Source organism: Hyalella azteca, unplaced genomic scaffold (genome assembly GCF_000764305.2).
Source record: "Hyalella azteca isolate HAZT.00-mixed unplaced genomic scaffold, Hazt_2.0.2 contig15593, whole genome shotgun sequence".
Classification (NCBI taxonomy): Eukaryota; Metazoa; Arthropoda; class Malacostraca; order Amphipoda; family Hyalellidae; genus Hyalella; species Hyalella azteca.
This window is the reverse complement of record NW_025945436.1, coordinates 1-72,089: the sequence shown is the minus strand read 5'-3', so window position 1 is coordinate 72,089 and position 72,089 is coordinate 1. Positions and strand designations below refer to the sequence as shown.

At 36.9% G+C, this 72,089-nt stretch overlaps 1 protein-coding gene across 1 annotated transcript; it reads left to right on the top strand.

Moving 5' to 3' along the window:
- Positions 1-46,080: 46,080 nt before the first annotated feature.
- Positions 46,081-62,679, top strand: LOC108673396. Its single transcript, XM_018161220.2, has 5 exons — positions 46,081-47,695; positions 47,947-50,098; positions 50,709-50,851; positions 60,594-60,964; positions 61,430-62,679. Exons 1-5 carry the CDS (start codon positions 47,415-47,417, stop codon positions 62,155-62,157), a joined length of 3,675 nt encoding a protein of 1,224 aa, XP_018016709.2. The 5' UTR covers positions 46,081-47,414; the 3' UTR covers positions 62,158-62,679.
- Positions 62,680-72,089: the final 9,410 nt, after the last annotated feature.

The window sequence follows — 72,089 nt, the reverse complement described above, 5'->3', positions numbered from 1 at the left end:
GTGACGCCAGTATTGCTCTCACTTGCATTGCGGGAGCCTGTGTTTATTGCATTGTATTTTGTTGGAAATGTATTCTGAAATTAAGATGCGATAAGTGTCATCTGTTTTTCGGCGATGAAATCCACAAAATTGTATCGTACATTTTTCTTATAAATAATAAATACATAAATACATTCATTGCACGACGCCCTGAATTTTGACGCCGCTTATAAATGAAAGAATATTTGTGCAAAATATTAGTAGTTACATTTTATTGCCTGCTGCTTGAGGGTATTTTAATATCACTAAAAATTAGCATAAAATTAAAATAATCTTCAAAGATAGCAGGAAATACTTTCAGTAGTTGCATTCGAATGAAGAGAACTTCGATCAAAATGCTTTCTGTATGGATTAAAATAATTAGACTTAACAATTTGCAAACAGTTACTTCATTTTCGTACGAAAATGCACATTAATATTTAGGATTTTGGAAATCAAGCACAATTAAATTTTGATGCACCACTTTTAGGACGTAAATTGCATATTTCATATATTCCAAATATTAAGTTCCATTTTGAATTTCACCAAAAATATTTTTATGTCAACATATTCAGCGCCACTATTTATTAACTTCTGTTTCGGGGATGATGACATTTATTGAAAAACATTAATGATTATCTCTGGAAAAATTGGAAAACAAATACACTCAACACTTATTTTATGAACATGACTTTGTTCATGGGGTATTAGTTTTAAAGAACCTAAAAAATTTAATTAGGAACTCATTTAATATTTAGTGTAACAACTTAAATCATTTAAGTTAACTCCATGTTTATTATAAGCGTTATTACTGCACATATTTCGGCGGCATCAGATCTACGGAAGATGAATATACAATCGTATATTAGTACTGAAATTAGTAACTTAATATTGGTGTAGCGTTTGAACTTATGGCCGTGATCTTCGCTAAAATAAGCTAACCAGAATGTACAGCGTGACCTTCCTCGACACTCCTCATCGGTGAAATAGCCTTAACTTTTTATATTTGCAATATACGATATTTTGACGGTGAATGTTTGCTGCTATTGAAAATTTTTAATTATCTCTGATCTCCTCAACTGCTATACTGGTTAATATACTGACAATCAACATTGTAAATTTTTGTATCAATTTTTTAGTGCTGTTCTCGGTTAAATTCAAACGATGACTTGAGGCAGTTGTTGCAATGTTAATTCATCCAAATGAACGAAACGTCTAAACATATCAGCATGTTAATTGTGAGCTCTGTTTATTTATTCTGAACGAATTAGTATCGTCACTCCCGAATTATATTCTTGACAAAGCTCCAACAGCATTAAAATAAATATAATATTTCGCATTATCAATCCTGACGGTTGTTGGACGCGTAATAAATCATATTACAACAGAATTCGAGGAATTTTGAAGTGCCTTGGTTTCATTTTATCAGCGTCCTATTAGCTGATTACAGGGTTCTATCACTCCTGTGTCAGCATCATTATGTTGGATGTCAGCACAGTGATGACTTTGGGCTTAATACGCTATGTCTTTCAACATGAAATTGATTAGCACCTTTCATTTCAGAGCAAACAAACATTTAGTGAGGACTTACCGAGCCTTAATAAATTTATTTGTGTGCACTGCGTATTTTGATAAATTGCGAACTCGAGTTATCAGGTAACATGAATTCACGTGTTATTTAAATCTGTTTAATTACAAGTTACGCTTCAATATATGAAAAGAGTCATTTTCAGTGGTGATAATTTAGCTGCAGTTTTTAAGGGAATTTTTAATTTCATGAATGCAAATTTTTGCTCCCTTTGTCTGAGCAGAGATCAAGTTCATGACTTCGCTCCGTTCAGTCTGATGAACACGTATATGATGGCATCCAGCGTCTTTAACATTAATAAATGTTTTTTCTTCCACAAATACAATAACTTAATAGACGAAAAATTTCTGTCATTGGACTGAGGAAAACATGTAAACATAGTTACAGTACAGTAATATGGCAGGTTGAATGATTCAAGGTCAACCTGCGGATTTAAATTACCTCTTTTTATGAAAATGGTACTTAGCACAAAAAGTAAATTAATTGCACTCAAAGAATTTTTTGGTAAGCAGTTACGAGAAAACTTTGAGGTTAAAGTAACGAATGAATTTAAATTCATCTATAAAGGGAAATCTCTGCAAAAACTTTTCCGATGAAATTTTTATGTGATGCAGACAAAGACTTGTGATATATTCCATGTTACAACGTTTCTAGTATCAAGATCATATAGCCTTGCATTTGGCTTCACCCGCTAACTTGGCAATTTTACAGGCAGATGGAAGGAAGACGGTTAGAAATTTTACCCGAGACTGAGATTTGCATGCGGTGCGCCAGAATGCGCATAAATGCATGCCAATGACGGCAGTCCAGGGAAGCAAGAAATGGGCTTCGAGACTTTTTCAGGGTAAAACTTTGCCAACTTGTCCCAAAGTTGACCAAGACCCGAGAAAAGTTTTCGAACAGCTGGAAATTTTCCATGGACTGTATTTCGCACTTGAAATCTTGAAATGAAAGTATATAGTTTGAAATGAAAGTATTGTTTTCCAAAATAGTTTCTGAAGGTTAGAGCACATGAATGGGCTAGAGAAAAATCCAACTGTTTTGTATGTGACGAATTTCCTGATGCAAGGCAGACTTGCTGGTGTTTACCCTGAGTATAATTATTCATAACTGTTTGTCTGAGGGATAACCTCTTCACTCAAAATAAATGGGTGAGATAACGACACACTTTTTACTCGTAACATTGATACGTCCATTTGTCGGGCCAAACTGCATCAGTATGACCTACACAAGGAAAATAAGTGCATCGCTTTTTTGACAAGGACTCACTCATTTCTCTTAGTGCATGTCTGAAGTGAAGCCTGGGACTAGAAAACGTGTGAAGCAAAATCTGAACCTGGAAGTAAAAGGTCTTACTTTCCAACACAAGAAAAAATGCAAGCAGTTTAGATGAAATAATGAACTGTTCTGAACATTTTGTTTAAAATTACACAAATTTAAAATATTTGAAATCCTAAACCGAAGGCAGAAAAATTCGATGCGAAATTTGCTGTGCGTTTGAAATTCAAACGTGTGCAAAAATTTCATGGTGTCTGTTGTTGAAGAAAACACATTCCGATCACTTCCACTAGTTACAAATCGCTAATCGTAGATTTGATGCGAGAATAATTTTTGATGTAATTTGAAACAACTAGCTCCGGAGTATTTTGCAACAGGTTTACAAGGGATCAGTATAGAGTATGCTACAATATTAAATAAATGAAAAAACTTCATCTCAGTCGTCCTCACAGTCTTATCTTAATCAAAATATTTCTCTATCTGCTCCGTATCGTCGCTCAGAAATAAGGATCTAATTAGTCCCGCAGTTTATAGGCTTTGTCCTCATCCTGAAATTGCATTTCTTTCAGTCGTATTGTGAACTACTAATCAGGCAACAAATAATCTTCTCTTAAAAGTTGAGTCTCAATAATGGATCAATGGAAGGCATTTAATCATCCAACACAAAAAGTGAAATTTTCTGCCAGTAATTGGTGCATCTTATTGGAGATTTGTGCGAATGGCTGCCGGGCTTTCTGGCCTCCTGTTGTGGTAAACAGAAGTAGAAATTCTGCGTGATATCTTTATTTCAGAGTTCAAAACTTTTATTCGCCAGCTAATTTCGGGTAAAATCACATTAAAATGTTAGCTCAAAGGCGCTGGAATAAGTTTTTCATCTCTAACAGCAAAACCTGTGGGAATTTTCGGCAAAAATACAAGAAAGTGAAACGTTCCTCATCCAGATTGTACGAGGAATATGAGTAATAATCCTACGCATGAAAATAGTTAAGATAAGGAAATCCCATGCTAATTTGTAAAGCTCTTACCTACATGACCCCGGAAACGCTTTTAAGACGTCACTGAGGGCTTACTGAACTCTGAGTTCTTAAGCCGTTCATTCCGTTCCATTTAAAAGGAACCACTATAAAATCCATTCTCAATCGAGCAAACAATCACAAGAGTGTCTCATTTTTATTCATGGAGGCTCAGCGACTAAAATGTTGTGACAGGATCTGGCATCGCTCCGCAGCAGGTCAAACATGGAATTTTGATGTGTATTTGTTGTCCTATTCCAAGGAGTTAGTTTATTTGCTCTGACGCTATTTTGGCTCATGAAGCTTTTTAAAAAGCCTCTGTGGAATAACCTTAGCAGAAAATCATAAGATAGAACATAATTTGAATCCAATGGTAATCATCAATTGTATGCCCAAGATTGAATTGCTACCTGGGATATGAAATCATGATCTTATTCCTGGTAAGTAGTCTCGCTCTAAATTATCAAGCCAACACAGTTTATATTAGGCGATTCTTTCTTATTTCCTTATTATTTCTTCAAACGGAGAAAGAATCATTGGTAAAGACAATGAGCATTTGGTCAATTCCTCCGATAACACACCTTTGTTAAGCCACCTGCTATGTATTTGTTAAATCGTCTTAAATTTACTTTACGATGGCAATGTCAGTTGACCGAGTGCTGAATTTAAACACAGATGCAAAGCAGTGTGATCAAAAAATTTGAATAATGATGGTTAGTTATTACGATACATGAGGCAGGCTGCACGGGTGGTTTTGTAATTAAATACTGGCTCGGAAATACGGAGACTTTCTATAATTATCGAACAAAATGTGATTGCCTTCTTCGAATCGCCTTCTTCGATCGCCTTCTTCGGAAACAACTGCAGCAAAAAAATTGAGTATGATTATGTGGCGTGAAATTTCCTGATTTTTACCTGAGAATTTCTTGCGAAAATTTCCTGTTCGTGGAAAGAATCTCTTCTGATTAGTTATTTATTCTACTGACTTAAAAAGAAGTCGGTAAAGTTCGGAGGTCGATAACGCATGACCACTTTATCAGTTTGATTTTCTCACAGTAAAGTATATATACAGATATGTTTTATTCCAATACAGTTAGAGAGTTCTTGATAGAAGCGCTACATTATTCCGAATTGGAATGACACGTATCATTCTAATTTAAAACGTTCATAGAATCCTTATTAATATTTTGTCTTAAATTCGTTTTTCTAACATTATTTAACAGATATCAACCATGAAAATAATTTTATCATTTTATATGCATTTAATAAGGTATATTTTACCCAAGTTCTTGTAAATGCTCGTTCACTGTAAAACGTCATGAATCAGCCTACAAAATTCTATGCGGTTTGTTCGTATGCTGCAATCCATCAACAATTTTACGGCAAATTTTATTCATTTCCCAAAACGGGCGAATTTGAGCTTCTGTGGCCTTCTGAAGCCGGTCAATTCAGTCAGAATTTTGCCCGCAAATTCGACGTCGTTTGCGGAATCTTTCAATAGAGCTCTTCAAATGGAAAAAAATCTTTCGAGCCTTTTTGGTTGGTTCAAAAAGTCTAAAAATGATTTCACGAGCAGCAAGGAATTTTGTGTCAGCTGGCAAAATTTGCAGAGGCCTTGGGAATTGTTTACTGAATATTGTGATTTCTCGCGAGTGAGTAGATGATTTAGAAGGACTCATTTAGGAGCTTTAAGAGACTCTGTTGTTAGACGCTTAATATGTTTTTAAAACAAAATTTGTGGCAGATACTGAAAATTGTTGAGCTGGTCAACCACGAGTTTTATTTTTTTTCATAAGTGATATTCGTCTGGAGCAAAAACTTGCGGAACAAATGCAACTGCCATCATAGATCTGCAGGGGCTTAGAGTGCATTCCATCCGACTTTATTTTCATATACAACACTCAAAATACTTTGATCGTTTAGTTCCGAGATTCTAGAGCCATTTCTCCCATAAAAATGTTTCATTTACGTTGCTCAGTTGTATAATTGAATTTTCGTACATGGATGAAGGCTTTTATAATATTATAAAAATTTCATTATAATAATATTCTTATTATCATGTTTATCGCGCTGGTAACAGGTTGATCGGCAATATTTTCTTAGTCAGTCTTCACTTGTTGCATTAAATTTTTGTTCTATTGAATGATACGAATATTTGTAATTCAAATTGGTTATTTTAGGTCATGAAGTTTACGCACCAATAGTTTATATTCATGAGTAATGTTTTTGAGATATTGTGGTTCAGTGTCGGTGTCCGAATTATCAATATTTTTGGTCAGTTTAATTCTCCGCCAAATTCCTGAATAACTGCTGAAATCAAGAGCGAAGGATGTGATTTACAACTCGGTGCCTTTCTATTTCACCTGGGAATTGTCCTAATTTTTCGGTGGTTTTATTGCTTTGCTCGAACGTTCGATTGTCAAGACAACTTCCCCTTGCCAATCCTCGCGACGATTTATTGGCAGTTGCTCGGTTTATTGCATCTTTTCCGAACAATTCCTCAGGCCCTGGCGTTTACACAAGACCAAGCCTCTTGATTTTCTGTCAACAGCACCGGGGCGGTCACGGCTCGCACTTGTCTCCTGATGATGCCACAGCCTCTTCTTCTATTTCAGCCTCTGCCAAAACAAGCTTTCGGGAAAGCTGTCTGGCGGCAGGCATGACGAAGAAAACTCGCTAAAGGTTCGGCCAATCAAGCATCTCTGTTTGTCTGAGTTGTTTACCTTCCTTAAGCCGACGCGGAGGTGCCCTTAGAACAATACGCCCCGTGCTCTGAATACTCCAATTTGCCCATCCGCGCCACAAGATTTTCCTTGATGAAGAGAGGAGGCTTGCTCAGAGTTCGACCTTGGCTCGCCTGAGTTTAAGCCTTCGAAACTTGAAGGACGCAGTATAACCAAGAACTTTGTTGGTAAAAGAATTAATTATTCAGTATTTACAGGAGCTTGAAATAATGCTGGCATGTGTTCATAGAGTTCAGTTTTAGATGCTTACGTGTAAAATGCTTAAATAGCTTAACTTGGAGAAAAATTAATTCCCATTTTATGGTAAACAGGTAGATAAGAAAACATTTTAGTTTGTTTAATCTTTATTTGTTCGCCACTCAGGTTACAGGAATCTCATTTTTCTGATCAAATTAACGGTTACATCGTCGTGCATTTTTTGCACCGTGTGACCTATAGTCAATGTGTTATTTTTTCCCGGATGAAGAGCCTCTCATTTTACTTAGTTCATTATTTAAACTCCTATTTTTTAATCTAAAATTTCGAATATTTTGGTCCGTTGAGAAGGGAGATTATGTTCATTTTTACAGTAAGTCTGATTTTGCCCTACTGTTTTTTTTTCAATTTCAGTATGGAAAAAAATTATTAATGACTTTGTGTGCTGTGGTAGTTCAATTATTTTTCTGTAGTGCAAAATGTGTCTCTTCAAATAAGTAATATTGCATTTAATTGCACCTTGCAGATTAATTGGTAGATTAGAAATCTTTCCGATGATGTCTATTTCCAATTAATGATAGACTATTTACCATGTCATAATATTATCTGGTCTTCAATGATAATTATAGACCTTCAGAAATTTTATTGTCCTGCAGCAGCGTAAGATGACAGCGGAAAATCAGAGCTTCCTTTATCATCTTGAAAAACCGAGGGTTGCGTCGCATCGCTCGTACCACGGCGTCTGTTGAATTGATATGCAGTTGAAACGATTAAAAAGTGTAATAATTTTCAGACGAAACCGCTTGCTGCTGGACAAATTTAAGGGATTGTTGTATAAATTGTGCAAGAAGTAATATTACCTTCAAGCAGCACTCACAGTCTCATATGCATGCCAGTTCATTACCGTGTAAAAGATCAAGGATAAAAACCAATCGAATATATAAAACTGCATAACTATTCCGTCCCCAGACAAAATCACCTAAAAGTAAAAATTACTCTAACTGTTTTTTTTAACTCATAAGCTTTCAACTCACCTCAATCACCTAGGCCACGACAAAACCGATTTCTCCAGGTCATGGATTTTCAGCCCAGACTATAGAAAGAAAAACAATCACGGAAGCCAGCACAACGGTTGCATCATTAGGGTTGGTATGAGGCGGGTCATTCTATCGCTGAGGCCTTATCCCACGACCATTCCTGGCCATTGTGCTTCTTAGTGGCGTAATTAATACAGCTCTCTTTTCAGCTGCAGGGGCCTAAGCGAAGCCAGAGAAGACGCAACTTTTTTGGCCTCAATGATAACAAAAAGTTTGTTATTGAAAATCATAAGATTATTTCGTCCTCATCGCACCGGTATTATGGGTATAAAAAACTGTACGTCTGTACCGTTTATTTTAGTTTTGCTCTGTGTAATTATCACTCGTTATTATGAAAGTGGAAACCAAAATTTCGTTCCTAAATTTACAGGGAAAATACTTTTAAACGCATCATTAACACATCATATATTTCAGTGAACTATTCAAGGACACGCCTTGATTGTTATTGACAATTTTTCTCAATCAATTAACATTTTATAAAATTTTAATCTCTTATTGGCAGTCCCAACTTCCAAAGTTTTCATACGGAAATACAATTTCGAATTTTTAATCGCCGCATAATCACGAACAGCAATCCTTCGTCGAAAACTGTTTATTCAACGTTCGAGTTTATCATAAAAATTTTTGATTGCGGGCATCTTATGGAAATCATCAAGCTGAATCAAAGAACTTCATACATGCTCGTATAAGGCATTAATTTGATTCCGTCATGAGAGATGAGAGTCCTTGGGCACTGCAGAGGTCCCAACGTAATTCGAAGCTCCCAGCGTCCATTACACGAGGATGCCTCAAGCATCCTAGCGACCAAGTCGTCCTAGACGCAATTCCGATCTCAATCGCGCGCCTGCCAAGTGCATCCCTCGCTGTCCCGACTTGCCCGCTGGCAGGCTCGGGCCAAAACAGAGAGAGTTCCTCCTACAATTTAGTCGTCTCTCATGCTCAGGTCAATTCTCTTATCTTTTGTACTTCCTGATCAGCTGAAATATTCTCTTCTCCGCTTCATTTGTCTGGTTATGTTAGGTTAAAAGATCCTCATCTATTTTCTGTTTTTATATTCGAATTATCCAATAGATTCTCTTCTACTCACCGTTTGTCTCTGTTGCTGTACTGAAAGTTCTACTTCAACAATCCAGTTATCTACTACTATGCTGAGAGATACATTCCTACTCTTCAGTTGTCGCCTGCTTAGTTATAAGAGACATCCTCTCCTATTCCCCAGCTGTTGTCTCTCCCTCGTTGTCAAAAGATACTCTCCCATTCTACAAATGTCATCTCTCTTCTCCTGTGCAAGCTTCTTATGCAAGATAATTCCTCGTCCAACTGTTTTAACTACATTTGATTTTACTTAAGTTGCTAATTCTTTCTGCATTTTGCGGGTGTCACCCCAAATTTCACTCATTTTCGCTCAATTACTCCTTGATGTTTTCTGACATTACGTGTTTTCTCACTTTTTGATAAGAAATAACGGCCGGTAATCTCATTTGCAAGGCTTCTTTTGTTTTTCTTTTGTCACTGCGAGTCGCTAGCAAAAATCATCCCTTTAGTTATTTACATAAGTGGCTCAAAGACCTGTCGTTAAATCAACTATGACGTTTAATCTCCAAAGAACATATTTAAATTAATTGAATTACGAAAAATATATAGGTCTGCAATTCTTTTTATTTGAAAGAGGGACGCATTAATTTTTTTACACATCACACATGCCAGTTAAACTTACTAAAAATTTCAAATTCCTGAACTATTTCCTTTAGAGTTTGATCAAGTTTTTACTCAGAGCAGAGCAAGGATTCGAGCTACTATCATTTTTCTCAAGCTTGTCGTCTGGGATTTGTGATGTGTCTTCGGCCACAGAAGGACATCGTTTGTCCGTCTCTTTGTGACGGTCAATTTATTAGCTGCAGTCTCGAATGATGGCAAGCGGAGCCAAGTAACGCGGAGCGCATGACTTTAAAGGCTATTCCTTCAGATGCTCAAGACCTTGTGATGAATGCAGTGGAACTTGAAGCCTGCATACTATCTATGTTTTTTTCTAGTCATGATAAGAAATTTGCTACATTTTCACACAAAGTTTCTAACCCTTGTAAACAACTTATCCCATTGCTTTACATCCATGAGATACTTCGTCCATTAAAGAACATTAAGTAAGACAAGAAATAGATTACCGCAATGGATAAATGTCATCGCCCGCAGAGCACTTTAAATTCTTGACAATAATTTATCTAATGTATTTGGCCTTTAACGAGAAACTAGTTTAAGATAAAAATAGCTAGAGCAATGGAAATAATTGATTTTTATTCAAAAAGATGGCGAATACAGTTTTCATCTTCAGCCTGAAAAATTTAGTCATAAAATTTCAAATCAAAGATTTCGAAATAGATTCTCTCATACAAAACCATTGGAATGGACGAGAGAAACTTGCTAGCAGATTTGTAAAGTAGTATAGTACTATATACACTACAGTAGTAGATTTGTAAGGTAAGGTATTATTCCTGCATAATTTGCAAACAAATGCAGGTTACGTATTGGTATATTTAGGCAGCCGAGTGATGGCATAATGAGGTTTACCTCCGCTATCTACACATCTATTTCAGCCTAACTCAAGCCTAGTGAGTTTGTGGTTGCTCGTAAAAGATGCGATCCTTAACGTGCATTCGCTAGAGACTCGCGCAAACTGGTCGGTAGAGACCAGCTATAAGCAAGTCGCTTCTACAAGCGGGTCGCTCTCACAAACACGTCGCTCTCACAAGCCGGTCGCTCCAAAAAGCATGTTGCTCTCACAATCAGGTCGGCTCTCACAAGTAGGTCAACAAGCAAAAGACTCTTACACAAGCAGGGCGCCGAAAAAAGACTCTCACACAAGCAGCGCGCAGAAGACTCACACACAAGCAGGGAGCAGGAGACTCTCACACTAGCAGTTCGCAGAAGACTCTCACACAAGCAGTACGCCGAAGACTCTCACACAAGCAGTACGCCGAAGACTCTCACACAAGCAGTTCGCCGAAGACTCTCACACAAGCAGTACGCCGAAGACTCTCACACAAGCAGGGGACAGAAGACTCTCACACAAGTAGGGCCTAGAAGACTCTCACACAAGTAGGGCATAGAAGACTCTCACACAAGCAGGGCGCAGAAGACTCTCACACAAGCAGGTGTGTTTACAGCTTCGTCTCACTACGCTTTTCCATTTTATTTAAGTGAAAAACAAGCAGTCGCTCGACGACGTGAAAAGCGTCGTTTAGAAAACTCCGAAATGATGCTGAGCTGTAAAGAAACATAGGGGCCAGTGCGCCTCTAAAGCTTCTAGATGCAAATATTAGCCTTAGAACTTTAGGCTTAAGTTGCCAAAAAAACCTCATAATTACGGAAATGGACGTTGAAGGAGATGAGTAGTCATGAAAAAGAATTAACGAATAAGTAGCTGCTGCTCTAAATTTCTGCACTCCCTGTGTAAGATTCTTGATTTAAATTTTTTTTCTATCGTGCTTGAAATTGCAGTATTTCTTATCTAGACTTTTTTCCATCATTAAATTTGTGAAATTGAGTATCTGTTCGTTCTTAATCAGAAAACACTGACTTTGGTGAGACGCAAATGTCATGGAAATTCTGCAGCTACTGTACAAGCAAAACATTCAAAACATCTGTTTTGTTCGAAGTATTCAAATACTTAAAAAATTTCGGTAAGAACATGAGGGTAAATTTGACAGAAATTAAATAGGTTGGTAAGTTTCACAGATTAATAATAAATCATATTTATTCGACTTGTGACTTAAGCTCTGCAAATTATCCCTTTTACCCAGCTTGAAATTTACCGTAGGGTGCATCGACATTTACCCTATACGATCTGAATATCTGATATCGCTATTTAGAGCCTTGATCTATAATTTAAACTCTCCTCTTATTGTCTGAGAAAAGGATTGTAAATGTGTGCAATCGTCTGAAAACAGAGGTACGTCAAAAGGATCGCTTCACTGTTCACTCTTTAAATAAATTTCGAGTCGTTAACGATATCGGCAAATCGTAAAAGTTGCTCTGTAACTTTTAAAGGAAAGAATATGAATTACCCATAATCAAGAAACGCCATTATGATTGGTATAATTTATTGTGAAAATAGACTTTTACATCAAATTTATGTCTTTGAACGGTTTCTTTAGAAAAATCGCATGTAATTTCCCGCCTTATCTTCCCAAAAAATTTTATCGAATAGATCGATTATTGGCAGAGAAAAAGAGAGAGAGAGAAGCCCGCTGGAGCGGTATCATCAATTAGATGAGCGTCACTGCATTAAGCGGAACCATCTTCTGGCAATAATCTTAATTGGTGCTGATCGAATAAAAAAATTTCAGTGCCACGTGGGAGATAAATGAGCCGCAGGAAATTTCTCAAAATATATTTGGCCGAATTCTTTGGGACAACAACTAAACAACAACAACATCTGGAATTCAGGCCAAGTAAATTTGCGTTGTACTTGAACAAATGGTAGCGATATAATTAATAAATAGGCAACGAAAAAACAATAATTAAGTGTTGAAACTATTCCAAATTATTATTAGAAGTAATCTTTGTATGTTAATTTGATATTGTTTGATGTGTATATTCATAAAAAATCGGATAAACGAGCACTTCCGATAGAAAATTTCCATGTCTCTTCTTAAGGGTTGATTTAGTAATATGAGTGATCGTCTCTATTTTAAATGAGTTTAGGATAGAATATGTCTCTTACGTACATGATGATACAAGATGCCTTTGGTCCCGAGCCCAATTTAGGATAAAAACAGTTCTTCTCTTTGCATGTAATGCCTTACTGTGTCTTGTTGTTGAGATCTGTGGCAAAGGTGTACAGCCACAAATTATAACAAATTTTTGTTTTCGTTTAACAGCAAAATTCTAACTCGTCTTAACTTCTTCCTGCGGTTTATCTGTTGCTAAACAGTTGACAGACCAAGTCTGAGAGACCCATGGAACAAATGACAGTTTTTTTGCCTGGATTATGCGAGAGTTAATCCCATCACAGTCGAGTTGAAGTTCTGGACACTTGTCCTCCCCGCTACACTCTAAAAAAAAGTCAGATGAGATGAGATTGCAGGATTCGAACAAAGAGTGCGAGAGTGCAGCATCTCATGTTCTCAATTAAATTCAACAACTAGTATGGGCATGCAGTTCTGGACACTGGATGCAGCTAGACGTAAATTTCAAAATTGTTTTGCTCAAAAAGTGGGACTATTTATATGGAATGTGCGAATTAGTTGATGGGGTTATCCTATTTCTAAAACTTTTGTAATTATCAGGTTCTTTAATCAAAAAAGAATCCAAAACTCTTCGGAACATAATATTTTCTTTTTGAAGCTACAAAAATGTATAATATGATGAGGGAAAACTCAGGTATTCACTCGTTTTACGATGAATGATAATTATGCAGAACACACATTGGTGTATAAAATTGAATTTAGCTCTTCATGTAGAGAAATTTATTAAAGACAGGTCATACTGACCCAGCGGCCACAAGGTGCATACAGGAAATGAAGACAACAGGAGTGTTAAAATACTCGCGACGTTGGCAGCAGAAGAGTTTTTGTTGGAGGTTTTCCGTCAGCGTTCGCTTTTACTGCGCTAATGAAATTCTAATTATCGGGACTGATGATCTCGTTGCCTTGGCAGCCACGAGCCAACTCATGAGATAGATGAATCTGCACCGAAACTTTTATTCGAAGTAAGTAATGCCATTAAATTTTACGCCCTTGAGCTGGCGGTGTGTACATTAGTTTTTCAGAGTATTAGTTTTTTTTTTCAATTCTAAAATATTTGCGACATGTTCTGAGCTTATTTTCAGTGACTCAGCAGTTTGTTTTAAGGAAGATTTCAGTTGCATGCTGAATGCAATGGTTTGCAACTACAAAAACGATAGCCGGAAAAATACTTTGAGCATATAATGGAAAAACGTTTAAACATTTTATTATTGATTACTGCGATTATTTTATTAGTAAATAAATTTTCACTAAATTTCGTTTAATTCTTGAAATTAATGTAAAATTAAAGGAATTTAATAAATAATTTAGTGCATTATACTGTATAGTACAACATTTAAAGTTAGTATTACACTGTCTAAGCTCTACTCTCCCCATAGCTGAGCTGACTTTGTACGTGGTTATCCCAAAGCGCATCTTCGCGCTCTGTCACCGCCCGCGCGAATTGTAAAAACAAGTTATTTTTAGCTCCTAATCAGCGCGGTTCTTGGTTTCTAATGAATGAAGCTCATGAGAAGACGTTTGCCAATATTTTTTCTTGTGTTTTAGCACCGCCCAAATAAATGTTAATGCTGGTCGTGCATCTGATCTGTTTACAGAAGCTACCTGTCTGTTGTTCAATAGCTGCCGCTTAAAGCTGCTGCCGTGTTGAGCACTTTACTGGTTCTATAGCATAACAATAACCTGTTGTTGAAATTGTCAAGATTCTTTTTCAACTGGCATAAGTATTATTTTGAACAGAAATTCAGACCTATGTGCAATTTCTGAGATTTGAATTAAAATCGACTTATTAATTAAACCGTGTAAAAGTTTCAAAGGGATTTTTGGTTTGGATGGTAAAGTAGTAGTTAGAGTGCTCTGTCGTAACCTTTTGTTGCTGAAACAACAATGGTCCATTAGGCTGATTGCTGATGCTTGGTCGATATGTTCTTTATCTGGATCACAATTGGCATTTGATAAAGAAGTCGGGTAGAGAGATTTTTTTTATTACAAAATCTGAAGCGCTTGACTCGAATTGCTGAGGTTACAAAGGTCATTCAATGTTATTTATTGCTCATATGAAGAGAGTGTTTATTCACGATTAATTCATTGTATTATTGGTGTAAAAGTTGGCTTCAAATTAAAAATACCTTGATTTAAATAACTTCCTCCATGAATTTATCCAGCTACTAAAATGCATTTAATTCGAACAGCAGAGCTTAATTTAAATGCTTCTAGAACCATTCCGCAAGAAAATATTTTTTACATATACAGGGTGAACCAGAATTAAGTGACCCTTTTAATTTGTAATAAATAAAAAACTAAGAACGTTATGAAGTTGAAACTTGTTGTAGAGAGATTTTTTTTATTACAAAATCTGAAGCGCTTGACTCGAATTGCTGAGGTTACAAAGGCCATTCAATGTTATTTATTGCTCATATGAAGCGAGTGTTTATTCACGATTAATTCATTGTATTATTGGGGTAAAAGTTGGCTTCAAATTAAAAATGCCTTGATTTAAATTACTTCCTCCATGAATTTATCCAGCGACTAAAATGCATTTAATTCGAACGGCACAGCTTAATTAAAATGCTTCTAGAACCATTCCGCAAGAAAATATTTGTTACATATATTTATACTGCTTAAAATATGTATAAATGATCTGATTGAATTGCCTTTTCCTCATATATTATCAGCAGCACCTAAATATTTGTAAAAGTCAGATCCTCTTAATTTGGGAATATATAGAAACAGAAATATTGCGATAGTTAAAATAAACATTATTTTTTACTGACACCAGTCGGGGCAGAAATAAATTAAATCCATTCAACGAATAAACTTGGATCCAAATTCAGGTGTCCATTATGTTTTCAATGTAAATTAATTAACCTGGAGGCTTAGTGCGTCATAGTGTGAGCATTTCAATATACATTTCATTTCGCTCACAGGTTGGCTTCATCATGGACGCTATTTGACTTGGGAATGAAACGATGGAACGGCCAAGCGAATTCCCAACGCTCAATAGTCGGCATCAGGTCCTAAAATTGCAGTGGATAAGCGTTCTGAATCGTCTCGAGGCGCGGCAGATGTTTAAGGAAATACGCTGTAGAACCGTGAATTTAACAGGTTTATGAAATTTATTTTCGGTAGATAAATTAGACAAATTCAGGACGAGGCCTGGCTTTGGGTTTCTGTGGTCGAGTAATTTGATGCGTGATAATGGTTTTAACCTATTTAGTAAATAATTCTGTATACCAATGTTTTTATTTCTTGACTCGGTTTTGTGATCACAGTCTATAAGCAATAAGTGTTTAAAATTAAATGATTTATTGTTCTGTTATAGAATAAGTTGTTAACTTTCATTTCAGAATTTTCCATTTCGTGAATCTCTGTAATTTATTGGTTTCTGGAAATTAAAATGTTAGAGCGGGGCGTGTTCACGGAGGAGAAATAAAAAATAGGACTACAAAGATAATCGTGAATCAAAATATAATTTAAAAAATTAACTTATTTATTACGATTTTACAATCTCACACGGCGGCTACATTGAGTTTTGTGGCAGCAAAAATTCATTGAATACAGACCCAGAGTGTCGAAAACTTCTGGCAAGCTGAAACAGCTATGAAAGTTTCAAAGTAATATGACGTATTTTTGACGACAGCAGATATTGCAATTGTCTTTAATGATCTTTCTTAACATTGAAGTTGTTAATCTATTACCATCCGAAAGTAAATTTACGATTACAGTACGGATTTTAAAAGATCCTGACGGGATCCAAACTTCGTGCAATTGACGCTCTGTGCTCGTGGGGATAAGCCAAAATCAAGAACGTTTTATGCATGTGACCTGCGAGCCTTGCTGCTTGAAATGACGCTGAACTCATCCTGAAACTACGTCTGACGTAGAAATATTAGAGAGGATGCAATGACGCTATAAGGCGTACAAAAATAATCAGCTTTATTTGAATATCGGGAAATTGTGTAGAAAAATAGTCAAGTTCCTGGCTGAAATTCTATTGCGAACGTATTTATGAAATGTCTAACTCACACCGAAGTGATGCATATTTAGAGGAATTGAAAGACTGAGATTTATTATATCTCTTTGCCCCTTAAATACTTATAGTCTTCGCAAAGCGACGCTAATTCTAGTCTTATTTACGAAAAGAACTTAGAATTTTGAAATTCTAGAGTAGAATTTTTTTTAAATGATATACCATATTGCAAACGAATTTCTGCCAAGGAAAAATAAGGGTGACACATAAAAAATTTTGCAGCTCTATTGAGTTGAATATTAAATGACGAGTGAAGAAACGAGCATTAAATTTTCAATTTTTAGGAAAAATTCAGAATAAAATGCAGTGCAAAAATGCATTAAGCAAGAATGAAATGCATAAAAAGCATTAAGCACGAATAAAATGCGGCGGATAAATTCGTTTGACAATCGATTTGCGGGTTAAAACACAGTCTTGCAAAAAAAAAAAAATTGGAATGTTTTGAATATCGAACCCCTTATTTACATTTGTAATTACCTGTTTTTAAGACCCATAATACATGCATGACAACCCTGGGGAGTAAAACAGTAACGTAATTATCTGTCGATTTTGCGAACTTTCGAACAGAAAACCGAAGTCCTTAGAGCCGTTTTAAAGCGGCAGTCGTTGTCACGAGAATTGCGCTGCAATAAAAGTTCGAACAATCGGCGTTTACAGCACCCGTTGTAATTTTAGAGCCTCTAAAACTTCGGTGCACCGCTCAAACATTTCTCAAATGCTTCTTTGCCTACAGTTCTTCACGAGGATCTTTGCTTACTGAAAATAGTAATAAAAATTTCAGAACTCGTGAACTTATAATCAGTAACATTGTTATATGAATTAGTTTTAAAATACAAATATTTTTCCATAGTTGAATGAGTAAAATGGAATTGTGTCGATATTAATTGCATCTTGTGCAAATGAATGCAATAATCAAATAATGACGCTTTGACATTGATTGGTTCAACTTGTAAAGTTTTTATTAAATTTTTTTATTATTTTTTTAGAAGAAATCACACACAATGCGCATTTCCGCCATTTGGTTCCCAAGTGATTACTTTAATAATTTGACGAATTTTTTGTATAAATTGGGAGGTTATAGGCCGCTTCCGATGCTCCGCTGCGATACATTAAAGGTGACAACCTGGTTGAACTGTCGCAGCCCCTCCCACCACGCAGCTGCCCCCCACCACGCAGCTGCCCCCACCACGCAGCTGCCCCCTACCACGCAGCTGCCCCCCACCACGCAGTGGTTGCCAAAGCATGAGGCGTGTTTACTGGTCAAATTTAGCCCGAATATTCGCAGGTAAACAGTTTTATATTTATTTTTCTGTCGTCACAACTACTTTTTAAGCATTAATATGATTACGCGTCATATTTAAATCACGGAGATCTAAGTTATCGTGTTTGTGAAAGAAGTAATGGGGCGTTTGATATTTTAAAATATCTCTTGGTGAAGGCGTTGTCTCTCGCAGGATAATTTATTTTAATTCACGTCAGAGAAAGTTGATGCTCGTTCAATTCGTTTTTAATTCATAATAAGTTGAATGTGAGAGTTTTAACGAGAGAAATTCTTGAAGAATGGTGATAGTGTGGAAGGAATCGCTTTTGAATGGTTAACAAGTCGGAGATTTCGCTCTGTTAAATGGTTCGGTAGCGGAAAAACTTGCTATGTCAAATGGTGTATAAGTGTGGGAAATTGTTTCATTCAATGGTTAACAAGCTGCAGAATTTGTTTTGTTACATGGTTAAAAAGAGGATGCAATTGATTTATAAAATGGCTAATAAGCGAGAAAATGACTTTTTCAAATGGTTATGAAGCGGTATAAATTCCTGTTAAATGGTCAACAAGCTGGAGAACTTGTTTCGTTTAATGATTGAAAGGCGCTAGGAATTTCTTCCTGAAATGGTTAACAGGCGGGAGAATTGAGGTCACTGTTCAGTTGTTGGCTCGTATATAGAGGCTGTTATGACGCGATTTTATTTGCAATTTTGCCAATTAACGGTCAGAGTTTTCTATTATTGGAGCTTCGAATTTCTGAAAGCGGAGCCTAAAAATAAAAACAACAACTCTTTTAGAAACACGGAAGCCATTGAATTGCAAACGTTGAAAACAGCCATGATTAGTTCATTATGAAAGGGTTTCTAAAACAGCCTTGCTTGCTTGCCAGCTTCCGGCACCAAAAATTCCTTGACTTTTCCACCATCATTCGCAAGGCTGCACTGATCACGTTACTAAGTTTGTTGATGAGTCTCGTTTTTTTTTCACTGCTCTTGACAACTTCAGATTCGGGATCAAGTTACGAAAACTTCTTTTTGATTTGCTAGGCAATCCCAAAGCAGGAGACGGTCAACAGATGAACGTAAGATCTCGCAATCGCGAGTTGTAGTCTAATTCTGGCAACCTGTTTAAGATCAATATTTGTTACAGATTTTTGCTGTGTTGATGACAGATGCTGATGAAAAATTGATGTCCTGGTGAGCCGTATATTTTAAACCTATCGCCACAAATGATCATGACTATCGTGACATTTAGGGGCAAAAATTTTTCTATCTTGATGGCAAATAATAAGTAAATTTGTTCGGAGTATGAGGAAGAAAATAGAATTTTGCGCTAAGCTTCTATCCGTAATGTTGTTCACCGCACAATTGCACTAAACTATCACTTCGAGATACAAGCTCAACAGCTGAAGCGCAAAACTCTGCTGCTCTGGCGTGTAGCTAACGTTCATCGGTGAGGCGATTGATGTCTTAGGCTCAGTTTGTACGTCATTTCTCTTCACTATATTTCAATGTCTGGTAGAGCGGCTGCAAGCCAAAAAGCAAATCAGCAGTAGGAGGAGGCTTCACCCAAACGTGTATTTTGGCTGGCTTATGCATGGCCACTGATAAGCGGAAAGCAGGCCGGAGATAATCAAGCAATTATTTGACATCTAGCAGAGTCGTTAGCTCGAATATCTGCAAGTCAGAGCCAGGCTGCAATCAACAGCAGAGAGAGGTCCACAATTCACTGTTCTACACTAACAATTGTTCACAACCCAGTGTTCAATGTCCTCACAATTCGATAAGGCAAGGCAAGCCCGTTGCCTGCCAGCTTTATCGGCAAAGCTTCCTTGATCCACGGCTGTCGCCAGGCAATATATCACGGCTGCAAATCAGACTGCAGTCTCCAAGAGCATGTTTCTCGTGGCAATGAGGGAAAAATCCTGCTTTGAGATTAAAGTGAGCACGGACGAGGCTTAGCGAGGAAAATTATCGTCTTCTTACTCAAGATGGGTTATGTCCTGGACCAAAATAATGATATGTCCTGGAAATATGATTTCAAAATACATTTGAAATCACTATTCTTCCAGTGAATTAAATTAAGTCGTAAATGGTATTATCATTAGCATTTCAACTTCAAAGGAAAATTCACTTTTAAAAATAAGTTCCTATTCTATTACACTGTTAGAAAAATTACCGTTAACGGTATTACCGGCGTTTCAGTGGCCGGTCGGCACATGAAAAGAAACACCGTGTAGCCGTTTTTTCTAATTTAACACTAGAAATAGGTAAAACATCTGATAAAAACGGCAAAACAGTTCATTTTCACGGGGCGACCGGCCACTAGAACGCCAGTGGGACCGTTTTTTGTACCGTTTTTTCTAACAGTGATAATAGCCTGCTTGGAGGTCTTACTAACAAACCTCGCTTAAATGCACGTAGCTGCCGAGTTCTCTTCAGTTATTGGTGGTTTTCGCTTGAAAAGCTGTCAGTTATTGGCTGACGGAGTAACGAACTCGTAACTATTTTAAACAGTACGGCCCCATATGGTAAACGTATCTTATAAGACTTGAAGTACCGAATCTTCTCTTGGTAGACAATGACTGCCGTATTTAGATGGGGAATGTATGTGTCTATATGGAGGTCACTCCACCGAAGCCTGGAGTGCGCCGGGTCCCATAGCCCTGTATTTGTTCTGGACGGCGGTGCAGCAAAATCGAGTCTGCCGTTTCCATTAAGCCTTGCAAAACTATGTTTTTTTTGGGGATTTTATTTCATGATTTTAGGATTTAACTTTGAAGAATAATTCATGTTCTGCTGAACACAGCTCGACAGAACTGTTCATGTGTTAAATTTTAGAAGAAAAGCTTGTGTGATATGCAGTAATATTAATGCAGTAATATAGTAATATCAATTATAATTTTACTTTGGTTGAAATACTTTTAAGAAATCGGGGGCGCGTTGCGAGGTGTGTCTTTGTTTGCTTTAAAAAATACTGCCATAAATGAAAAGAGCAAAATCATCTTGTCTAGCAGTTTCCACGTGGAAATTTTCATAGATAATGTGGGACAACTCATTATGCATTCACTACTCGTTCATGCACGCGACAAATTCTGCGCGAGCAAGAGAGTGAAGTAAGTGCTTCGGTAGATTTGATTACTCATAAATGAATTGGACGAGGAACTATGAAAGGTTTCGCGCTGACCTGACTGCTCACTTTGTTGATCAGAACTCCATTGTCAAGCGATATTCAGCGTAATTGAAAACTCTTGAAAGGGTTCCGCGGCGAATAAATGAAACGCGAGAGCAAGCAGGATTGCAGATAAAACAGTCATGACCAGGAAACAATCGAATCCCTAATTCAAAAGCTACAGAAAGGAAGTTCGAACGAGTGTTTGCGGGCTTTCTATCGTCGAGAACGCTATCATAGAATAAAAGAATCCAGCGAGCTCAACGATCCAACTCCGGAAGAGGCCATTTCTCGAAATGGTTCCTGCATTCACCGGCTAGCGAGTGCTGAACTCGTAACGACACGCAACCTCTTCAGATCTCGTCCGGTCGTCGCGCGAAACATCCATGAACCACCCGAGAACCACCCATAAACCACCCGAGAACCACCAATGAACCACCCGAGAACCACCCATGAACCAATGGTAATGGTTCCACGTCACATTTTGGCGAGGAGTTTGAGCCCCGCGTCCAGATTCGTAGAAGATTTTTCCTCTGATTGTCAATTTAGACGAGACAAAACCATCGGGACGTATTTTCAACTAAATATAGGGTTTATTTAATCCACGATGTTCTTGAAAGCGCGTAATCTCCGCAGAAGCCTTTCCTTTAATGCTTTGAATGAAAGACTATACATGAACGTTCCTTCATCATTCCGGCCTAACTCTTGAATCTCTGGCGTTCGTTTCTTTGAGGGTCCTCCGAAGCGAGATAAGAACTCCAAGTTATTACTGCTTGGAAGCTCGGCACATTTTTTCATAATTCGGGACCTTGAAATTCGTAGAAATATATCTGAAAATCAGTGCAGCTACAAAGTTTGGTAGTAGTAGGCGAGCGAGTCGCAAAAGTTATTGTGTTTAAAAAGTTTATTTGTGCTAGATTGCACGTGTGGGGAGGTTATAGTGGCGAAGAAAGAAACTTATGAAGGCTTTCATATACAAGTATATTTAGGTTTCGTATATTTATGAAGTGAAGACACAATTAAGCAAGTTCGTGCAGACATGTCGGTGCGGGCGTAGCACACCAAGCACGAAAAAGCTTACCATCAAAGAATGTAGATCCAACGATCATATGAATGGGAGTGAAGACATTTTCTCTTTGTTTGAGCCTAATAGTATAAATAAAAGCTCTAAAAAATAAGCAAAATAAGATCATAAATGTTATTTGAATTTCAAACGGGAATCAATATTAGATATTTATCTAATAATGCTTTGCATGGCTGTGAATTCCCACTGTAAAGAAAATTCGGTAATATTGAATTCATTGAAACCTACAACACGTAACATAATTATTCTTAATTAGTCGACCAATATTAATCATATATTATCCCACAAGGCTACGATTTATACTAAATTTTGTCAAGTCCCGGCCTTTAATATTTTCATGGAGCCTGTAATCCTTGACTGCAATATTGCATTTAATAAAAACGTATCCTGCAGTGGGATCGGCTGCAGAATATCCAGACGCTGGTCAGGCAACGAGATCGAGCACTTCAGCCACCAGTCTGGCCTCTCAGAACGAGTCCATAAATCTGAGTCTTCTGCCTCGAACGCTGAACTGCGTTCCTCATTTGACCGGCGACTCGTACTGCGGACGCGTTAGCCGACACGTTTTCCGGTACAGAGTACAACTTTATGACGATAAATTCGAAATTGGAAATTAATTTATCTGCAAAGCAAAAGCGGTGATTGGATAATACCCTTAAAATAATAATTTATCGGTAGCAGATCAATTTGTCGTTAATGTTGTAAAATTTTATTTGTCATTGTATAAAATTTCGTTGTTTATTGAATACACACATTAGAATTTTTTCGCTGGCAGCTGCGCAATAAACGCAATTGCTTTACTAGCTCATGATTTCATTAAAAACTTTTCATGCCATTCACCAGTATTCTTAAACTTGGAGCATTAACGAGGAATTAGCTGCTAATTTTATCTTTTCAGGAATTCTCCTGCATTCCCGGAAACCAAAGAATAACTCACATGAAATTTCTTGGAAATCCATTCTTTTTGATGTAAATTTTAGTTTTTAATTGAACTTACTAGAAGTAATTGCGGAATTTCGGGAATATCATTGTTATAAAATGTTAATTAAGCATATATTCTTAGTTGCGAAGCCTGTAACCACGCTAACATATACTAGAACCTTAATTTGGTTTCCGGTCGTGAGAGCCGCAGAATGAAATGTTTTCTTGGGTTTGTCGGAGTTTAGGGAATTATTAGAGCGTAATTTTTTCTTTCACAATACTCGCAACCTCTAATTAATGAGAGAAATTTTTGGATTCACGTCGAAAAAATTCCTTGACTAATAGTGAATATTGCTTGCAAACCTGGAAGGGAAGCCTCACGATGCTTCCGTACTCGACAGTGTGATGAAATTATACTGGGGATGAAAACTAAACTATCCAAATTGGATAAAAACTAAACTATGGATTGAAATAGTGCGGCTTCAATTTCTACCGGTCCGGAAACTGGGTGGAGCCTAGCAGGTTCCTGCCTCAGGATGACATTACGATCAAATCAATGGATTTCTTATATTTTCGGTAATATGACGATACGTTGTACACATTAATACGGGATCTGGTTGTACACATCGATCGTTCAAATGGGATGGAAAGAAGTTAAGCACTTCGATCATACGGGAACAAGTTGTACACACCGTCGATCATGTATGGGGGACAAGTTTGATACATCTCTCATATAGTAATAAGTTTTACACACCGATCGATCATATATGGGAACAAGTTATGCACATAGTTTGATCATAGGGTAAAGAGTTATAAACTCGTCTATCAAATGTGAACGTATTTTACACATTAGATCACTTTCATCGCCGCCTATTACGTGTATGAATTTACTGCTATAATTGCGATTCTCGCGTAAGATTAATTCCTCGCTATGGAAACACTTCTGGTTGCAAATTGTTTGTTTGTTTTCAACCAAGAAAGTTTATTTGACCACATGGATTGTGGCGTAACATAGCCCGTCCATTAAGTTCTAATAAACCTGTTCAGTGAACGAAGCTATCCTGCAAATTTTGTCTTGTGAACTTGCACAGTGCCTCGTGCATGGTAATTAATTTTGAATTAATTGAAAATTTCAATTTTATTCTTAGATCTTTAAGTGCGCTTTCTTAATCGTTCATAATCTAAAGAGATAAAAATTATGATATGTACGTCACGTTAAAAATTTGTGAAAACATTTTATTAGATAACCACAGCCATACCTCCGAGACAATTTTATTAAAAATATTGCAATTATATTCAAAGCTTAAATGTTGTTTCCTTTGATAGTTCATCAAACAAGCCTAGAGAGCACTTACTGTACTCAATGCACGTGGCCAGTAGCGACTGAAGGCTAAATATACGAGGCAGATTTATTCATGTTTTCCACTCGGAACCCCAAACAGGGTTTGGACTTTTCAAAGTCCGCAACCCACGTAGAATCAAAGCCCAACGAACTGATTGTTGTCACGAAGGCCCCACTGAGCTTCAAAGGCTGCAGCTTGAATACAGTCTCATGTTGAGGGTCTCCTCAATTCTGCTCCGTAGAAACTCCATAAATTCTCTTATACGCAGTTAACAAAATACGGTTCAGCAGCCATGAACTGAAGTATTGGAACATAAATCAGCTTTCGGACTAAAGTCTTATGGATACTTATATAAACATAGCTGCCTTTTCCTTTTGTAATTAAAAATACATTCGTTCGAGTGCATTAAAGAACAGTTCTGTTGCCCTTCTGAATAAATCCATGAGGGTTACCAACACCCACGGTTGAACTAATACATGTATTTGTTCAACCATGAACATCACCAGCTCATCATCTGCCAGGGGCCATACTTTCAAAACTCGCTAAGTTAACGTAAGTACTTACGCTCTATTTTCTTGTCTATGATTGGTGGATTTTGCTTCAAATACCGTCGTTGATTGGCAAATGAACTTACGATCGCTTAACTTTTTTGAAAGTATGGCCCCTTGTGTGAAGCTTCAGCGGCAAACGGAACCCACACAACGCACCTTTCAGCAAGGCGCAAAGCTCGCCATAAACGCCACTCAAAATGACGCACGACGCCCTCTAACGGCAAGATATTGCCGATGGTTGGCGCTATAAAATATCCTGACGGAGACAAAATATTGCTATGTCATGTGCCGGAAATTCTTTGGTTGAAACAAAGACTGGCGTTCTGAAGCCTTGCATGTTTAGAGGCTCCCAAGAACGCCATCTATTTTATGCCTCGCTGGCGCGAAACTTTATTTCGTTATCACTTCACTCAGGGGCGACATTCAGCGCTGGCATTGTGAAGATGCGAGCAACACCTGTCTAATATTATAGGTGCCGCTGAATATAATTTCCTTTAACACCTTATTATTTTTTATTAAAATTACTTTAGATAAAACATATATCACGTACACAAGACTCGTGATCACAAGTGGTATGTATATGTTAAAAATGTCGTCATCAAATTTGTTCCCAAACAATTGAAACTGAACAAAAAGTTTCTTCCTAAGTATTATAAAACGGCAAAAGTTGAAATAATATTTTAATTACTGGAATTAAGCTCAAAAATTGTGTGCATCCCTTCCGCTCTGCCTCAAAATATGCGAACTGTGAAATCTATGCGTTCATATTTAGCGTTTCGAATGTTGTGTCAGGATGAACATTCTAATAGTTAATTTTAAAATAATTTATCATGTATATTTGGTCAGGTAATTTATTCATAAAAAATAAATTCCATTCTTTTCAAGATTTTTATTGGGTGGATATCTTTTAGCGTCAATAATTCAACATGATTTTTTTTGTATAGAAGAATATAGCGTTTCCTGTTGAGACAGCATTAACGCTTAACCTATCATAAAAATTGGAAAGACGTCGCTAACCACTGAACATGAGAAACATTTATTAATTTTAATTAGATCATCAGGTTAGTGGCATATATGCAACTAACCAGTTGATCTAATTAAATATATTGCATAGTACGGTATCTGCCAATATGTCTTGTACTGGGTTAGGATCACTGAAGACCACTAACGTTGGATGCTTGGCTCAGATGCTCTCGATTTACCTACTCGGATAGTCTCATGCCTTGCCTGCTCGGCGGTGCTCTCGCTCTGCCTGCTCCTCAGCTCCTGCTCTGGCTCTGCCTGCTCGGCGGTGCTCTGGCTCTGCCTGCTCGGCGGTGCTCTGGCTCTGCCTGCTCGGCGGTGCTCTGGCTCTGTCTCTTATACACATCTAGATGTGTATAAGAGACAGGTNCAATCTGGGGCGTATAAACTGAATGACAATCTGGGGCGTACAAACTGAATGTCCCCGTACGAGAACAGTATTACGCAGATGTCGTGTTTTATTACGCAATTCCGTCGTCTTCTTTTCTTACTCTGTGCTTTTGTCCTTATTTTTCAGTCATGCTACAAAGCTCAGGCAAATTAGATTAAAAAATCTTCTCAGTCTCGATCATATTTTTTTCTACTTTAAGTTCTGGCACAAATTTAGTCGGGTTTTATGACCCTACTTCGTTGTGATTTAATAGTTCATCAGGTCTGACTTATACCGTTGCTGAATTTTGTTTTACGACGATATGCGTCCTTTTTATTACGTCACTCTGTGATGTTTTATTCTGTTACCATTATGCGTGGCAAAATATTTCAGTATTTTTTCACGAAACTCAGTCGTGCTTTACTACAATATTTAGTTTTGTATCATCGCCTGCATTATTCCGGTTAAGCCACGTTCTTTCAGTTTTTCTTAATTTAATCCGTTTTTTTGACAAAAAATTATTATTCTATTCTATGACAAAATTTATTTATTTTTATTATGTATTAATTTATATATATACATATATTATATTATTAATTATGTATATTATATAGATATATATTATTTTATTAATTTAATTTTTGATTATTCTATGACAAAATTTATTTATTTTTATTATGTATTAATTTATATATAGACATATATTATAATAATAAATTATATAATATTATATTATTAATTATGTATATTATATATATATTATTTTACTAGTTTACATTTTGATTATTCTATGACAAAATTTATTATTGTTCCTGAGCGTAATTTGTCGTTGTTCTTGTGCAATCCAGTTCGCTTCGCGTTGCCGCACGATATTATGTAACTTATGAAAAACTTGCTTGATTTTCTATATAACTGATTAGTGTTTTGTCGTGGCGCTCAGTCTAATATAATATGAAAACTGTCGGGTCATGAAATGATGTTAAGTGATTCAACACTATGGAGCACAAAACTTTATTAGCAATGCTTCTAGTATATTTTCCAGGACTCATTATTATTAACAGTGAACAAAATTTATGGTCTATCCAATAGGTCAAGGCGCTGCGTGCGCAAAAACTCCTTGCTTCAGCAACAATATAATTATTTTAAGAGTCGCTGTTCTTTACTGCCGAAGCAACATCAAAGAGCCTCCAATACACTAGAGGCCTGAGCGCGAGCTGATCATAGTGCAATGTTGTCGCCATCCACAATGTACCGGTATGTTCACCTAGACCCTGCAGCCTGCGCAAGCTTGATTGAATATTTTATGGATAAATTCAGAATTTTATCAAGCCTTGCACGTGCGAAGTTATTTTTTTAAGGTGACCCTTGTAAAACTTGAGGTTTAAAGAAACAACGACTGCTGGCTTGTGTTTATATGACGCTTTTGTTACTGCACATCCTTTGGCACGAGAGTACAGGTAATAATATTGAATTAATCTTGAAGAAAACTTCTAAACTCGTTATCAATACAATTTCCCATATATACTCGTTATTTTTTATAGAGAACAATATATTGGGAAAAATAAAGCAGAGCCCAAAAATTATCATGCAAAAGAAAACTGTACGATGTATTTCTTGTGAAATAAGCAGCTTTCTGTAATGGAGGTGTTCTGAGTCGGGAATTCTATATGACAAACAACAAATTCTTTCATTTTTTAAAAGAATTCACTTGAACATAGTGAACCTATCACATTTACAAGTTTTCGCAATAAATTTACAAACTTTTATCAAGTCTGATTTTGTGCCAGCGTAGAACTTACGCCTCATACGTGTATCAAGAGAGTGTAAGTAAGAAATGTTTATCAAGAACTTCTCCTCGCTGGGTCAATATCGTACGTCTTTCGTTGAGACCCACCAAACATTTGTTTAAATATTCACAATGATGAATTTTGTTGATCACAATTTATTGTTCAAACTTATTTACTTTGATAACTCCAAAATGCTTCCAAGCACCCCATTCAAATCACGGGAAACGTCCCCCTGGGGTGCATATGTGCCCCGGCCACGCTATAGCGCATAAGGTTTCAGCTCTCATGTTCTCCCTTTAGTTGGGGCTGTGGGCGTCGCTGCTGAGAGCCCCACGCAACAGCCCCATATCTCAGGGTAACGAGGGACCTGCAATGAGTGGCATCATTAACCTGGCGTTGAGCAGGCACCTAAAAACACGTGACTTCCTCTCCCATTATTCACAGCTGACACTCTTGCCACGGAGCTTTTCTTGCGCCATGAAGAGCCTCTGTACCTTAGCTATGCCACAGCTGACATTCTTGCCACGGAGCTTTTCTTGCGGCACGAAGAGCCATCGTGCCTATAGCAAAGCCACAGCTGACGCTCTTGCCACGGCGCTTTTCTTGCGCCATGAAGAGCCACCGCGCCTTTAGCTATGCCACAGCTGACACTCTTGCCACGGAGCTTTTCTTGCGCCATGAAGAGCCAACGTGCCTATAGCTATGCCACAGCTGACATTCTTGCCACGGAGCTTTTCTTGCGCCATGAAGAGCCTCCGTGCCTATAGCTATGCCACAGCTGACATCCTTTAGCTATATGCCACAGCTGACACTCTTGCCAAGGCGTTTTCTTTTAGCATGAAGAGCCGCCGCACCTTAGCTATGCCAGAGCTGACACACTAACCCATACACTTCTTCGCTATGACCCGCACTGAAGCTCACTCCTTCAATCTTTCTGCCTTTAACCCCTCAGCCAACACGCCAACAATACGTTTATTTTTTAAGTATACTTTTATTCGGCAGGCCTTTTTTTTATTTACGGAAAAATATATTCAAACCTAAAATTCCTTCATAAACTTTGCTCAATCGAATATTGTTTCTTGTTTGAGAATTGAAAGATTATGGCGCAGAAGTCTACGTACTCATATCACAAGTTAATTTACAATTAGAGCATATTTATCACAAGCTTTTAAATTTTAGAAAGTTAACAATCATTCCCTGGGTTAATTTTTGCGAATGATATTAGATTTTAATTTTATGATAGAAAATTCGAATGGAATGAAGGAATGAAGAGGCTGCACTTGATAGCGAAATAAGAATATTCATTTCAAATAAAATTGGAGCTTCAAATTGATCGACATGAAAGTTGGAGACGAATCCGCAGCACTTGAAAGCAAAGGCAAGTTATAAATGACGTAACAGGTTCGTAAAAATATACTATTTTGTTTGTTTTTTTCGTGCGTAATCGTTAAAATTCTACAGGATGGCCATAATTTTTTCGATTTTTCCTGACTTTAGCTGTAAATAACCTAATACTTTTATAACGAGCTGCCGGAAAAAACCAAAGATATTTTTCGCATCTTAAAATTTGTTACAGCGTACATCGCGAATACATAGAATGTAAATAAGTTTTGAGAGTGATCCCACCAGCGTCGTTACTTGTCTCGAGCACTAATTCGTTAACAACAAACAAAGCAAACACAAGCATCTGTCTAGCCTATTTATGATCCTGCTAATTCACACCTGCTGATTTATGAAGCTTTCTGAACAAACACGCTTAAAGTCACGAAGTTTGTTGCCCGTGAAATTCTTTGGGCAGAAAAACCGCGTACAAAGTTAAGGTGTCACGCGGGCTGACTTTTTCGGTGCCTGTGACTGATTTCTAGACTTTGGCGCAGTTTCTTCCGTAGCTACCTTTGTGTCGCACTCAGTTGAAAAACATGCCATGCAATGAACTAACCGTAAAATTAGTGTGCGTTCTTATCTCTCGTTTTTTAAGAAGCAAACAGTGACCGTGAATTCTGAATTTAGTTTGGTTCATACGCAATGTAGCGTCTGCCGAGTTAAAGAATACCGTGAGTAATGGTTTAGAAGACAAATAACTCATAAATAATAATCACTGATATATATATGAACGATTACTTAGGAATATTCATTTCATTTTTTCCGTGGCCAAAAATTATGCGCTTACAGCCCTCAGATAAATTTGTTGAACGAAAGTTTAACTTAAACTGGAATTTTCCGCGGCGATGTTCAATCGAAGATAAACTGGATGTAATGAAATTGATGCAAGCTTTACGAAGTAATTGACTGTACTAATATTAATAACGAAAGTATTAATTAGATCATAGTATAAACATCTCATTTCTATTACAATGCTGCTCGTACATTGCATTTACTAATTTTGCGTCGCCTGAAGATTGGGCCAGAAATGTCTTTTGAATGCAATGTGTGGATTAACGTGATTAATGATTTAGAATCAATAATAATGAACACAAAAACACGATAAATTGGTAACATTATTATCAACTTATTTCAATTTATTATTTAATATTATTGCTTTCGACAAATCAACAAGATACTTTAAAGCAAAGGAAATTAAACAAAAGTTCATAGTATCTTTATAGAAAACGCTTCGGAGTCCAGCTTCATCGATTGCAAAATTATTGAATCTATAATGGCCGTTTTCAGACTTATGTGCTCCGAAGTCCGAGATTCGCCGGTCTAACTATCAGCCTCCTAGGTTTTGCTCATACCCATTCAAGTAGAATGGGCTAGAAAAATTTTACAGAGGCATTATAACACCGTATATATTCTACATACCGTACTATGCACGCTGAATTTGAATTTTTGCGCAATATCTTCTCGCTTAATTAATGGATTTCTACAAATCTTTTCGAGATTACCCAAATCAAGAAATTCATGCCAAAGCGATACACTAAGGTTGTTCTCGAGCGCAGTAGTAGGAACGTAGTTTATTGTTATTTTCCATACTTCGGCCCTGCGACCCAAGCTATGTCAAGAGAATTAAAATTCTTGTTCTTGGAATACTTCCCAAACGTCAATCTTCCTGTTTTGTTTCTAAACAATTTAAAAATCGGTTCTTTCTTTAGATACAAAGACATGATCCGTGTTTATATACGATCGTCCCTGGTTTATCAATATTGTTGTGCACGAAGTGCATCTGTATATGTTGGAATGACGTCACGCAATTTTTATTCTAGGGTCGCAGAGCATAAGGGTTGTAGGACTAGGCAGTTACAATCGCACCCTCCTCATTCGGCTGTGGGCACTCACGCCGTGCAGTGTGATTTCCCTGTTTCTGACAGTGACTTTAAAGTGTTATCCAACACCTCTGTAACTTCAGATCTGCGTATTTTAGAATCCTTGTGTATTTTTAAGCAGAGGCCCAGATTGAATTCAGCTTTAAGCTCCTATCTCCTTGAGATTGTGAGTAGATAGGCTTTGCAGTTTTTATTATGTTTTTCTTTTATTCCTATATTTTGATTTTTATTTAAGTTACTTGAATTTCAATTGTACTACCTTGTGATTTTATCTGCATTTTAGAATCTTTGTACTGACGATGGAGCTAGACTCCGAAACTTTTTTATAAAGATACTATGAACTTTTGTGGAATTTTCTTTGCTTTTAAATTTCTTGTTGATTTGTTGAAAGTTGTTGATATTAGTACTTTGGAATGTTCATATATTACAGCATTAATAATTGTCATGCATAAACGAAAACGGATAAATGGATTCTTCTTCTTGAAGGGTGCAGTCACTTTACATCTGAAAGACTGCTAATCATGTTTCGGTCATGTCACTTTTGATGAGCGCTCAGCTCTGCATTGACAAGCGCCATAAATCACCTCGACTCGATGTCATCTTCCACGACCTCATCATTTCTGATGACTTTGCAGTATTCATCCACTACAAATAATTTGTTTTTAAGTACATAGGACACATGTATGCTCTGTTAGTGGGAGGATAGAGATCATATATCTTTTAAATTATTATGAAGTTTGCAACTTAATCAATATACGACAAAAATCCTGGATTTTTAAGAAAATTTCGGTGATGAACATGCATTAAAGTTCAAATATTCAAAGATCAAATAGACATTAATCCGAATCTACACTGATGAAGGATTAATGTTAGAAAGATGAATGTTAAGCATTAAGGTGCTGTTTGTTAAATATTCACAGTTTCGCCCAATTAATAAGCATACCGACCATTTACTGCACTCAACTAACACCACAAGAATATACATTACCAGCTCTCGACACCATCTCTCGCATCATTATACCCTACAAAGCCACCCTACATCCCACATAATTATTGGTAATCGAGCTACAAGAATGCCTCGGAAATTTAATTTCCATTCAGCTATCCCTCGCCTCATAGTAGTTTTTACGACACATTTTCCCTCGCTGCAACTTTTGTAATGAATGCGCGCCACAGGATCCATTTCCTGTGTTTTTTTCCAATGCGCGATTGGAGTTCATTTCCCTCACAGGATTGCATTCTTTTGCATGATCTTCTTCTCTGATTGATTAATTGAATTGTGGGATACGAGGCCCTATATATGTTACCATTGTTTAATGAATCACACGGTGTTTCGAAACTTATATTTATTGAGGTGAGATGCCATGGTATGTGTTCATATAATTACATTTCTCTTTTTGTTCGAGTAAGCGAACTGTGTCACGATAACAATGGTTGGAAAAATCTTATTTTTGGCATGCTGTCATTGCTTCAAAAATTCAAAGAGCATTGACACATAATTTGTTAGTGAATAATGTTGTCGTTGAATAATGAATAATGTTGTTCGCAGCTACATGCAGGTTCGGCAAGAACACGCAGAGTATAGCTGTCTGCTTACACCAGTAAATAGCTAATAATTTGTATGTAAGGGGCTGGCTGTATCTCTGTTTCTTCACTGCCTACTCAATAAGTAAGCTTAATTAATTCGTTTGCTCGCCCTAGTTGTTTCTCAAATACATAGCTCGCATGGGCTAATATTTGTGCAGGTAATTTGCAAGCACACACTTAGCTCCCGACTACGGCCTAGTTTGCATACGCGCTGCCATTATTTCTGTAATCCGGGGGTTGATAATTGCGTGTTGCTGTTAAGGGTAGATTTGCGCTCGTCAAGCCTTGGATGCACTAAGCAATGTGTGCTTCCAACTCCTGAGCGTTGTTATCTCAACGTGCAGCGCATCTCAGGAGTAACAAATGAGGTTGAGCGGCGCCTTCACGAATCAGCGGCGTTTGCGTAAGCAGGAGCGTCACTAAAATGCGGTCAGAAACCTAGCAGGAATTCTGCATCGCAGCCAGCGGAATACTCGCAGCATTTTTAAACGTAGTTTATGTGACGCACGCAGGATTTTGGCACTGAGTTGGGGTAGCGGGAAACATGAAATTAGGGATAAGCTTGCAATTTGTTTGAGACGAATGTAGACTTCGCAGTTCGCATGGGACTGTGATTGGAATTGCATGACATTCCTAATGATTCGGAGAACGGATTGGCCAGCGAGTGAATTTTTCAGGCTTTCTAAAGAAACTTGCGAACAGGTAGTCACAGAAATGGCATGATTTTCATCCATTCAATTCGGCATACGGTATTTGAAATCTTTGAAATTTTTGCGGTCACAGCGCAAAGTGTTAATATAGTTCGTGCGTTTACCACTGTAAACGTTTGAATTGGAGGCCCAACAACGAAGACTGGTATCCTCTCTATTATATCCTCTCAAGCCTGAAATCAATATCAATGAGACATTAAATAAATGAAATTGATACCAGATAATCTAGTACTAAAAATACGAGACCAGTGTGAAAAAATTTATCCATGCATGAGACTAGTGTTCATGGATAAAAAAACTTAATAATTACCAACAAATTAGCACGAATTGAAGTCTGTACTGAATGTTTTCCTCCATTTGCGAAGAAATTATTAGTGCATAAAAACAAGGCTGCTAACGTAAGGTCTGATCGCCGCTGACGTGCTCGTGTCGAGCGTAAATCTCTGAAGACGTGCCGTGGAGCGCGAAATAAGCGACGCATATCTCTTAATTAGCCTGATAATGAGTTGTTTAGAGACGCCTAAGTCATCAGTCTCGGGGACGTTGAAGCAAAGCATTGCAGGGTCTGATAGCGCAACGCCTCTTCATTATCAAACATTTTTATGGGCCCTGATAAGTTAATTAATTAAAGGATATACGAGGACCGGGCGCGCGACTGATGGTTGAGCTAACAAGCAACGACATCACTTTTAGGAATGTTTTAATTATTTTGACTTGTAATTGTGACTGCAAATATTGTGACCTTCAAGCCTTCATGATTATAAATTGATACTATAAGTTTCAAGGTTTATCAACCTGTTAGAGAAATAAGTCGCATTGTAAATTATAATGCTGCGGAAGCTGCAAAAGCAAACAAGCTAAATATTTTTCTATTTAGATTGCAGGCAAACTCATTTGTATAATCATGATGTGTGGAAATTTTCTAGTTTTATAAGCGATACCAAAATCAAATCTGTATACAAATATTCTTCAATATCTGTTTTTATACAATTCTGTTTAATTCCGCATCAATAACAATTTTGTACCCAGATTATATTAATGGTTCATATTCAAGTCGTCTTCGATGGCCTTTTCTTCTTTTCTTTTTTTTTTTTGTTCTTTCATTTTTCAATGATCCTAATTTTTTATTATTTCATGGCCTATTGATGGAACTAAGCTGGCTCTTATTTTTTCATGTATTGAAGCAAATAATAATAATGATAATAATGCGCATATAATAATCTGAAAATCCTGATAATGAAAACTATAAATCCGTTTCAAAATAAATCCAATCAAAATTTTGCAGTTAAAATCGAACCTCAACTAGAAGGTGATTTTAATTTTTTTTCATATTTCCCGCAAATATTGCAACGATTCAAACCTGCGGCAGAAGGTTTGAGCATTGAATAGGCTAAAACTTATGCTAATAAATTTTCAATCTCTCCCTGATGAGCCATTGTTGAGTGAAAATCAAATAGGTTTATTTTTTCCAGATGTGATTAAATATTTTGTTAAATTGGTATTTTTTTAATTGGACCTACGCCAGCTTATTTATTTGATACTCCATGGCGTATAACTACTCAATCTTGACAGTGAAGTGAATATCCTCATCTTGAGCCTGCCCGCGTATGGATGAAGTGTGAGAATAGGTGTAGTGAGTTAGTTGAGGCTGATCGTTCAAACTTAATTTTTTCGAGGCATTTATCGTACAAAAATTAACTAACGTGTGTTAATTCTATTGAAATAATTCAATTTTACTATTTTACCAATATACCAACGTTTGCTTTTTCATTTCGGTTATTTCAGTATGACGTGGATGCAGCAAATCAATTCCGACAGCTATTGTCAGTTTCCATATCTCTGCTATTGAAAAAAGTTATTGGGTTTGGAATAGATTACTTACGCCCCAGAATTTGCAGAGCTATTGTGTTGGCGGTCCTAACAAATGACAGACATTGATTCTGCTTCGAGCTTGCGATCCAGCTTCCTCCAGCCGAAGCACGATCACAAATTAGAACCTGAAATCAATAAAGAAACTTCCATTGGGGAACCGAACAATTGGGGCTCACATGTAATACTCTCCAACGTGATATTGTGATTTCTTTAGTTAAATCATTTTGGCAGTGATTATGATTTTTTGAAAGCTGACATATAATTGCGAAGAAAATTATGACACCTGGCTTCTGGCATAGTTTAAAAATTAAAATATGTAAATTAGAGTTTCGGTATCTCTTGCACAATCTGCAGAAACTCCTACTTACTAAACAATTTGGATTTGATTGAGCAGGACCGTTTTTATCTAGTTACAACTGAAGTTTTTTGGAGACGAATTTCATTTATTATTAAAATGATCTTAGTGCCTTAAAGTCGTCGCATCTTTCGAAAATGAAGCCTCAGAGCAACATTTTCAATCGATTTTAAATAAACAATTTGGATCGAAATATCTATATTCCCGCCAATTCAAATGGCATCTTAATCTTTAGTGCGAAACCAATTCATGACACTTCAAAATAAAAAAAAAAAAACATACGTTCAATATCATTACAAATTTATTGGCAAATGTCATTTCCCTTTAAGATGAGGAGCGTCGTTCGAAAATCTCGTAAAACCGAAGCGGAACTCAGGCTTTTTCGCGAAAAGCCGCGCCAGGATCGTGCATGCTAGACTGAGCGTCGGCTTGCCAGGGTTTAGGTTTTTAAGAGACTAGCAGCGCTGCTCTCTCATGTATCGAAGGCCTTTGAATCGATGTCTTGGGTCAAAGGCGACACGCCGGACTTCAATCATTTCGCACCGCCGAACAGAAAGACGGCGACTGAATATTTTAAGGCTAAATACGCGCGCCTATCAAGGCGAAGGTGCTGAGTTTTTAAACAGGGAAGCAAATGTTGGTTAAACGCTTTTATGCAAGATCAACTGAGAATTCAACAATTTTTCGTAACAGGGAAAATTTCGATTATTTATGTGGATCATAAGATTTGAATATGAGAAGCGAGGCTTTGAAATGTGTGTATACTATTTTATTTATCTTTAATGTGAAATTTACCGTTAAGTATAAACACATAATTATTTCCTTTTAACGAAAGCCATCTATGATGGGTTGGAGAACAATATTTTCACAATGTATGCACTGTAAAAATGTTAATTTTAAAATTAAATCAATAGTATGAGTGAATACGAAAACATAGATCTAGCTCAAATGCAGCAAAAGTTGCTCTCGGCATGCGGACATAGATTCCAAAATTTTTTGAAACAATATCAACAGAGAAGAAAAGATTGATCTTAAATGAATTATTTGTATTTTACATGTTATGCTTGTCGTTGATGAATTATTCTGGATTTTCAAAATGATTTCGGGAGTTTGAGCAGATATGATCTTTTCGTGACGGTATGGGCTTATGTTCATCCACCGACGAAAATATTTCGACAACCACGCAATGGAATTCCGGAGAAATTATTGCAAATGGATTTCTTTCTGTCGAAGATTATTCCAAACGAAGCGACCTAAATACCTGTCGTAGTAAATGTTTCTAATTTGTTTGATAAATCGTTCTATTCATCTCATGGTATGCATTTGATTCAATACATCTGGAAAACTTGTCTAAGTCTGCCGATATTCAGCCCCGAGGTCGACTAGCTGCCCATTATGCAGCCATCCGTCATGAGTTGAGCATGGTTTCTGATCCCATTTGGGAATCCCAGTTCGGTTAATCAATATCTAGCAAATAACCTACAGTGACTATGCGATTAGCTTATCATAAATCATTGACCCCAATTTTAATCTGTGAGTAGCTCATTAGTCATCACTTTTCCCGCCAACACAATAATTGTCTTGCATAGTTTGGAATGATAAGTGTAAATTCAAAAAAATAATTTCACCGGACATCTGACGTTGAGTCAACGATGAAATAAACGTTGTTTGGTTTAATCAGCGTTGAATAAACGTTTTTTCAGCGTCATTTGCATGGTAGGAAAATATCGAGGAACAGTGGATGTCAGAGAAGTTCACAGCCCCCCCAAAAATAATAAAAGCAATGAATATATGAATAAAATAACTAAATTTAAGTTATCCGAGTGGCATTGAGCTTCGCTTAATAAAACCGGATAACTGATGATAAAATCTGATGATGTGAATTTTATATGTAGATTTTGCTACAATAACGGTGAGAACTCCACAAGTTCATTCATGGTGAATGTTTGCCAGTGGTTACTCTGCAATTAATGTTTTTGAATTTATTAGTCCCACTGTTTTTCATGAGTAAGCCTCCTTAACTTATTTTGCAGAAATAGAATTGAAAATTTGTAGACTTCAGACTCGTTAGTCTTCATGCTTCATTTATTACGTTTCAAGAAGCGTTTGGGGAGAACGGTCTCTACAAAAAGGCCCAACACCGACTTCCATGCCGCTCATTCTTCTCTCAATTCACACACAAGAACCTTAAATTCAATACGGCAACACTTGCGCAAATTGTAATTTCATTCACTAACAACCTAAAAAATAATGGATTAAATTGGCATATACAGTTGCCTTTACTAGATTTAGGATTGCATTTTAAAAATTTATCATATACTCTGTTTGGTATAGGTTGTATCCAACAAACGGGCAATCATTACTGTGTTGCATTTGGTAGATGTTAGCGCTACTTTGGATACCAAGTCCAACGCTCCAAATTATGGTTAGCGCTAGTTCAGACACTAACTCGAACGCCCCAGTTAAGGTTGGTGCTAATTTAGATACTAACTCGAACGCCCCAGTTAAGGTTGGCGCTAATTTAGATATTAACTCGAACGCCCCAGTTAAGGTTGGTGCTAATTTAGATACTAACTTGAACGCCCCAGTTAAGGTTGGCGCTAATTTAGATACTAACTCGAACGCCCCGGTTAAGGTTGGTGCTAATTTAGATACTAACTCGAATGTCCCGGTTAAGGTTGGTGCTAATTTAGATACTAACTCGAACGCCCCAGTTCCGAGTAAAGAGAAAAATATCGTCCAGCGAACAGCGGCCAACCGAGCACCTCTTTCTCGTCATTAGACAGGCTTTGTATTCGAGCTGCTGGCCTCAACATCTAATGAGAATATGTGCAATATTTATTGTGGATCATCACCTTTATTTATCTTTGTGAATGTCATGTTCGGGCTTTCGCTTTATCATAATAACACATTAAAAAAATCCATTTGTGGCATTTGAATTGTCAATCATCGCTAAGTTCTCTTCGCATATTTTTTTAAAATATAGCATCAAAATAGAAATTGCAAAGTGAAGACGTAGAATGCTTTATTTGTTTCAAGAAAAAAAAAATTCGCTCTCTCGCTCCAAACAAGCGAGGAATTCTGCGTCTTTTGTCTTATTCTAGATGAACGGCTGTTACTGTGACAAATGTTTGTTCTTATTACATAAATTTTGATTGTTCTCAAATTGGCATAGCCTTTACTTCGATTTCATCCTAGAATTTTTTTCACCACAAGTCATATCCATTCAACTAGTGCTAACAATGCAAGTTTAAAATATGCAACCGGAAACCCCGTGATTTATATGAAAAAGTTGCACACACTGATGAAAACTCAGTCAACTCATAGATCTTCTAAATACTTTAGAATGTCAGGCAATAATCTATCAAAATATTTCAAACTACCTGAATGGCACGCAAGTTATCGAATATCAAGAAAATACGCCTGACGCAATCGGAGTCCGATGGCGTGGACCTCAGAAAGCGGGATCGGTCGTTGCTAACCGTTATTATCCAAAATACGAGGAAATATATAAATTTTAAAATAATCAAATTACCAAAGTAGCGGCTCGAAAAAAATTACCTCAGTCGTTGCATGCTTGCATAATCGTTCCACGTCTAATTTTTTAAAAGCTTTGTATTGTCTTCAGAACACCAATTGAAAAATTGTTGGCTATAATAAACAGTTGCCATGGACTTGGAAATATATTTGGCTTATCTAATCGCTGAGTTATTAATGATGTGATCAGTGGGCGTGCCACGTAGAGATCCTGATCTTTCTTGTAGTCGAGGAGATCTTCCCATAAGCCACCAAGTGATCTCCACGCGAAGAAAAGAAAGGCTCTATTTTTTGTCGCAGCCTTCATTTTCATCGATCAATCCTGCCTCTCAGATGATTGCTTGAAGATAGAAAGCAATCATGATGACTTTTATTACGTGCGAGAAAAGACCAAGAGACAATAATACAAAATTGATGTAGCTACTTTACTATATTTTTCGTTGGTTAAGTTGGTTTTATTAAACTTACGATCCTATCAATATCAATCGACAATTCATGTGTAAGTTTCACACCAGTATATTTTATAATAGAAAGAAAAACGTTTTTAACAATAATATGCTTAATTAAAAATTGAAATTCTCACCCTTGCTCTCATATGTGATGGGTTTTATAAATGTAAACGAACTTAGTAATTTTTATAGGGGCTTTTTACACAATTCCCACTCACTCGGCGGGAAATTAAGTGCAATGTTGTGGCAGGATAATTGAAACATCCACGAATTTACTACGTGAGGTTAGTTCATGAAATTAATTTTCACGAATGGAAAAAATGGTGCTATTTGACTTCGCAATTTATTTGCTATATCACCGTTTCACGGTTTCTTCTCAAATAAATTTCTAAATGAAAACCTAAAATCTGTTGTTTATAATATGTGATTTTTCCAATAAAAATTTTCATGATGAATGAATATTATCCAAGGAAAAATGGTGTATGTAGATATTATTAAAACAAAATAACAATGGTTGACTAGCAAAAACTATCAGCAAATAAGATTGAAAGAAAACTAGTTATATCCAGGAAAAATCTGGATTCTTAAATTTTCACAACGGCTCCACATTCAGTGTCCTCAAATTTAACTCTCGGAAATCCCACAGGACTGCGTCCACTGGTCCGGATTTCATCTGTTAATTGGGGTGAAGCATAAAAACTGAAAAATGGAGGCAAAATTACCTCCGCATCTGAGCTAGGAAATTTCACTGTTAAAATCATTAGATGCGTAGCATCATAATCAGGTAAGCTGTCCAGTTTAAAGTACAAAATATCGTAAGAAATATTCAAAAAACTTAATCATAATGTTCAATATTCAGATGTTGCGCCGTATTATTGCGCCTGCTGGAACTGATTAGTGGAAAGTTATTGCGTAAAATTGAATCAAATAAAAATTTATAGTTAAAATCGAAGTCAATATCGTAATTGCCATTTCGAGTCATAATGGCTTGAAGCAAAATTTGTTCGTACAAATTTTGAGTTTTATCATCTGCAAAGTCGAACATATAATACTTTATAAACAAAAGTTATCCACGCTTATAATTTTGTGTACTAAAAATTACTTGTCAGTTTATATGAAGTGGATCAAACGCTGGCTTTTTGCTCTCTTTTAATGAGAGTGACGAAGTCAAAGCTTCGTCACCGCACTCGAGCTTCATGATTCTGTTTCTTCAGCAACGCAATAACGGAAATGCTGCCACCGCTGACAACGCGAGTTTTTTCACCATTTACTATCTAAATGTGAATGTTTTTTTTTCCGCCATTCACTATCTAAATTTCTGTTTGCTCGGCAAAAAATAACGGAAACGCTGGCACCGCCCGCGTTTCCCGGGTTGCCCTCGCTGAAGAGACGAGGTAAATAATTCGCACTTACGAATCATTCGCTATAGATACGAGTAAACTGGTAGGTATAAAGTTCGGTAAATTATACATCGACTGCTTTAAAAAAACATTAGCTTAAAAAGAATTCATGCGTATAATAACCTTGACTAATATAATTTAAGCGTCCGCAAAAATTAACCCAGAGAGAATGCGACCACATTATTATTCATCAAATATAATAATTCTTTTGCCGCTAGAAGATTTAAGTTGTTGGGTGTACGAAGGCTGATAGTCATATCGTACATTCTCTAACATTATTCTTTTTCAGATTGAATACCAGTTAAACGTAGCTGATCAACACGGCTTCACTTTATATACAAATCGATTTAAGTTATCTTCGCAGCTCCTATTTGTTAAAAAATATTTATTCGACAATTATTCTTTCCATAAATAATTTAAAAAGCAATAAATTTACTGTTTATGTCGGNGTCGTCCTACGTACGATATCGTAAGATGTCTGTAAGAAGCAATGAATATACCGTAATGTCGGGTCGTCCGACGTACGATATCGTAAGATGTCTGTAAGAGAAATGAATATACCGTAATGTCGAGTCGTCCGACGTACGAAAGCGTAAGATGTCTGTAAGAATGTCGAGTCGTCCGACGTACGAAGTCGTCCGACGTACGATATCGTAAGATGTCTGTATGCACGCGACGTCGGACCTCATTACGGGCCTGAGATGCGAGACACGGCGATATGCGAGGCTCGTGGCCCCGGCCCGAATGTGGACTTGAATACGGAGGAGGGAATGTCACGAGTATCAGGGGAACATGTAACTGGTATGGTATAACTGCTGACTGATGTACAGTAGAACATGAGAAGAAAACATGTGCTCTAGAACTGTGACTTGAATACGGAAGAGGAAATGTCACGAGTATAAACTTGGGGAACATGTAACTGGTATGGTAGAGTTGCTGACTGAAGTACAGTAGAACATGAGAAGAAAACATGTGCTCTAGAACTGTGACATGAATACGGAAGAAGGAAATGCCACGAGTATCAGGGGAACATATAACTGGTATGGTAGAACTGCTTACTGATGTACATTAGAACATGAGAAGAAAACATGTGCTCTAGAACTGTGACTTGAATACGGAAGAGGAAATGTCACGAGTATAAGGGGAACATGTAACTGGTATGGTAGAGTTGCTGACTGAAGTACAGTAGAACATGATAAGAAAATATGTGTTCCAGAACTGTGACTTGAACACATGTTCTAGAACATGAGATTCAGAGAATATATGACTAAAATATATGAGTGATGCCGTGTGCTCTTTGATTACTTCATTTTTACACAATAAAATGTAAAACCTTTCAGTTGACATCATCTAACTGGGTCTAAGGATTTTGAAGTGGGTTTTAATCTGCAGATGTCGAGTGGATACAAAAAAATGTTACGAGCTTACACTTACGCATTTTTTATAAAACTTTTTTATAACTTAATATAAATTGAATTCGGATTACTACTTAAATTTTACTAGAACAAAACTAAAAAAACATTGTAATTTCACGACTATTTTTACGTCATATAATAGCAAAATCTCATCAAAATTCTGATCAGTATTTTAAATTATGAACAATGAGCTCCGGCTTTGTTTTGTTTGCTTGATGCGATAGGGGCTCCCAGTAATGAACAAAAACAAGCTCGATGCAGCGATATTTTTGGCCCATAAAGATTTTCGCAAGGGAAAAATGTTGTGAGCAAACGTTGCTTTCGCTCAAATCGAATGGAAACCATCGTGCACAGTTTTTAGAGCCTGCATTTGCCTTCTTTTTATTCCTTGCCGCCTCAATCCCGCTAATTAGTTGGCGTCGGATTGAAGTCGTGAGAAACGGTGGATAAAATTTCTTTGCCTAATTACTGCCTCGTGTCACCTGCAAACTCTGCAGCATGGCTTGTGAAAAGGTAAGCGTAGGATACAATAAAATTGGCTGCTCGGCTTGTGAAAAGGTAAGCGTGGGTTACGATGAAATGCATCCTCAAATATTTCAATTGGACTGCTTGTATTCGACCTAAAAAGTGTTTGGAATTTAGCATATTTTTGCGTAAAAATTACCTGCAAGGTAAAATGCACGCGCTTCTAGGGAGCAGTAAATAATTTCAGAATAACTCTTTTCTTCTGGCAGGAATTTCGAGGAATATTTAAAGTGAGAAACAGCTGGCAACAAAAGGCTGAAAAGAAAATTGAGACTAAACTGTATATCGTTATTTATGCGTTTGGAGGAGTCCAGGGTTTAGCGAGCGAGGGTGAAAGATCTATCGTGAATTATATTGAAAATACTGAGCTCTTTCAAACAATTTTAATGCTCATGTTATTGAACCAATGCGGTTTTCAATGTTCCAACCAGATGCCGCAAAAAATTTTATTTGAAATTCAGAGTTTTTTATGACGAGCATTGCACTTTTTTAGCTTGTATATTTAACTGCAGAAGTCGCATGCGTGCTCTTTTTTGTAGCCTGCAGCTTTAGGGGCAACGCTGCGTTCTCATAACTAGAGGACCAGCGTAAGATCAAGGAGGCTGAAGGTAGCAAATGAAGCGCTCAAGAGCAGGTCGTAGGAGCTCGTCTCCCTAAAATAATGACATTGCCGGCGGCCTCCCATCGAGGTGCTTCAAAAGAAAGTATAATAATGCAGGCGGCTCGCAGCTCAAACTCTACGGGGCTTCAAAGCCTTGTTTCATGAGATGCTAGCGCACCGCTGCTTTAGACCTCAAGCATCAAGCACTTTGTTTTGATGAACTTAAGTAGGCTCAGCTAGAGCTTTATTCAACGTTATGGTCGCTGTAATGTGTTATTATATAGAGTCTATTGCATTATGGTGGCTTTCAAAGCGGGATTATATTTCTTAACTACGCTTGTCATTTAAAATAGAGAATATACTAAGGAGAAATTAATTTGTTTAGATTAGGCAAGTTGCTTCTCATGAGCACTAATGAAATATGGTGATAATCCCTCGCGTAATTCGTTCTCGTATAGGTTGTTATAGAATTCCGAGCTAATCTTGATGTTGGGTGATTAATGTTCCAGCAAAAGAATAAAACTTAAAAAATTAAGAACCATAAAAAAATGATACCGTACCTTCCGTTTTTTGCAACGTCAGCTTACTGAGAAAACAATTTTTTCGTTTTATTCGTATAGGTTTTCAAGACATCTTAAAATTAACCCTAGATATTTTATTAGCTTAATCATGTAAATTTCATGCATTCCGCAGTGACCTAACACAGCATAGGCTTTTTGTGGCGTCGTTGCCTGTACGCAAAGAGAGACGAACTGCGGCAAATTCGAGCCTCGGCTTTGATGGCTGCAAAGCACGCGACGTCGGACCTCATTACGGGCCTGAGATGCGAGACACGGCGATATGCGAGGCTCGTGGCCCCGGCCCGAATGTGGACTTGAATACGGATAGAACTGTGACTTGAACACATGTTCTAGAACATGAGATTCAGAGAATATATGACTAAAATATATAACAAGATGACACGTGTCTAGAACACATGTTCTCGGACATTTGAATAAGAAAACAAATTAATGGGAGAAGGAAATAATATGTGACTATAATACGGTAGTAGAACACCATCATTTAAAAGTTATAACTTTTTCAAAGTTTGCAAGTCAATCTTATCTTGGATACATTGCCAGGCTTTCCCTATCTCAGCTGTGAGCGACAGTTGTGATGGCAAAAACTGCTCAGACCTGCGCTCGACGGTTGAGAAAAAAAATGTACAAAAATAAGCATATACGAACTTATCGGTAAAGCAACGGCTAAGAATAGCCAGTGAAAGCTGTCGTAAACTTATCGATGGATAAGCAGATAGGAGTAGCCAGCGTAAGCTGGCATGATCTTATCGATGGGAGAAGCGGATAAAATAGCCAGTGTGTGTCAGCTGGTAAAATAAAATCGGCTGCATGCAGTTAACAAATAAAATCACTGCATGTAGTTAACAAATAAAATCACTGCATGTAGTTAACAAATAAAATCACTGCATGTAGTTAACAAATAAAATCACTGCATGTAGTTAACAAATAAAGTAACTGCATGTAGTTAACAAATAAAGTAACTGCATGTAGTTAACAAATAAAGTAACTGCATGCAGTGAATGAATAATATCTTTGCATTCAGTTAATAAATAAAATCACTGCATGTAGTTAACAAATCAAATCGAAATTTACGAATAAAAATTAGTATATATAACGGCAAAGAGCCGTAATACATGATTATTTAATTTTAATTTTTAGTTTTAATATTTAGCAGGAACAGCAACATGCTTATGGAAGTAAGCGAAAAGGAATTACAATATATCATTCGCACCAGCAACATTAGAACTATCATCATAATTTATATTCTCCTGTAACTTTGCTAATGTTGCGGCGGTATAATCATATCATGATTATTGCTGCAGGACTAAAGAACATTTTTATTCTCTAAAATATCATCGTGCCGGGAGATTGCAGATAAAATTTGTGCGATGAAAGGCTTAGCATTGAAAAATTTCAGTTCTCTAGTTGTTTTTAATTCATTTGCGATAATAGTGCTTGAGCAGCGCTCTTGTTATTATTTAATTTTCATAATGATAAATGTTTTCTGTGTTTTCCTGGAAACTTTCAAAAGAGCTTAGAAATTGCGGTTTTTGAAATTCAATTCTTAGCTGGAAATGTGTTGGAAAAATAAAAGGTAATAAAATAACTAATGTCGCCAATGCCAATGAATTCGAACAGGATATTAAAACCTAAGGAACTTATCTGATGGAGCGATGGTTTTTTACAGCCAATTGATTTTCCATGTGTGTAACTTTAAAAGAGATGAATTTTTAGCAATGTAATCGTATGTAAAAGGATAATATATAATCTGCGCTGCAAAAAGGGTACAAAGTTTTAAAACATCGGTAACGAAGTGCGAGGAAATGCTTGTTTTTGCAAGAAAAATAAACAGGGAAAATGGGAAATTCACATAACAAAAACAACCTTTTTGTAATCAAGTGCGAGAATTCGGGGAAAAAACAGCAGAGAGAAATTCTACAGATTCACTGGTAAATGATCTTATGCAAATCAGCAACGAGGCTGTAAATTCCATCTGGAATAAAATGACAGATTTAGAACGGCGCTTGGCTCCAAGCCCATGCAACTCAAGCATCTTTAACAGTACAATGAAGATGTCCACCAAGAATACCAAAGAGGAAGCCTTGCAAGGCTTTGTGCACCGGCGTAAACCACCACGACGACTAAAATCCGCAACTTTGTTGTACTCGTTGGTGTTTGCAGTTGTGGGAGCAGCGCTGAGTGGCATCAGCTGTGTAAACAGTTCGCGTGCTTCCTCTTCCATTCTATCAAGGCTAAATAGTGCGCCTTGGATGCGGCCTCAGCCAGTGAACGAAGCCTTGTTTGGCACGAATCCCCTTCAAGGATGGAGAGTACCCGAAGCGAGGAATAAAGTGCCCTGCAATCCAAACCATTTGCATCGACTGAAGCTCGCAAGCATCGATTCAAGCTCACGCGAGAAATTTCAGTTGAAATTGAGCAGGGGACGAGAGAGAGATAAAATTTCGCATTTGTGTAAAGAAAGCTCCATTGGCACGACGAATGCCACTGGACGAGATGCAATCTTGTTTGATCTGATCGCGCAATATCTTCCCCTTAAAACTTTTCAGGCGCCCAAACGAAGAACCAAACTTTCCCACAACGGAAGTGTACACAAAGTTATCGAGGGGAAATCTTTTGCCCGATATGATCTTGAAACATGGGATCAAATGGGAGCATCGAATAAATATAGCATAAATATGAATTCAACGTTATGGAACAACGAAAGCTTGAGGCACGAGGAGTTATCAAATAAGCTCACGAATGAAGGCAGAGAAGCCGAATTAAAAAGGAAATATTTTCAACCGACTGACTTAACCCATCTTTCTGAAAACACCAGACTTTTACAGGGACCAAGTATAAGTCAGCGAATTCACAAGCGCTCGATAGCCGTACAAAATCTTTACACAAGGCCTGCCCCGAAAGAAATGCCTCCGCCATCAAGATATGGCCGCTACAAGAAAAAGCTTCTCTCAGGAAGGTCACGTCGTTTTGATGCAGGGGACTGTGGAGCTGGTCTTCCATCAGACTGCCTTGCCAGGCCTGGTGTCGCCCGGAAAGCCATGGCAGGCTTGAGAGGTCGCACGACGAGCCGCAGAGAAGCTGTCGTAAGAGCTTCCCTCATCAACGAGGACAGAAGCTACACGCTCAAAATGCTGCCGCGCAACCGCGTGGTCGGCCTCACTCTGCAGCCCGGCACGCAGCACAGGTGGGGCCAAGGGTGGTGGGCAATTTCCATATTTCCATTGAGCAAGTCTTATAACAAATAATAATTTTAGACTAAATTAAGGATATGTTTCTTTTAAATAAGGTAATAACTGTAGAAATTCAATAGTATGAAAATGAGTGTAGCAATCACCAATTATATTAAATATAATTTCATCCAACGCTCAAACGTATCTTTTACATTAAAAGTACATTTGTGACCCCTTTTTACATCACACTTTTTAAACTTTCCAGGTTATTGTTCCCGGTAGAGCGCTCATCAGGTCCTTTGACGTTGACAATAAGTCCCTGCGGGGACGCTCTGACGTGGACGTTAACTCGGCGCCCGCTGCCCCGGGTGTCCGAGACCCGAGAGGCTCTGCACCGAGAGGGGAAATCCCAGACGTCCGGTGACGACCAGGAACATCTGAGCGGATCATTCGGTCTTGGGGACGGCAGAGCGACACAAGAAGTGGAAGAAGATGAGGCAGCAGGCTCGAAAAAATTGGGAGTTGTGAGCAATGGAAACGCTCAGGTCGATGGAATAAACCTTAAATTTGGAATAACTGTTACGGAGGGTAATGGAGACTCTAGAAAAGCTACTAGTAGAATGGAAATAAATGCAACAAAAGATAATTTCATTAGTAGTTTAAGACCAACATTCACTGGAAATAAACAAAATGAGAAGTCAGTGGGGCGTCATGGGTTAGGAGGCATTAGTGAGAATGATGTGTTGTATGGCATGAACCCACACAATTATTCTTATTCGCAAATGGACGAATTACCCGATGATTCAGGGAGTGTTCAAGAAAAAAATGATATCAGAGACGAGTTCAATTCTATTGAGAATGAAGTCACTGCAGAGAGTTCCATTGAGAATTTTCGACAAGTTTCCAATGTAAGATTCTTTTTGGAAAAAGAACGAAAGATATCAACGAATATTTTCAGCTTGTCAAATTTAGCCTACGATATTGCAAGAAGTGATTTTTATGACAATGAACTGAATAGATTGCTTTATAAAGATGAATATGATGAAATTCTTCGTCAGAGACGAGAGAAAAGGTCAATAATCGCTGGGGGAAACCAAGATAAAAATTTTAGAGATTTACCTGCTGAACTCAAAACTGATACTCAGGCACAAAAACCTGTCCGAAGAAAAGAAAAATATCAAAGAACGATAAGTAAATTACACGAGTCTCCCATAGAAGTTTGGTTTCAGGATCCCGTTCACGAGAATTGGCTTGAGGGAAATTTCAGGGATGAGAGCGTTGGCATTTTAACATCAATAAACTTGAACGCCCGTCGGCATTCCAATAATTCAATTGTGTTCAGTCCTGTACCGAATGAACGGCATTTCCAATCGAAGCGTCTCGCAAGACGTCATCGCGTTGCTTCTCCCAAGCCGCATCCCTTCAAGATCAATGCAGTTATACCGGCAGTTTATTGGGACGAGATCAGGCGCTGGGCAGCAAAACATCCAGGCGAAGCAACTGACACTTCAAGTTATCCAGTGGCTAAAAATTTTACGGCATTCCCGTCGACTGTTTTTGGAAGAATATATCCTAATTCTGGAAAATATGATGTTAGTGTATATAAACTGCCTTCAAACTTAATATCATTAATAAACAACAGCCACACCTCTTCGGCATCACAACGAGTGACGAAAGTGGAATTTCAAGAACTTCCTTCAAATGAAATTTTTGAGAAGCAGCGGGCTGATGGTAAACAGCAATTTCTAGGAACAGGAGATAGAAATCTAGTAACCAATTCAAACATGAAGAGTTTAACAACACATGAATTTTTGCGATCTTCCTTAGCACACTCACCAACAACTCCCACTCAATTCCAATCACATTCCAATGTCGACACCAACTCTTCAATTGACGAAAATTTTAGAGGAGTTCTGTTGCCTTCAATTGAAGTCAGTCGAAGCCAGCGCGACGAAAAAGGAATTTTTGGCTCAAATAAAGAGTCAAATAAACGGGAATCGTGGAATGGAGAAAGTGATATAGACGATACATCAAATATTAACGAATTTAATAACAAAAAACCGACGCACTTACGACTCGCGCGAAGTGAAGTGAGGTCAGTGAGATCTACCGAACCTTTTGAAGCATCAAAAGCTTCTCTAAGAGAAATGATTTCCAACGCATGGAGTAAACCACGACAGATGATGCTGAACAATTGGCGATCACATCACACCTACGAATCTTCTAGTGATGGAAACATTCAACCTAGTCATGAAGCAGTGAAAAAATTGCAGTTTTCACCCGCTGGTGTTGAGCAGGTGGCAAGTCGCACGATTTGGGGGAGAGTTAGTCGCTATGACTTACTAGACAGCGGATCTGGCAGTCGAATTTGGAGCTTCTCTACACCCAACGCCTCGGCTGGGGTCTACGTTCTGACAGTAAGTGACTTACAAGTTACAATGCTTTTAAAACAGTGTGTGACTTACAGATTAAGAGACTTACAATGCTAACAAAAGTGTTTGACTTACACAGTAAGTGTCTTACCACGTAAACAAAACTCATGTGTTACTGATGGATTAGCAATACCTGATGAGAATCAAGTGAAAAAATTATAAGAAAAGGAACGAATTGGATGGGATTGTTCATAGCTGAGAAAGACAAGTTCCAAAGTATTCATTAAATTTCAGAAACGTTTCATAGAGGTTTATTTTAGAAAACGGTTTGTCATACAAGCGACCACACCAGTTTATGCAATGTACCACGCATGACAGGTTTTGATTTTGAACATTCAATAAAATTTCTCATCCTCTAGTCGTAAGCGCTCTTGGGATCCGGGCAGTGAAAGACGAACGCTGGTGATCGCTAATAGACAAAAAGCTTATCTTCAATATAAAATTTTGCAATAATAACGAGTCATATGAAGGAAACAACTTCTGTAATAAGACGCTTAACAACGATAATAATTTTCATGATTCAATAGCAACTTGTGTAGTAATAACTAGAATGATCATAATAAAATAATTTGTTATAATTAATCCTGGTTTGCAGCTTTCCTCGTCGTCCGCGTCGCCTGTGGCAGTGCAGGTGCAGGCGAGTCGCCTGCTGCACGACGCTCGTGCAGACGGCTCCGTGACAGCGATGGTGACCAACCGCCCCCGCGAGCCTCCCATGCTCACCATCAGCTGGCTCAGGTGGGCGGTGGCAGGCTCACCATCAGCTGGCTGAGGTGGGCGGTGGCATGCTCACCATCAGCTGGCTCAGGTGGGCGGTGGCAGGCTCACCATCAGCTGGCTCAGGTGGGCGGTGGCATGCTCACCATCAGCTGGCTCAGGTGGGCGGTGGCAGGCTCACCATCAGCTGGCTCAGGTGGGCGGTGGCAGGCTCACCATCAGCTGGCTCAGGTAGGCGGTGGCAGGCTCACTGTGGCAGGCTCACCATCAGCTGGCTCAGGTGGCAGGCTCACCATCAGCTGGCTCAGGTGGGCGGTGGCAGGCTCACCATCAGCTGGCTCAGGTGGGGTGCACGAAGGATAATGATAGTTCATTGGTTGTAGGATGCTCAATGGTTGCTGTGTAAGGCAGTTCAATTTACCTAATTTTTTAATAATTAGGATAGACAACAAGTAGGAAGCATTCTTGGTGGAATGTATCTTGAATAACTTGTATTTCTGAAATTACTTAAAATATAGCTATCTAATAGCTCTACCTAGCTAGCTAGCTCTTAAAAATAGCTATCTAATATACGTAATGCTAGAGCCAATCTACTGGTGTAATAACCAACACGTATTTCTCCCTCAAGCGTCTCTGCAGTTATATTTCTAGCTAATATGCTGGATTTAGGTTTGTTCCACAATATTTTTTTTCTCCCAAGCGCAAAACTTGAATTAGGTCAATTTTTCTCCGTATATTATTGCGTAGGATTATATTGCCACATGGTAATCACCATGATCTCCATGCAAAGGACTCGTGTTAAAACTTTGAAGGGTTCTTACGATTTAAAAAAAGTAAAAACAATTCTATTTGCGGTACTTTGTTTACTGGAAATACAAAAATAAATAATTGACTAAAAGTCTCTCATATTCATCGTCTAAATTGAATCCCAGTAAACGGATTTGCCATATCTCGGCTGCGCTAGTGCCTTGCAAGTGCTCATTAGTACGCAGTTCAAAAGCTCAGGCTGCTGAAAAATACTTTGTTGACATTGCAATATCGTGGGTTTGATGTGTATGCAGATCTTGCATTCCTGAGGATCGGACTGATGAATAAATTTCATGATACGTAAAAGTGCAAAATTTAGGTACAAGGTAAGATTGATTTATATTTTCCAGCCCTAGCATATCAGCTCACTAGCAAAAATCATCATTGAATCACTAGCATGAAAATAAACTTGAGTCAAGGACATCGGCTTGTGGGAAGCTAAAAGTTTACCAATAATACGAGACTTGCTGATCGCTAGCAGTTGAATTCCATGTAATATGTCCGCGCAGTGTAAGTCAGGAAACAAAAAAGGTTTCCGATGACAGTAGAAAAATTATTCATTATTTTGGTTTTTTATAAAAAATAACTTATTTATGTCCCAATGACATTGGATTCATCGAACTTTGAACCGACCGTTAAAATACCAGATTCGTAAGTCCTTCAGCGAATTTTACCGACGAACAAATTCTGGCAATTTCTGCAGAGTTGAATCGATGAAATATAAATATTTATGAATACGAGGAACTATTGCAGTTGTGAATATAAACATTAGCTTTGGAGTCTAAGTTTTATTTGCTTCGACGACGTAATAGCGATCCAGAAATGCCCTGACATGATAGACAGAGTCCACGCTTCTCTCATCAATAGACGAATTTCTCGAGTGTATTTATGCTTACAAAGTAATTTTTTGCTCCTGGCTGATGACGATCGGAATTTCGATTCCTCTGACTATTGCTCAGTTGCTGAATTGTATTGAAATAGAGGTTGTATTTATGCAGCTATTGAATACAATTAAAATTGAGTTGAGCTTTCAAAGAAAAACTCATGGCGTTTTTCTTTCTCTTGACGTTTACATATCTTTTGTATTTTCTTTACTTAGCTATTTGAAAAACATACATGTGCTGGAATATTCAGATCAAACGTCTATTTTGCGATAATATAACAGGGTTCAAAATCTGCTCGGAGTGTGAGTATTCCTGCTGATATTTCAACATCGCACTTTCCTCAGCGTATTTATCACGTACTTTGTTAAAAATATAGTAGGAGTAGTTCTTTGTCCGTACGTTGAATAATATTTTTTTTAACTAAATAAATCTCTTCAGCTGCCATTTATCTCCAAATCCACAACACGAGCCTCGGTACGCCTTAGCTCTATTGCGTGCGGGGTTGCAATGGGATCGCAGTTCTGAAATTTTTTACGCCGAAGTCATTTAAAGTTCGGTAAATCCGACAAATCGTGCCCTTATTCTCTGAACAGTTGAAGTCCTAGCAAACTTAGTCCATCAAGTGTAGGAAGGTCATCAGTCTCACCGTCAGATCCACCGCTTCAAAACTAAGTCCATCCAAAACCTGTTATTTGCCACGTACGTAGCTTGTTCATGTCGACGAATTTCATCACATAATGCCTAAAATTATTAAAAAAATTCTCCTCACATACTCTTAAGCTTAAGAAATGTATTTCCGTCTATTGTACTTTGCATAAAACATATATAACACATCCAAGTTTTTTATTTAATTGTATTGCATTTTAACGGAGTTTTCAATTGGCGAAACCTTAGATATATTTTTCGTCGAACACGATTAAGAAATTTATGACGGAAATTTGGGATGACAGAATTTATTTTGTGGTCAATTCAAGTTCGCAGTTTGACCAAGTCACGACAATTTCACCGAAAAATAAACTACGTGAAGCAAAGGATTAGGCGTCAGGATTCGAGGAAAGAATCCTTAATTTGAATTATTTTTTTCAAATTAGAAAATGTTAATAATGTTCAGCATCGTCAGGAGTATTAAATGAGAAATGCTAATTGGGGCGCGTTTTCAACCAAATTAATGCCATTTTTAAACCAAATTAATGTACATTGCTGAGAGTAAAATGTTTTTATTATTACGTAATTAATTAGCAGCTAAAATATTGTGAAATCCAATCGCATAAATTCATGCTTACCAACAACATACGTAACTTATTTATTTAATTATATTATAAATTATAATATTATATATTATATACGTAAATTATATTTTTTAATTATATACGCAAATTAAACATACGTGAAATTTATGTACGCTTCACAACCAGACACGAAGTTGTTCTGTGTGTCTGACGATGGCATCAGGGATTTAATTATCTGGCAGACCAGGGCTACGCCATTAGCACATAGACCGGAATGTAGTTTTCCCTAGAAGTTTTGCTGTTTAGAATTTATTGTCTATCTAGAGTCCCAGACAAATTAAAACTTCGGTAATAGCTGTTTAAAATTCATAAGAAGATACTTGAACTTTTGCGCGACGCGGCCCCTATTTATGAATCAGAAAAATTTAATGCAATAATAATAACACAGGAATAAAAGACCGTTCATTTTATAGGGAATTACTTTTTATTAGTGAAGTGGATCAGTGGATGTAGCACCTCAGCGACGCATTGCATTACTGACACTTTTGGTTTACTGACATTTTTTTTCGCAAGAAAGCGATTATCAACATGAGTATATAAAAGTACGTTTCTTACGCAAATTTATTACAGCACTCTACTTATTTTACAGGCATACTATTATTGCTGGTAGGGACATCGTAGTTTTGCTTTATTTCGCAAAAACATTATTATTGTATCGCGAGAATATAATGAAAATATATTCTCGTAAAATATGAACTTGTTTAAAAATTTATTAGGCTATTTAAATTGTGAATTTTGAAGCGGCTTTCAGCCCAACATATCAAGTAGCTAATATTTTTTTAGCAGTTTTTGTGTATAACTTTTAGGAACTGAAAAAGCGCACAATATTTTGCAGCGTTTTGCAAATTTTAATATTGATGGTGCTATTCCATACTTTTTATTTATAGCTTGCACTACGCCCATATGATTAGAATAAATCATTGTCATCACAAGCACGGCTTTCATAAAATTTCGTTAAATGCTGGAACTCTGCAACGAATTTAATCGGATTGCAATGACAATTATAGTTGTTCCCGTTGAATTCAAAGCAATCACTATTGGCAATTACATCAGTATAACGTCTGCAATTTCGAGTAAAGCTTTCCGTTATTCCTCTTGTGAAGGCATTGATTGAATCGCTGGTTTTTGTGCTCTGCGTCGCCTGATTGGGCGAGGGCGTAGAGGTTGAGGGGTGCGAACATAACAGTGAAGTGAGACGAGGAAATAGCGAGACGTTACAAGATCATTGTGATTTTATCTCTAAGTTCGAATTCTTGTTGAAAGTCGGGTTTTAATAAAATAAAAATGTCAAAATTTGCATCGTAAAGCCGTTTTGATCGCAGTGCAGAGCGTTCTGACTTGGTGATGCATGCATGAAATGCATCCATTCAGGCCTTCAGTTACTTTTTGAAAATTATTTTAAAGATATTAAAATAAACAATTAAATTTATTAATTAATTATTTAAAAGCGCACCTGAAGGTTATTTCCTGAGGATCAATAATATCTGTAAATTTAGAATCCCAATGTCATTAACCCGTTAATGAGAATAAAATTAATAACATTTATGTTAAGAGGAGGTCAGTTAAAACGCAAATTTTATACAGAAGACATAAAATTCCCATTTGACTCTAGTTTTCAAATCTGAAAGAAAATTTCATTTCTTTTAAACGAAGTTTATCTGTACCAATTTGAAAACTAGATTACAATTTCTGGTAGAACATTTTACTTCCAGATATGAAATGTCCTGCTATTCTTCTTCTAGGAATACAATTATTAGGTCCTGGTAATAACACTATAAGTCTTGGACCAGGCTGAACAGTTCTCACTAGGCTTTCAGCAAACACACACACTCAAGCAAACGCTGACAAGTAAATATAAGATTGTAGATTGTTTGTTGCAATTTAGACCGAGTTAGAGTGGACAAGTAATGAAATTGACTGAAGAGAGATGTGTAACACCTATGAAAGAAAAAGTATTTGATTTAACAGAGCGGTAATTTGTGTCGTGTAACTCCATTATATGGAATGGATTATTATATGTTATAGTGCAACTCCATTATATGGATAATTATTAGGACTTTCATTAAAGAAAACTTCATACTTAAATTACATCATTACTCTATAAACAGCCCTCGAATAAATAAAATTTAAATTCACAATTAATCGAGGGAATTAATATCGCGCTCGCGAGCTTGAACTTGTCCTAAAATATCTCTAATTACCTACTAATTTTCTGCTCTACAAGCGCGTTCTGGTGCAAGCGCACAAACTTAATTCTGGCGTAGATGTTCTCGGCAATATTCCAGGAAATTTAGAGCTTTGAATAGTGCATTCCAGGCTTTTAATTTTTGCCGATATTGGCACTGTAAAACCTTCTTACTTTGAATTTCACTAGGCATTGACTTCTTACATTTTTTAACTCAACTAACTCGTAAACTTAATACTTTAATAATTCTAATTTGTTGTAGATTTAAGTTACTTACTTTAGGATTGTGAGTTTGTTGTGCTTCAGCAAATATGAGCTTGATATTCAATGCGATTAAAAAAAGAAAAATGACATTGTCTATTCATTCAAGCGATTAAATTTCCATGGACAAATTATTAAAATTTTTAAAATGGCTACGTTTATATTCGTCATTTTTGTAACACAAGTTTATTTATACTCAAGACTGATAAATGAGGATAAATTGATACAAATATTTGTAACTCGACTGCGATTATTGATGACGAGCTGGCCAGAAAATCACAGTATTTTGCTAACTTTCGTTGGAAAATAATTAATGAGTGTCGCGTGGGAGTAAAATCGTTCCAATGTTTCAGTATTTTGGTTCTGCGATCTCATATCTACAGGCCTCCCTATAGGCTTCACGTTATCTCAGATAAAAAGTTTATGACCTATGCGACGTTACAATATAATTATGTAATTGCGAGAATAAATATCATGCTGAAAAATACGTGGCTGTACATTAGCAAGGTAACCAAAGACGAAATGATTTAGAATCATAATTGAGAAAGAATATATGTTGGACGCTTTAATTAGGACTCCTAGCTCGATTTCAGCATTTGAACACGTGCCATTCTATAATCTGTTAGAAGAAGCATCTTATTTCACTCAGCGAGCTTGTTTAGCTGGAACAAATATGAACAATGTAAATATAAGTATACAAAAAGCCTGATAGAGAGGGGATTTAGGAAACTTTTTAGATTTATCTTACGCTTGACGGAAATCTCTGATGAAGTAATTTGAATGGATTTCATTTTTGAGTAACTCGCAAAGTGTGTTGGAAGCAGGGGTAAGTGGAGGCGAGGAGATTTTTCATAAAATTCTTATACTCATCAATTGTTTGCTTCAATACAATAAAAGTATTTAAATATGGGGAGGTCGATGCAATGGCAGATTAGAACGCAAGATACAATTAATCATAAATTAAAATGTTTTATTCGCATCCATGTAATATTATTTATTACGCATTTATTTTCCTAGGTGTTGATGCAATCTTCTACGAGTATGTAATGAATGGATGTAATCGGCGATTGCTGTTCAATCCAACCAGTTTGCAACTGAGCAGTGAAGGGGCAAAGTTTGCTGCGGTAATATCAGTTTTCAAAACATAAAAAGTCCCTATTGCAATACTGAATATTTTTCCCAGTTACTTATGTACGAGAATTTAAACAAACAGCAATCTTTTTTATTAGTAAATTTTATGTCCTCTTGAACATTGAAGAAGAAATTTCCCAGCTGCAGCAACTACATTATCTACAAAACTACACTATTCACAAAACTAAATTATCTAACAAAATATTGTATTCAAACACTCCTGCGAAGAAACGATTAATTATGGATGTCAACTTAACGCCATTATTGCTTATAATTAATTAAACTCATATTTAACTCATATAAATATTTAAAGACATTATTGCGGCGCGTACTCGTTTAATATTTCAGTGCGCACCCCGCTTGTTCCTGACATGGGAGCCGCTGAGCAATTCTAGATGCCCCACGAGACGCACGCGCTGCTCGCAAGAGCTCGTCTCCCATAAAATATAATGAAGTGACTGTCCAGGGCACGGTTCTTATTAGGTTTGTTCGCCTCGTAAAAGAGTATTAAAGCTTAGGATGAGCTTCAATAGACCCATGCACGGCCAGCTCGTTTTATGGCAACATTTCTCTGTGGTAAACTTCTGATTTCGGCAACTGTACTGGAATTCAGACACGGAATATGTGCTAGAAACTTTTAAAGAGGTCGTCCTTTCAGCAACAAAGCATAATTTTGCGGGGTTACGGCTATGAAATCCTCGAAGGTTTATGGAGATGTGCACTGCTTGAATTCCACAGTGCTTCAGAAGCGTACGAAGACTTCTTCTGTCAGAGTACCCGATTTCAAATGAAATTTGGAGAGAGTTCAACAAATATATCATATGAAAACTACATGAGAAAATGATTTTCATAGGACTAATAAATTGAAAGACTAATTTAATTTAACAAATTCATATTTTTTAGTCTGAATTTTTCGTTCGCCATCTCTTGCCGTTGTCATGAATTAACTACCATAACAATTTGAATCTTCTGTAAAATTTGCAATTGATTTTCTTTCAGCCGTATTTATATGAATGAGATAAGGGCTTGTATTCCCGCTATCTTCTAAGGAGGGAAGATGTCATTTGCCGCTGTCGGTCGTTATCAGAGGCGAACAAAGCTGAGAAGGCCTTATCTGAAGGCAGGGTCTGATAGCTGCACAGTTCCGGGCTGGACTTCAAATGGCCGCTTTAGAAGTTCAATGAACAGAATCTCCGATGGTAATTTAATTCATAATAAATTCATTTAAGTCTAGGGTTCTAGATTGTTTTAGCGCGGATGGCCAAGACATTTCTAGTGGCCTGCAGAACAATTATTCTTTTAAAAAAAATGTTAAAATATAATTATTCACTTGATTTTTGTATTCCGCATTTTAAAAGTAGTGTGGGAACTTTCAAGGCATTGCAACGCATTATAACATTAGGTTAATGAATAATGCGAGGTGAACACAATATTAAATTTAGAAATTCGATGTTCGTTGGAGAAATTCCTACTCGAGAAATTTTGGTCACAAATAAATTACCTGAAACCGTTTTTTAGGATCAAAAAATGTCATGCTGATCTGGGTTAAATGCAACACGCGCTCAGATAGGTATGCTCCGAATAGTTCACTATCATTGATTATCTGCAGTGAAAGATTAACTTTGTTTTTCTTGAGGATTACTACCGTAAACTCGTGTCTTGGGTCATGGTTCATAAAATCTGAAGCCAAGCTTTAGCTGGAACGAATCATTTTTGATTCAGAATTCAGCTGGGAAGTTTGTCGCACTCGAGCCATTCGTTTGCAAACAAATGGGATTTAGTACGCCTCTTCGTCTCAATTTAAAAGTTCATGAGATTTTGAAGTCGTCTAACTGCACTTAAAGGAACCTCCGTGAAGTTGTTTAAAAGCAAATTTGATTCAAAAATTTCTTGTGAGCTTATGCCGCCTTGCGCCGTGTGAAGTTTAACAAAAACCTACACCGTCGAAGAAAAATAAAAATGTAATTAGTTTGACACAAATTATTCCTTTCATGACAACATGTCTTGAAGATGTTCGTTACGATTTCCATTTTTCAATCCTCTGTATGCTGAAGACTGAGGATAATGGACCAGCAGTCGTGTTAGGACATGGAGCGACAGCTTATTTATGTTTGTGAGAATAGTGCCAAATATTTGTATATGGCATATTTAACGTATAACATTAGAAGTATTATTTATATAGGAATAATATAGCAAAGTGAAACTTTTTACACTGTCTTCTCGCGCTATATGAAATTAACAAGTGAATAAGTCCTTAGAATTTACACACATGTTGGACTGCGTTTTCACAAGCGGCTAGGCTGGTTTTTTGACGAAGTTTTATCAGGGCTTGAAGCTGATCGCTCCATTGCCGCCTGCAGCCAAAAGTTAGGACACGAAAACGTGCTTTGCATCGCTGAAATTTTCCCGACCAGCACTGATCAAGCAAACGAAGGAGGATTTCCTCTACAGGCATTGACAGAAGCTAATTTTGTACGTAATTTTAAAAACATTTTTTCGTTAACCTCAATAATTCAAGTGTTTCTAAGCCGATTAAACTTAATCCAATTACCGTGAGGCTTTATGTTACCAAGCATGTGGACACACGTGTTTCTCTCTTGTCATTGGTGATGAAGCGAAATGATTGGGGAAAATGTTAATGAGCTTCTATTGGATAATTAGATAGCGTCGTTTCAGGTAACGAAGTCTGATTCAAGTAATGAGAATGTGTTCATCAGCTCATCTAGTTAATATTGTGTATACATACATTAATATCATAAGAAGCGTTTGGTGCTCTGCATATATACAACAGCAGCTTGTGCCGGATCATTCCGGATGTGATTGATATAAATAGAAAGGGATAGAATTTAGTTAACGAATAGACAATTAATGCAGGCAAATAGGTTTTATCATAGAATAATTTTTCAGAGTACCGAGTCAAGAGTACAAGTAAGGATTTAACTGAGGTTATTTTTAGAGAAAAATATCAGTGTTCAGGCTGTGTTTGAAAAGAAGGTTGGAAAGTTAAACTGTAGGAATATTATAGAACTTGTGTTTTTTCCATGATTTCTGCAATTATATAAAAATTAAAATGAAAGCTCGAATTTTCATATATAATTTTTTCCAAACAGTGATCCAGATGAGAGTGTGTTTTTTCCATGATTTCTGCAATTGTATAAAAATTAAAATGAAAGCTCGAATTTTCATATATAATTTTTTCCAAACAGTGATCCAGATGAGAGTGAAGAAAGCCACCCACGCTTCCCACGGCCGACCCCTTCATATCAACGCGAAGATGTCGTCAGGAGCGGCAACGGAACCAGCAACTCAATTGCATTTCGCGACCTTGGCAACACATTTGTCAACGATCGCCCCCTCGCTTCACAGGAGATGGCCCGAGCTTTTTCTCCTGACAGAGCGTCTAAACCTGTTAGAGGAACAGGAAGAAGATCATCAACGAGCAGCCACAAGCAGTATTGCTTGGTATTGAGCGAAGAGCAACAATACGAGTCGCTATGTCGAGCCCGAGCTTCGGACGAGCCTTCCGTCAAACTCGGCTGCACGCGCCTTACGCGCTACANGGCAGTGTGGCAGGCAGGTGGGTGCCACGTGGCAGTGTGGCAGGCAGGTGGGTTGTACGTGGTAGTGTAGTAGTCAAATAAGTGGTACGTAACAGTCAGGTAAGTGTTGCGTTAACTGTTAATCAGTCAGGGGGCTACTATGTGACCCGATGAGTCGTCGGTTGCTACATGACTATTTGTCAGTCAGCAGTGTGTTACTCTACCGTTTGGCAGTCAGGTGAGTAGTAATTTACTGGAAGGAAAATAGCAAGTTTGGTATTTATTTTGCTATAAATCAGACAACAATATATCAAACAAAATTTGAGATATTATTATAAGTTTAAATTATTTAATATTTAAATTATTACAAATATTTAAATAATTTAAATATATATATTTAATATTTAAATTATTTAAAATAATGGAAAAGATTCATCAGTCAATAAGTAATATTTACGATATTAATATTTGTTTTAAGACTTTAGGGTCTCTGTTGCCATCAGGGTCTTTGATGCCGCTGGGCCAGACGAGTCTGCGCGGCGCAGGCAGGAGCAAAGTTCCTTATCTCCGGCAAGGAATTCTCCACAAAATCCTGCTGTCAGCAAGAGGAGCTGCGACCGCAAAGTTCAGGGTGCGCAGGAACCCTCAGCGTCTGCATGTGGCGGCTGTGGCTTGCCGTGGAGGTCTTTCGATTTCGGTGCGTGAAGGAGGACCTGATGGCCTCAGGGTGGTTGAGGCTGAAGGCCGAAGCGCCCTCATCGTGTCCGTTAGACATCCTCCGAAGGGATTGCTCCACATCACAGTCACTCCATTTACCACACATTCCTCACACACGATTTTCATCGCAGCAGCGACTTCAGCAAAACGTCTTCCACTCCCAAGGCTGCCTCAGAGTTTCACAGTTCGAGCAGATGTAGCGTCGTGTCATTCCGCAACCATCGCTTGGCAATCAGCACCTGGTCGGCCAAAATATTGCGTTATGCTTGAAGAAGTCATAGGGAGGCCCAAGATTACTTGGCCACCGATTCAGTGTGGCTGGGAACGTAAATTAGCCGACCCTTCTACTCTGGCGCACTGTAGTCCAGGATATAAAGGAAAGAGACAGACTTGGCAGTTGCTGGGATTAAAAGAGGACACAACATATTCGGTCACTGTACTCATCACGCACCAGATCTCGAACAGAACGCTGTCTCTCGCACCCTCTGTGTTTTACACCCCACCTTGTTCATGAAAATGTCCGTAAAACATCTGGACTCACAATTTAACGAGTCTCCATATTCCATTCAACAAAGTTCGAGGAAACGAGACATTTTTCCAGAGTGACCGTCAGTGATGTGAGAGAGCTCAGTGCCGCAACGCCAACAATACAGTCTCCTGAAGCAGGGAATTGATGACTGACAAAACACTCGAGGGCTCCGGTTTCTTTACAGCTTCGAGCAAAATGAAACGCTCTCGCAGGAAACTTTTTCCTAAATTGAAGTGAGAATACGGATTTTGAATACTGGAAATCGTTGCTCTCAATTCTCGGTCGTTGATGTTAATCACTTCCAGCTCGGAACTCAAAAACATTCAATCCGAATTTCAAAATCGATTCCGGGAAATACACATTGAAAAAATCTTTTATCACTGCGGAATAAATTAAAACTGTTAACTGTACTTTATTGCACTGGCGATTGAAGATGCAATATAAATAAGTTAATTGCCGATTAATTTGGGAATAAACTGATATCCAAAATATTTAATTGTTCATTTCTCGAATCATTTATAGTTGAATAAAATTACTTCACAGCAAAATGCGTTTCATTCATCCCAACGAGTTTATTACACTGCATCATTGAGCAATGAGAACCGATGTGAGGGTAATCTACCATTTAATTTGATGAGGACGTAAATGGAAACTCTTCCTGAATAAATCCCACGCTGCATCAATTTGCGTGTAATCGAATTTTGTGATTCCTTTGAGCTACGACGTTCAATTCCACATCACGCACGTAGGCGCTGCTCATAGATGCAAACTCTACGGGGCAAACCCGCGCTAGTTCATTTTGTCTGCTTTTAAATATATAATCATGGTGAGGAGGAACCATACCTTAATGGAACCATACGCTTGGGAGTAAAGTTGTAGCATTTGACTGCTTATGTTAATGGATAGAAAATTTATTGTTCTTTGCTAAGAAAAATTTTAGGATCATGCAGCGCTGATATTGAGCAGGTGACAATCGCGTAGTTATATATAAAGAAAGATGATATTTTGAGCGCATGAATGAATATGTACAAATAAATATTGTATTCTTGACAAGCATTTTAGTTATAATTTACTATGTATTTCTGTTCTTTTCTGCTCCATTAAATATTGTAATTATTTCAATATTCAACTGGAACCCTGAAGAAATATTCATCAAGGCTTCTTTTATACGAAACTGATTTCAACATACTGTATATTTAATTTTTAATAATTCAAACCTAATATATTGAGCTCTTTATTTTCTTCATTCTTTAGAATTCCAAATTTTTCCCGAGAAAACTTCAAAGTTAATTCGACAATCTAGCCTACATATAATACATGCAAAACTTGACTGATACGAATATTGCAAGAATTATTCAGTACGAACATTCAAGGAGGAATTGGTGCTGTGACTCACGAATGTCAAGTTTAGAGTCTGAGTCAAGCAGCAAAGTTGTTCGCTTACCGTCCTCTAAGGCCGTAAAATGCGGGATTTAGCTTGGCATTTGACGGAGTAAAGCACCTAGTGGGAGCCGTTAGCATGGCTGTCACTTCGTTTGCTGTGCCCTGCTATGGCACCAGCAAATAAAACTTACCTGCTTTTGCAGCGACATCGCAATAACAACAGCATGCTTCAACGTACACCCAAATGGTCTGTAGTTTTGACTTTGAATGATGTTTAGAATTTGTTGATACCTTTTTAAACAAAGAAACTCTATTCTTTTAAGAAGGTTACTTCAAGTAATCCAGTAAGCATACAAATAACAAGCCCTAACTTTTAATACTGCATTGATTTAAAATTTTTAGTGGGCGCATTAGCTTAAATTTGAAAACACTTTGCTTCGAGCAAGGATTATCGAACTCATTTGTCAAACATGTTGAATATTACCGCCCACAATTTTTCTTACTATAAAAGGATATTTGTCAGTAATCTGATTTTCATTGGATTGGAGTTCATTCACTGTCAATGCTGTAACGTTCAAGCTTTACTTTTTACTTTAAGTCTTTTGTAATGGCTTAACCTGGACTTTTATATTGGAATAAAATCAAATGCTCATTCCGAGACTTAAAAATCAAACCGACTCTATTGAAAATCAGTTAAGATCAAAGAAGAGGCATGACTATAAATTGAGGTGTGAAGATCGACTTGAAAATCAACGAAACGAGAATTGATTTTTTTTCTTAACGAACGAATAATTTGGAATTTGTTTTTCTTAATCAAAATTTGATAAACTGGTCTCTAAATTCTTCATAGAACAATTTTTCTCTATTGCTGCTTTTTTAGATGTCATATAAAAGAGTTGATAGTCCTTGTAAAATATCTTTATATAAAGCATGTCGCTGTGGGCGGGTGAAAACATTTGGAGCAATTATTTACCGGACTTTAAAAATGAAAAATAAAATTCTTTAGTAAAATGAAATATGTTCAAAGTGAAAGGCTGTAAAGGGGTAGGAGAGTATTGTAAAAATGACTTGAATATTGTTCTCTCAGTCCATCAATGATCTGGCCGCGTAAATTTTAAATGCTGACAAAAACTTTCGTATGCGATTCATGTTCAAAATATGCTATTTGAGCACCTAAGTCTTAGATTACCATTCCATGATAATGTTTATTTAAGTAAAGTGGTTATTGAGAATGTTTTGCCTGAAATGTTTCATTAGACGAGTTCTTAAATTTTCATTTGACTTCTTTGAAACATGGAAACTTTCCAGAAAATGACGAATTTCGGCACACATACCCAAACTTTGCACGTAGCGTCACCTTCAAAATTCTGGACCCATTCTTCAATGTATTTTCTTTGTAAGAAAATAGGCTATATAACCAAACATTTTTTTGAAGGCAGTGTGAAGGTAATTACTCTCAATAAGCCTCTTGCACGAGGCTTTGAACCATATTGTAGAGAGGAGAGTTTGAGGCAGCGAAGATTATTTGGTAGCCTTGCAGCTTGGAAGTCTTGACGCTGTCGACGTTGCTGGTACAAAGTCTGGAGCTAATTAGTTGTGGACAAACTTGCTGGTGTTGAAATTGTGTAGAAATGTTACAAGTATACAGAGGCAAGTACATAAATAAAGTAAGCAGCTGGTACAAGTTATAATACACCAGGTACATTACTATGTTCAGGTGTAATTACATGTAATACTCAGTCAGGTAGTGGTATAAATTAGGGTGAAGTTACAAATAATACTAGAGTAGGTAAATTGATACATAAAGGTGCAGGTGCATGTAACAATGACGCATATACAGTATTCTCGTATATTGATGAATTGATGAATTAAGAGTACAGTTTTTTCTCAATAGCAAAACATTAAAGAGCCCGAAAATATAAACAATATCTGCTTGGGAATTCAAAATAAATCTATTTTTACTGAACTTCAGGGTTAGGCTGACAAAAAAAAGTCGGTTTTATGAACGTTAACAAGTATACTAGACGTTAGCTTAGACAAAGAATTATCTTTTCCTAAAATCATAAAATTATGATATTGATAATTCGCATAAATAACTGTCCAAAAATAAAGGGTCGGAAAAAAGAGGTTGCTATCATAAACGAATTTCTTGTGGCGCTAAACTCAATGAAAAATAGAACGCTCGGGCTGCTAAACGATTAATCTTTTGGCTGAGCTAATTCTTTTCCTAGGAAAATTTTTGATGCCGATAATATATGGCTTCCTAATTTTTAAGCAAAAATGACTGATGAAGTACGGTTAGTTTTACCGATCAAAAAAGAGTAAATAATTCATTATCAACACATCTCATCTGAATTACTAAAAAATCCGCTCTTATTTATGCCCAAATGATTAACAATACAATGAAGAAATTCTACAACTGAAATTTCAAAGACTTTTATTTTTTTTCAAGCGTTCTTGTAAAAAATGACAAAACTAAAACTTGAGTCCAATCGTCGATGGGTGCAAAAAATTGTACAGCGATGCTACATATGGAAAAATATGGAATGATAAACAAAAAAAACATGATGTTCAACAATCTCTGATTGTAATTAGTTATGCATCGGAGACTGGACATTACCAACGCAGTGTACTGCTTGGGGGGAAAAACGTCGCGGTGATGAGGGGAGATGTCAATAATTCACATATACACAAATTAACAAATTAGTAGCTAAATAACTTCCATTAGTGGCTCTGAATAGCGCAAAATCATAGACGCATCGTAATCGTGTGACAATTTGCCATTCAACGGCTAAATGAATTTATGCATAATTTTCATGATAATATTTTATTAGATATAAGCTTCAAAGCTACTCTCAAAAATTAGAAAATTATAATGTGTTCTTATATTCTGACGTATCGGGCATCAATTACAGTGGAATACTGCAAACGACAAACAATGTAATGTGAAATTATCGTAAAAATGGACCGATAGCTGTCTGCGTTGATAACCTGTGTTTATTAAATAATTTTAATGCAAAAATGGTATCTGTAAACGTCAAAGATGATACTCTTTATAAGTTAATTAAATGGAACTAATCGGGTTCTCATGCCAGCGATCGCTTGCTCGTGCAGTCAACGCTCTTATCGACTGTTGTGCGAGACATGCATTGAGTGATAACATTAATGATAGTACGTATAAGGAAGGGTGAATTGTGAATGCCTTTTAATGAAGGAATAAACAGGAGACTTCATATGTTCATATGTAGCAAAGGATAAGTTCAATCCATTTACTTTTGAAGCGATCGGGGGAAATTTCTCAAAGCAAAGTGAGATCTCATATCAACTCGAGTGGCTTCCATCTAAGCGTGTTGATTGTAGAGGTTGTTATTACAGTGAAATGAACAGCAACGCGACTGGCAACAAAGGGTTTATCAACGAGTAATGCTCCATACTTGATCTGCAATGGATGAGAAGAGCGTCGTCTCTTTGTATGACGACTAACGTAATTATGCATTATAACGCTATAGAAGCTCTTCAGTTATCTCTCACAATGATCTCCACTGATAAACCTACTATTAGCTAATATCTTATATCATATAAGCACATCTGTTCCATCACATAAGCTCTTCGATTTTACCCCACTTTATCGTTCTGTTCTGTATATACCGGAATAGGTGCCAGCTTTTGATGGGAATTTATTAGTGCTTTATACAGTTTTTTTTGGTCCACTGATATTAATGAAATTTAATCGCGTTCTAAGATTGAATATTTGTGATATACGGTGTAAGATGTTAGAGGCTGAGTTACACTTGGACGCCTAGAAATTATTATAAAAATTAACGATGTCAGAGGTTGCGGTAGAATTATTTGACCAACAAATTAAACGAATAAAAAATCTGTGAATATTCAGCGTTGAAAGATTTTGAATAAATTTTACCTAAGTTTTAATCAGTTAATGAAAGCTGACTCAAAAATTCTACACAAATGAATTTCTCATAAAACAATTTGAGGAATCCGATTTTAAATAAAATTTGTGAGATGAAAAATTTCAATCAGTAGCGCTTTACTTTCCAAGTCAGTGAACAAATCCACCTCCACTTCACTCCTAACACAATCATTGCCAAATATTTTCTCCTCAAGCAAATACAATTTACGTTTGCATTCGCGCGTCCAAGTGCCTGCAAAATTGAAGGAAGCGGAATTTAATTTCGGAATTTAATTTATGTCCATTACGCAGCGAGGATATATTATGAGGGCGCATAGGGAACTGTCCAACTCGAACACATTCAGTTAGTGAGGATGCTAATGCTTGCGAAGTTACTGTCAACTGCCTTAACATTTATTTAATTAACAGGTCCCGGGCTTCACTTTCTTCGCATATTTCAGAGGAAAATTACCGAGTTGATAGTAACTATAACAGACCGTAGTAGTTTGATGAAATTGAAGATTCAAATTTCGGCCTGCATCAACTGCAACATAGCTAATATTTTTTTGTAATTTTTTTTTCATTTTTAGTGCATTTTCTCATTTATGGAAAAAGGCGCTATTGTGCTCGTCATGTCCGTCCGTCCGTGACTTCACGTCACGGACGGACGAGAAAATGCGCGCTCTGTCACTCACTGCAGTGAGTACTGATCTAATTTTTTAAGCACTCAATCATATGACGATTTTTTTGCTGTCTAAGTGGTACATATTTTATTATTAATTTCTGATGAAAAATTCGTGCAGATACCTAATATGCGCACGAGAGATTGCAAATAATTGGATATTGTTATTCATGAAGTTAACAAGATATGGACAAACACAAATGAACTTTATAATAAATATATCAAACTTTGAGAGAGTTTTTTTTTTATAAATTTCGTCTTTGAAATTAACAAGTTGCATTTATTAGCCAACAATTACGACACTTGATCGGCATCTAATTGTTTTAGTGTGTAATAGACTAATTACTTCTGCAATATTTACGACAATAAACTCAATGGTTACATGGAGATCTACGTCTATATCAATAAATGAGACGAGAAAGTTTAGCATTTCTCGGATGCCGTGATACCGCGTGAAATTTGATGAGTTGACCGAAAATGAATGAAATAATATACGTTTAAAAATTACTTTTTAAAGACAACACTTCCAAAGAATCCAGTATCTCCAATATCACAGATGTACAATGAATTTTCATCTAATTTTCGAAAATTAAAAAAATTACTTTTCAATTTTTTTAATATATATATACATTTTTTTAATATAGAATTTTTTTCAAAATTATTTATTCTGTTAATTGATTCATGCATTGCCTCTGATTTCACACAAGTGTGCAAAACTTCAGATCAATTAGACAGGTAAAAGTGTGTCAAATATCAGTTATAAGATTTGTAGCTGACAAAATTATTTTTTCAATTTTTTTAATTAATATTGAAAATTTTTTTTCAATTTTTAAAATCAGTTATTTTGACATTTGATTCATGCATTGTCTCCAACTTTACACAAATGTGCAAAATTTCAGAGCGATAGGATAAGTAGAAGTGTATTAAATTTCGATTACAAGATTTGTAGCAGACAAACAGACAAGAAGTGAAGTTAAAGAGAAGTGTTGTAAAAAGTAGGTCTTAATGTTACTGTGATTTAGAAGAAGTTAATGTATTTGAGCATATAACACGTCATTATTATAGCAATTGAATAGAAATAAAAAATGTTTGATTTGAAAAGTTGTGTGCGAATAACATGATGCATAATTGTAACGAACTAATTTCGTAGATGAGTTTCTTTCAATCTTATATTGATTTGAGCAGTAAATTGTTCACCTATTTATTTTTTAAAACTCTGTTTTTTCTAATGCCCCTTACTATCGATTAAAGATGACTTCAGCTTAATTCATGGCTCCTTCTCAATCTTCCTTCTCTCCTGAATTAAGTCGTCGCATATCGACAATTTAGCTATCCTATATTTTATTTATTAAGCTCCAAGGTTTAATGAAGACAATAAAGAGAGTATGGAATATGCTTGAATGAATGGCAATTATAAGTAGTGCCTTTGTTCTAAGTCGCCACATTTACTAGGAAGTCGTCATGCAAAAGGAAATGAGCAGTAGCAGTTGACCTGTGTTTTTCTTTTATTATTAGAACAAACATGTCTTTAGTGCTGGTTATTCGTAAAAGGTTCGTAAGTTTGTAGAAGATCTACGCCGGCAGGTTTTTAGCCGAGTGAAGTGTATCGTGTAGAATAACTGGACAATTTATGTAGCGTAAGTGAATATTTTAAATAGTTGATCAGTTTAGGTTAACTGGATAATTTATGTACCGTAACTATCCAGTTTAAACTTTCGGGAAAGTTTATGTAGCGTAACAGGAAAATTAACATTAACTGAAAATTAATTAAGGAAAATTAACATTAGTTAAGGAAAATTAACATTAATTAACAGTTCATCCAGCTCAACTGTACTGTACGTTAGCAGAACAGCGGCTGACACAAGGTAGAGATCACAAGCTCCTTGAGACGGCCCAGACGTCAGGGTAAGGTTTTCATGTCAAGAGCTGTGAGTTATGGCCTCCTCTGCCGCTATTGGAGAGCTGTGGGCAATACGTGTGAATGTGGCGCAAGAGAACAGTAAATTATTTTCATATACGTAATGTAGTGCTTCTTGGTATCATAATTATTGTCAGCTGATACCGAACAAAACTTTAAAACACTCCTTGTGTTAGTGAACCATCTCATGAGAAATTCAATTTTGTACATTTTTGAGGTCTATTGCTAAAGCTGTCAGACATCATTCAAACTTTAAGATATCATTCAAACTCTGAGATATCATTCAAACTTTGAGACATCATTCAAACTTTGAGATATCATTCGAACATAATCTTCGGGGGGAAATTCGAATATTTGGGAATCAATTTGAAGGATTCTTTTAAATACTTGTTGCATCATTTGATAATTTCGTTGGAAAATTTGAATCACTATCTTATTTGCATGTCGGAAACATATTGCAATATATTTAATTACTATCATGCAATAATCGATGAGACAAGTTTTGAACACATCGCATGACGGTCGAGATGCCTGAAAGCGACGCTAAAATGCTCTACATTGGCTCACCTATCGCTCTGTAGGATGCTCATTATTTATGCTCAGTTTATTCATGAAGTCAATGATGCTTGGGTAAGCATAAAGCCATCATGAATATGCAACATGGTTCATGCTCCAACACTCACGATTCAGCGAAGCTCGTTACGCTGTGCAGGCCTTCACGAGCAACATTTTAAACACGAGTTGAATTTCATTCCGCACTTTATTAGGCGGAGCTGCCAAGCTTTACACGCCGGGGTAATGCTTAATAAATAGAGAACCTTAGACTTCAGGGATAACTTGGTATCACACAAGGGCTTTATGACAAAAACGTTGATGACATTTAATTAAAATTTGGCATATGGAGGCTGCTTTTCTAATCAATATGGGAATCATGAAGAAGAATTTAATTACGTTTCGCTCTTCTAATATTTAGGACGAACCCTGTTGATATTTCTGAGTGGATACTCATATGATGTAGAATGATACGAACATAATGTTAATAAATATTTGGGACATTGTTAACCTCTAGATTTGATAATCGAGAAAATTCTTTCGTGCACTAGTGAACAATCATTGAGCTCGTCATCTTTTCTAGCAATGCTGTTTATAGTTTAAATTTCTGGGACTAAAGTATGATGGGTCTAAAGAAAGTTTCTCGAGCAATAATGAAATATTTCCTGTACAGAACACTGTGTCATCAGATATTAATATTATCATTTTTTTCAATTTTGAATGTTTATCGGAAGATCATCAAAATGGCCATCATAATTGGAAGTTCTGTAATTGATAATAGTTCTTAGTTATGATATGCTAGTCCTTAGAATAGTTCTTGAAATATGAAAGCTATGCATGTTGATTTTTATGTGGTCATATTTTACATCCAATTAGTGTTTTAAAAGCTTCACTCATTGGATTTTAAGTTTTATGTTAAAATTTATTTGTCGTTAGTATTTGACTTTATATTGTCTAGCACTTCGCTTTCTCAGGAAGCAGCTTGTTAGCAAAACCTTGTTTGTTGATGTTAGCGAAATTAGTAGAGGTCGCTGTCATTTGTCGGGCCTTGGGTCCGTGTTTGCTGGCCAGCACGAGTCAAAGGACTTCATCAGCAACCAATCCGGCCCGCAGTTCCGCACCACCGGACTCTCCATGACGTCGGATTGTCTTCTCTGTGATATGCCTTTTAGGTTCAAATTCCTATCGACTTTCTAATTAAAATTTCTATCTCAATGCGAGACAACGCCCTTGCATGTAATGCCAACTTTTCTCTGAACAACGTCTAAAATTATGAATTGATTTTCAGCTATTTCATGATGTTTTTCGGATGTAAGCAACAGGAAAATTCTTGAAAATCTCAACATTTTTAGGTCATAAAGTGATTTAAGAGGAGGAAAATTATTCATATATACGTGTGTTATAAGCTGATGTCCAATGATGCATGTCCAATCATTGGACTTTTCAGCCTTGTAATTCGCTCATGAAATTCTATT